At 57.0% G+C, this 69,506-nt stretch overlaps 1 protein-coding gene across 2 annotated transcripts; it reads left to right on the top strand.

Moving 5' to 3' along the window:
* Nucleotides 1-21,933: 21,933 nt before the first annotated feature.
* LOC113177266 (tyrosine-protein phosphatase non-receptor type substrate 1-like) lies at nucleotides 21,934-61,918 on the top strand. Of its 2 annotated transcripts, XM_077799539.1 has the most exons (10): nucleotides 21,934-21,988; nucleotides 22,835-22,922; nucleotides 23,802-23,818; nucleotides 40,870-41,209; nucleotides 46,437-46,754; nucleotides 47,235-47,567; nucleotides 49,253-49,360; nucleotides 52,259-52,283; nucleotides 58,341-58,392; nucleotides 60,865-61,918. In XM_077799539.1, exons 2-10 carry the CDS (start codon nucleotides 22,844-22,846, stop codon nucleotides 61,126-61,128), a joined length of 1,536 nt encoding a protein of 511 aa, XP_077655665.1. In that variant the 5' UTR covers nucleotides 21,934-21,988; nucleotides 22,835-22,843; the 3' UTR covers nucleotides 61,129-61,918. The 2 variants fall into 2 exon arrangements, with proteins under 2 accessions (XP_077655665.1, XP_077655664.1); XM_077799538.1 differs by lacking the exons at nucleotides 21,934-21,988; nucleotides 22,835-22,922; nucleotides 23,802-23,818 and having other exon boundaries at nucleotides 41,136-41,209; nucleotides 58,341-58,380.
* Nucleotides 61,919-69,506: the final 7,588 nt, after the last annotated feature.

Here is a 69,506-nt window from a genome sequence, read left to right as displayed (position 1 = left end):
ATGAGATTGCAGCTGGCTCCTCGGCTGGGCGGGTTCCGCTCAGAGTGGTACGTGCACCTCTGCAGATGGCTCTATCTCTGGCTGCTCCCGCCCTCCATCCCTGCTCAGCCTCACCCAGCCACGCTGGCTGGGCTGCCACACCCCCAGCCTGCAATCAGTCTAGACCTCATCCCCCTCTCAGGAGCCAGTCCAGGGCCCCAGTCCAGCCCTCATCCCTCCCTTCCCAGAGAACTAAGAAGCAGCTAAGAGACAAGTGCAGGGTTCAAGCCTTCCCCTTAGAGTCTCTGTGCCTCAGTGTTCCTTATCTGTAAAATGGGAGTGACCATAATAACAGACCATTAAGAACCTATCTCAGCATCGTATGAAAACAGGGCTAATGAACGCCAGCACTTTTGAGTGGGTCTGTGTTGTCACGAGACTGCCCAACAACGCTGGAGAAAGACCGGCTGCTCACAGGGCTCATTTCTTAACCTCCCCAAGACCGCCCACGTTCATTGGAGAACAGGGGCTGGACCACAGGTGGCTGATTTTCACACCTGCCTATGGGGCAGCAGGGTGGGGTCCAAGAAGAAACCCCTTGGGAGTGTACTTATCATGTTCCGTTCGGTAAGCCTTATCTGTGGGCACAACACCCATCGTGCCACACGGGAAGGACATCCGTCCCTCCTCTGCTTTCCCAGCCTGCAGGAGGATGCAGGAGATGACCATGCTTCATGGATCACCAAGGCCTGGTATACAGCAGGGGCTCAGCCAATGCCTATCAGAGGCAACCAGAGCATAGCCACAGGCAGGTGCAGGTCTTGATCTTTCCCAGATGTGTGCCAGGGGCCTGTCTGTCACTTTACCTCTCTGAGCCTCTGTTTCTGATCTTGCAATGGGGAGGGCTCATTCTTCCTGGGAGGGTGAATGGGGCAGGTCCAGGGTACCTGCGTCTCAGCTGCATCGGGACGTAACTCAGGTACCCAGAGGATGCCTGGCAAGTGCCCTGTGGATGGGGTGGTGCTTCTCTGAGCCTCTGGAGCACCTGGGCCGAGCCGACGGGGGGCGTGAACTCTAGCGATCTCAGGTTGGGGATTCCCGACAGAACCTGTGAGGTTCCCAGGAGCCAGGTGGCCTATAGCAGCAGGTGGAGGCCTGAGTTAGGTCACTGTTTCTGTCGCATGGATGATTCTGTGTTTAGTAAGTTTGCTCTGGGCTCAGAGAAGAGCTGGACTCACTGAGTTCAGGGAAAAGACCATTGGGGAGGAACATCCCTGTCCCCAGGACCAGAAAAGCCCTCACCAGCACGAGGGCCTGCTGTCTGCACTTTTCTTTTCATGTTTTCCCTTCTAATTCCCCCCAGGGTGCTGGAAATCAAATCCAGGCCCTCACTCGTGCAGGGCGAGCGCTCATCACCGAGTTGCACGCCAGGGCCCGTCTCTAGGCACTTTTCTTACACCACTTCAGCCGAGCCTCTTAGGAAGCTTTTGAGATAAGCGTTCACGTCACCACTTTGCAGGTGAGGAAACTGAGAGCTCCCAGGGCCAGGTGCAGTGGCGCTGGCCTGTCATCCCAGCGGCTCAGGAGGCTGAGGCAGGAGGATCGCGAGTTCAAAGCCAGCCTCAGCAACAGCAAGGCACTAAAGCAGCTCAGTGAGACCCTGTCTCTAAATACAATACAAAATAGGGCTGGGGAGGTGGCTCAGTGGTAGAGGGTCCCTGAGTTCAATCCCCAGTACCTGCCCCACTCCCCAAAAAATAAACAACAACAAAAAGAGCCCCCCAGTTAAGGAAGTAGTAGAGTCAAGATTTGAGCCAAGGTCTGAGCCTCCCACTTTCTGCCTCAGAGGCAGCCCTAAAACCTCGACCTCTTCCTAAGCCAGACCTCTGGGGTTCAAAGCGAGGGAGGGGCTGCCCCTTTGTTCTCCCTGCCTCAGTTTCCTCATCCAAAAACTAGGAGCCACAGGACCTACCTCATGGGGCTCCTGTGAGCACACAGTGAGGGAGTGTGCGGAGTGACAGGCAATCCACAGTCACTAAAAGCTCTCTCTAATGCCACCCGATTACCCTTCTCTCAGCTCTGCCAACGGCTCCGCGTGTGTCGCGGGCTTGCTGATTTCTCTTGCTCACTGCCACCTCTTCTGAGGCATATCTGTCTCGCTTTGAAAAGCTTCTCTTTGTCACTTTCCTCTCTTTCTTGTTCCCTTCTGGGTCCTAAATCCTGGCTCTGCTGCCTGAACTTCAGCCATCCCGTCAGTGACCCTCTCAAACTCTGCTCTCTAGAAAATTCTCCTGGGGAGCTCGCTCCGGGCGGAGTCCTGGTTCCACTCGGGAAGATGGGGTTCTGTAGGTCCAGGGCCGGGACAGGGACTGGGCCAGAATTCTTGACAGCTCCCCTCCCCCGTGTGTGGCCCACCTCCCAGGTGAGACTGGGGGGGGCCTTGGCCGGGACCACATTTGCCCTCAGTTTCTTCAGCTATGAAATGGGGACAAACAAAATCTACCTCCCAAGGTTGTCAGGATGAAATTCTTTTGTCTAGAAAACAAACACATTCCTTTTTTTTTTTTTCATTTCCTGCCTTGGCTTCTGTGTCATTTCTTTTGTCTCTGTCTTTCCCACTCTGCGTCCTGATGGTTTTGTATTTCATCCTCTCCACCGGCTCCTGAACAGACCTGAACAAGGGTGACCCTTCTGGAAGACGGTCCAAATGGCGTGTCCCGCCCCTCCCCTGCTGCACCCAGGCAGGCAGTCCCCCAAGATGAGCGTCCCCCACCCCTGCAGCCCCCACAGCCTGGAAGCCCAGGGAAGATGGGGGAGCCATTGTGCCGGAATGGCCCTGCTGCTATGGAAACCGGCGTTCAGGAAAGGCTCCGAGAAGCTCCATTCCGGGGAGCCGCCTGGCCTTGGGGGAGGGGGAGAGGCCAGACTCCGCCTCGGACGTTGCCCTCCCATTACCCGCCCTGTGATGCTGGGCAAGTCACTTAACCTCTCTGAGCCCTCGTCTCCCTCACCGGCCTGGGAGCCGCAGCCCCATTAGCGGTGGGAAATCAGGGCCGCTGATGACTGAACGGCGCGCTGCGGCTTTCAAGCCTGAAGACGCGCCAAATTGCCGTTTGCTTTCATTACCGCGAGCTCGAAATATTCTAGTGCCAGCTTGCTGCGCGACCCTGGGCCACCGAGGGCCAGCGAACGATTTCCATGATAGAATTCCCTCTCTCGGCGGCGCGGGGTGCACACGCACGCCCACGCCCACATGCACACGCGTCCGCCACCAGGTCCTAGCGGGCTGCCGCGCGCCCCCTGAACCCCCTGCACCCCCTGGCCCCGGGACGGACAGGCTGCCCCCCTGCAGCTGCAGCTCCTCCGCCAGGAAAGGAAGGAGGCAGGGAGCGAAGGCTCCTGGTTACTCCATCGTCAGTGCCAGGGTGCAGATCCGTCTGAAAATGCGCTTCCTCTCTCCCAGGCCTCCAGGGCATGGGCTGCAGAGAGACCCTGGGGTGGGATCTGCCTGTCACCCACCCCAAGTGGCATCAGGTGAGGACTCACACACACCTCACTATCCTCAGGAACACATCACACCCATACACTTTCAAACACACACATGCACCATGGTGCACAATGAGCACAGGTCGCCTTGGACATCAGGGTCCCCTGGACAAGCGGAGGACTTTCCTGCCTCCTCCTCTTGGCTCACACCATCTCTCTATGGAGAATCCAATCCCCAGGTTCCTCTAGCGGGCTACTCCCTTGTGGATCCTCTGGGCCCCGCCTCACCTAGATAACCCACCTGATCCTCCAGAGAACACTTGTGACTTGCCCAAGTTCGCACAAGCAGTGAGCGGCCGAGGAGCCTTGTGAGAACCTGGGTCCAGCTGCTCCGAAGAGCATCCGTGTTCATCCTGCCAGCCTGGCTGTTAGTTTGTTTTCCCAACAAACATTTATTACGCCCCAGGCAGGCTGCTTGGTGCTGGGGACCCAGCCATGAACAAGGCCAGCCGAGAATGAGAGAGCACAGCCCAGAGAAGCAGACAGATGCTAAACAAGCAATTACAAGCGTGATGGATGCCACCAAGGAAAAGCAGAGAGCCCCCGGCAGGGGACGACAGGAGGATGCCAACAGTTCCCATTGTACGAGGTTGGCAGCAGCCGTGCCCCAAGGGTGGTCCCCTGGCAGAGCAGCCCCCTGGGGAGGGACACTTTCTCCTGAGCACACACCCAGGGAAGGGCACTGTGAGGGGGGGGGTGGCAGGGATAAATGCTTTCTAATCACTCGCCTCTTCTTGGGTGGGCTCCTTGCCCCCACCAGGCCACCCCCAGACCACCCTGGGCAGGTAGAATTAGCCCCAGCATGCACATTACCAAAGCAAGGCCCGGGAAAGCGGTGCCAATGGAGGATGGGAACCCAGGCCTATCACACTCCAGATCTCTAAGAAGGTCCCTAGAGATGACCCACCTCCTGGGTGCCCTGTACATGGCCCTGCTGAGTATGCTTACAGCAGCAGGGAAGACAACCAGCATCCAAGGAGCCCATGTTACCCATTACAGGATGCCACCTGCACCTCACAAGGAAGCAATTTGGCAACATGTGGTAAAGCTCCGACATGGCAACGAGCAAGTGTTCAGACAGGTGCTTCCAATTGCCAAGCTGTGTGGCCTCAGGCAAACTGTCTAACCTCTCTGAACTACATTTCCCAACTGTACAGTGGAAAAGATGTGAGGAGATGTTTCAGGTCTCTGGCCTCCTGGTCCTGCCTCCTTTTCCATGCCTCTCCTCCAACCACCCTGGCTTCAGGCTCTTGTCAAACCTGCCGGGTCCTGTCCTTGCTCAAGGGCTTTGACTAGGACCACCGGGAGGGAGGTAACTAACAAGCACACAGGGGCCGAGGCCCAACCTGTGCTTCTCGATGGCCGTGGAGAAGGTGCCCCATTTCCCGGTGCTTCTGGTGGCAGGCTCTAGTTCCAAACACTCTGCCCCTCGCCTGGCAGATGACGGGGCCTAGGCGGAGCCTGTCCCTGTCCAGGCAAAGCTGCCATCTTTGCCTGGATCATCGCCTAGGCCTCCCTGACCACATGGAAGACTCTGGAGAGGAGGCGGTGATTCCCCTGGGCCTCCTTGCCAGTGCCCGGAGCTGACAGGCAGCGGGAAGCCAGGCCCAGGCTTGGCAGGGCCTAGCGGGGGCTCAGTGCCCAGGGCCAGGGCCCTGCCAACCTCATTCCCCCAAACAGCTACCGATTGTCCCCGTGGCTCCCCAGGTCCCTGAAGCCCTCCCAGCAGCCACTCTCTCACGGGGATCCCCTCTCTCAAAGGGTCCTGCAGCCTGGCTGCTTCCGGCCACGACCAGGGAGGCTGGGCGGCCATGGTGGTCCCAGCCTCACGGGAGGCCCTTGGACTTCCGAGCCCTGCTGGGAGCTCTCAGCCTGGTGCTCAGCAAAGAGCAGGCGAGGACAGATCCCGGGGTGGGCCGGTCCTCGTGGCATTTGTATGCAGGTGCAGGCCCGGAACATGAGCTGGAATCCATCAACAGAAAATAAAACGCTCAGGGAGTGCGGCCCTGGAAGACAAACGGCCGCGGGGCGAAGGTAGCGGCCACTGGCGCCTGCCGAGCGCGCACTAGGTCTCAGGCCCACCCCAGGGGGATCATCCAACCCTCCCAGCAGATGGGGGGCTGTGGAACCTGCACTTCTCAGAAAGAGAGGAGGCCCAGGGGTGGACACCGCTTCCCCAAAGAGGGGAGCAGGGCTAACCCAGGCCCTGGCCCCCGAGGCGGGGCCTTGCCAAATCTGCCACTTTCCAAACCACCCCCCCCCCCAGAGGGTTTCAGAAGGGCTGTCCCAGGAGCAGAGTTTTCATGTCAGATTCTCATTTACCACCCCACCCACCTGGAGCAGCGGCCGAGTTCAGAACAGGGTGCATCCAAATAGGGTGCAGGGGGTTCCTAGAATCTCAGCCCAGGCCCTCCCAGACCTGCTGGAGTGGCCAGTGTGTCTTTTCCACGTGGTGCTACTTGATTCTGGGCTTGAGAGCCCTTGGTTAAGAGACAAGTTCAAACTAAAAAGAACCTGCTTTTTATTGCTCAGGTGAAGAGACCCACAGATGAGCTGCCCGTGTGAGATCTAGAGGTGACCATATAAACTACCGTTTAGTTAGCACCTACTACGGGCTGGGTCACAGTGCTTCAGGTCTCTCCACACAGCTCCCTGCCGAAGGTCACATTACACTTCCCATTGTACAGATGAGAACACCGAGGCACAAGCTGTTTAAGGTCCCTCCTACGATGTTGCCCAGCTGGGCAATGGCAGAGCCAGGGTCTGAACCCAGGTGGGGGCTCCAGAACCAGCAGCCCCAGCCCCATCCTGGAGTCCACAGTCCAAAGGGAAACAGATAACATCTGAAGAATTCCTGGGAACAGGTACTTGGGGAGGGGGCATGAGTGGGCTGCAGAAGCCCAAAGGGGCCCCAAACCCAGAGAAGGGAGCTGATCAGAAAACGCTTCCTAGGGGAGACCCTGGAGAGCTGGGTTTTGACAGATGAGTAGGAGTTGGCTGGGCTGATGTGCCAAGAGCGGTGAACGTGGGGGAGAACCTGGTGACATAGAGGTCTTGGTGAAGTCCTGGCTAAGGAGCCGGACAGCACCTGGGGGGATGCCGCTGAAGAGGGGGAGACACAGTTTTGCATTGACAAAGGCGATCTGGGACAGAGCCCGCAGGTGGAGGCAGGCAGACCTGGGGCTCTGGGAGCAGGTGGGACGCAGCTGGGCGGAGCCGCTGAGGACTTGGGCAGGGCAGGAGGACTGGCTGGGGGGTCTCAAGGGGCAGGCAGAGGGGTGTGTGGAGATCCTGAAAACAGGCCAATAAAAGCACGGGGGAGCTGCACAGGCGGGGGGGCAGCAAGTCCCTTTACAGGGACTTGTGTGGAGTCTGGGCTCCGTGGGCACCGGCGGGGGAGGGGAGGCGGGTCCAGGAAGAAGTCAGAGAACTTCGTGCCTGAGAGTGGGCGAGGTCACCCTCCGACAGGCGAAGTGGGCAGAGGACACTCCGGGGTGGCATCCTCCAAGTTTCAGCCTTGGTTCCAGGCAGGTGCCCCTGAGGTCGTGTCACCGTCACACCCGCCCTCCCTCCTCTTCACATCTTCAAGGGGTGGGCAGGGGAGGGACCAGCCGTCCAGCTGTCCTCTGAAGGTGACATCATTGTCTGGGGGAGGTCTGCCTTCTCTCTGGAGGATCCTTGAACTCACCAGGTGTCCCTACATGTTTGAGGCACTGAATGGGCACTAGGCCAGGTGGGTTCGGCGCAGTGGGCTCCAGGATTTAGGCTTGGGGACAAGCCCCAGGACCTCTCCCACCCCACCCCTCTCCCACACGTGCACGCCCTCATTCCTGGACTCCCCACGCCCTTTTTGCTGTCAGTGTGGCCTTGACCAGGGAGGGCACCCCCCCCATACACCTTCTTCATCTGGTAAATAGACCCATCAGTGTTAGAATTTTTTGAGGAATAGGGTCTAAATGGCACACAGGGACAAAGTCCTCAGGATGTGAACTGGACGGCCATACACCTCCCTGCAAGGCGCACAGTCTTGGAGGCGCCCTGCAGGTCCTCCTGTGCATGGTGGGGTCACAGTTGCATATTCTCTTGTGGTGACTAAACATGCACAGTGCCCGGCTACAGGGGGGGGGGCGCGCCTTGCAGTCCCCTATTTCTCTTCCCTTCTCCTGACTGTGGGGGTGGGTGCCTCGGCCCCGCCTTCCACCGCAGAGCACCCTGACCCTCTTCCAGGGCCAGCCCTGCAGGGATGGCTGGACCCAGCTGGGGCTGGAGCAGGGGAGCCAGGGAGTGGGAGGCCTGCAGGCCTGTGGCGTGAGATCCCAGCTGTTGGAGCTAGTGCCAGCAACAAAAGGTATTTGCATCAGATAATGAGTAAAGTGTCTTGTTATTCCATTAACTGTGTAGCAGCGACTGCGGCAGAGGGAGGGAGCGTTGGAAACCCACGGGGCAGGCAGGGGCTGAGATTGCTGACCACCAAGCGGCCTCTAGGCTTCCTGGGGGCCCATCAGCCCCAACAGGAGCGGCAGGGGGCCACCGATGGGCAGAAGGGTGTGGGGAAGGCTGGGCCTCATCCTAGACTCTCAGCTTCACAATAGGAACTCCCATGGAGGCAAAATCAAAAAGCACATCCTGGTACCACCAGCACCAGTGCCAACACCAGGATGTCCCCTGAAGGAACTCTGAGTTCCCAGGACTCTGGCTCTGATGACAGCCGTGGTACTCAGCCTCCTGCATCAAGCTTTGGTGCAGTGCCATGGGATGGGATGGGGGTTTGCATTCCAGAGGTGGTGAGTCACACCTGCACTTGACCTTGCTGGGCTTTCTATACAATGGGATGATACTACTACACTGGCATTGCATGGATGGAACCCCCCAGAGTCCCTCTGCAGGTGCCAGAGATCTGTAAAGAGCAACCCAGCTGAAGTCCCTCTCTGGTGAAGTTTGCATTCCAGGGGAGGGAGCACATAAATAAATAAGAAGGTGATAAGAGCTATAAAATTTGGAAATGGGATAATGAGAGGCTGGGTGCAGGGGTGGGGTGCCGGCGACAGGGTTTAGAGGGAGAGGGAGGGCCATTCCCAGCAGGGGACATTGGAACTAAGGTTCAGGTGATGCCCATGGAAAAGCCCTGGGCATTGGACGTTGGACTTGGGGCCCTCCCTGGAGGAGGGGAAGGCCAATTCAGCTCCACAGCAGAGACCATCGAAGATGAGGATGGAGGGAGGGGAGCGCCCGCCATGGAGCAGTGCTGGCTGTAGGATCTGGGTTTGATTTTGAGCTTCCTGGCAGCCCCAGCAGTTGGAAGCAGGCAGAGACACGATCTGATTTCAAATGTTCAAAGGCCTCCTGGTTGTTATGGGGGGATAGATGGGTTGCAGGGACCAGGGCGGGTGCAGGAGAGCCAGAGGATGCCCAGGCAGTGGTCAGTGGTCAGTGGTTGATAGGGGCTGGGTAGGAGAAAGTGGAACGGGTGGTGAGCCAGGGCTGGGCTTTGAAGGTGCTGTCAGCAGGACCGGGAATGAGAAGCAGCAAGGGGAAGACAGGGACAGGCTGACAGGGTTAAAGGAGATGGCGGGTGCTGGCAGAGGGCTGATTTGGCACAGCACCTTGCCCGTGGTGAGCGCTTTGTAAACACTGCCTGTCGCACGGCGATCTGCACCAGGCACCTTCTGAAGGTTGCGGGATCAGCTCTGCAGATCATGAAGAATAAGTGGCCTTTCGGGTCCCAGGTTCCTGGGTTGATCTGAGAGGAGAATAGAGGACTCGTCACCCTAGAAGAGGTCTGGCAGTCATGTTGTCCAACCTGCGCAGTGACAGCACCTCGGGCAGGGACTTGCCCCAGATGGGCTGGTCAGGGGCAGAGCAAGTACAACTTGGTGTAAGATTCTCTCTGGGGTCTGTTGCACCTGCGATCCCCAGGTGTGAACTCAGGAGCACCTCCCTCTGCTTTTGACCCTCCCTGGACCCCATGGCAACAGTCACAGAGACTTTGCATTTGCTCTTCCCTCTTCCAGAACCTTCCTGTGACTGCTGTGGGTCACCTGGCCCCTCTCCTCTTCTCCCCCCAGCAGTCCTGCTGAGGTCAGCTCTCCCAGCTGACCCCAGCATCCGGGGCCCGTGGGGCTTCCCAGCACCAGGCAGGAGCTCGGCCATCCCCAAGTCTCCCTCCACAGCCGACTTGGAAGGCATCTCCAGCCTTTTGACCGTGGAGGCTGGCAGGGTGCCCAAGCCCCACTCCCTGGTGCCTTGGGCCCCCCAGGCCCTCACTCCTGGTGGCCAAGACACACAGGAAGGAACCACCTTTCCTGTTGGGACCCAGCCCTGGCGGAATCCCCCTGTCTTCCTCCTGGCCCAGCTTGGGTATGAGTCAGGAATGTCCCATTAGTACTTTTCCTTTTCCTCCTCCCCAGGAGCCAGCCCAGCGCTCCACGGCAGAGGAGGAGCGGTGGAGGCCAGGGAGTGTACCACCTGCCTCCTGCAGGGTCAGGTCACCAGGAGCCTCAAGCCATCAGGCATTTCTTCCCCCAGTGCCGGAGGGGTCTGGCCTTCTGCTGGCCCCAGACTCGGGATCTGGGCTTCATGCTTAACCCCAAAGCAGTCCCTGCCTCACTCAAGGCCAAGTTCAGACAAGAGGCAATCAGGGGCTTAAGTGGCTGCCAGAGAAGGCCAGCCGCCTGGTTATTAAATATTAAGTGGCAAAAGCCTGGGAACGTTTAATTGCAAATGAGACTCGGAAGCAGATGTTGCCAACAGCTTGGCCCGGAGCTCACGGTTGGGAGTGACAGGGGATTTCAAGTCACTGAGCCGGGCTGCTGGCAGCTTCCCTGCATTTACTGGGTACCTGCTGGGTGCCAGGCCTTGAACTGGAAGCCGCAGGTAGAAAGACTGGCCAAACCTTGGTCAGCTTCCAAGGGTTCTGCATCTGGAGAAAACCTAAGACAAGACAGGCAGACTGCCCAGCACAGGTAACCCCCGGGGAGTGGGGATGGGAACCCAGAAACACCTGTGGGGGAACCGAGTCTTCAGAGGGGAGATGAGCAGGCTCGAAAGGAGACAGTCGGTTAGTCACTCAGTGAACATTTATCCAACACCTGCTGTGTGCCAAATGTTGTGGATTCTGGGAAATGAAGTTTTTACACAAGTCGAACACTTTCTCTCATGGCATTTACTTACAATTGACTCAGAGCCTGCATGCCACCGCAAATGAAGGTTTGCACCATGAAGAAATGGCAAAGAAGAAAGAGTCCCTGCAAAGCAGGGGGTTCAGTGTGGCCAGACACGTGTGGGAGGGAGGGAGGGAAGGTTGGGAAAGCCAGTCATCATGAGCCTGAAAAACTGCCCTGCTGAAGAGTTTGAATGAGTCCTGAGGGATTTCAAAATAGGTGGAATGACCTCCCTCAGGAACCGTCCATGGCTCCCAGCATCCTGGGAAAGGACATAATCTGGACTTTTAAGTTACCACCCTGAGAAGCAATAGAGGAAGGAGACACCTCTGTGGGCATCCAGGTGGAGGCGGCTGCCTGGTCAGCTGCCCATCCCCACCCCCACGCCCACGCCAGGTAGGGTTATTATGGGAGGCTGGAGGATCATGGAGGAGCCAAGCTCCACCCCTTCACTCTCCTCACACCTGCAACCTGTTCCACCAGCTCCTGAGCCTCTGCAAACATCCTGGGAACACAGGCGCCTTTGTGTTGGCTGGAATGCAGACCTGCTGAAGGGGGTGGGGGAATGGGAGAGCCAAGACCCTGCAGGCCCCAGGTCCTTGCCCAGGGAGGGAAGATGCCGGTTCACCATGCCCGAGAATGCTGTGTGTGTGTGTGTGTGTGTGTGTGTGTGTGTGTGTGTGTGTGTGTCACGCGTGCGCGGTGCGTGCCTGTGGGGCAGCGTGGGGGAGGTCCTGATGAACTTCCAAGGTCATGCCCTGGTCATGATTCTATATAAAGAAAGGCCAGCAGAGAGGGAGGGAAGAGAAGAAATGCCGTGTTGGTGCCAAGACCCGGGAGGATGCAAGACCTTAAATATGGTTTTCAGGGTAGATGATAGGAGGAGAACCTAGAATATTCTATAGACAAACACCCCCCCACACCATGCTAAGACTCTAGAATCCTGTGATTCTGAGACTCTAACCTGATCGGGGAAGGCGAACATCACAGCCAGAACTTCCTCTTAATACCCTCCCTGCCTCTGGAGAGAACCCCACACCCATAACTCCAGAGCCAAGCAGCCTTGTTTACCCCATTTTTGCCTTTAAATTGTCTTCTGGCTCCTCGGCGGCGTCTGCTCATCTGCACACACCCCTCCGCAGTCCCTCCTCCCAGCCTGGCAGCCAAACATTTGCCATCTGCATGTAACCCAGTGATTAGCACCGCAGAGCGGGAGAGGGAGGCCGGAGCCCTGGCTGCTGCCAGTCAGTCGGCCTTAAGTCAACCAGGCTGCGGGGAGTCACCCGGCTCCCCAAAAGGGCCGAGCAGGGGGGAGAGGCCACACACACACACACACACACACACAGCAAGACACACAAAGAAAGGCCCCAGCGCACAGACACACAAAGACACGGAAAGACACGCAGCCACAGACAGATACCCCAGACAGCACACACCCACACGTGTGCAGAGCTCAGAGGCAGACCCACGCCGTGTACATGGGCCTGGACAAACACACAGACATGCACGGCACACTTAATACACATCCACACACACGGGGACAGTCACAGGGCGGAACACACAGGGGCCTGCACCCAGTGATGAGCAGAACACACAGTGGCTTGCACGGACAGGCACATGCAGACACACCCCCCCAGATATACACCTGGGGTCACAAGGGCCCACACTCTCCCAGGGGGTCCGTGGCACTGAGCTGTTGGCCTGCTCTCTATGCCCACCTCCCACTCCCACTCCCCCATGGGACATTATGTAGGGACCACTGTGCTTGCAGCCAGGTGCTGGGCCCTTGGGGGATCCTGGGCCTGTGACCCAGTGGGTGGAGATGGAGAGAGCTCAGCCAGGCCCTGGGGGCTCCGAGGCTGCCGCGCACATGCAGGCACTGTCCAGAGACCAGAGCTGTACGAAACAGACTTTCCAGAAAGGTAGTGAGCTCCCCAGCACCGGGGGCCATCCAAGACCACCCAGGGTGTTGTAAATACTTGGGTCAGTGGGCGCTGGGAGCATGGAAGCCCTGTAACATCCCTTCCGACCCCGAGATTCTCGATTTCTATCAATTCCACTGGGCTTCCAAATAGTGATTTTTTTTTCAAAAATTTTTGTGTCACCTTCTCTATTAGTGGAAACACGTTCAACATGTTCCCCCAAAGTTAAACATAGGTGTTTATTTATAAATGCACTCATACACGTTTTCGCTAAAACATCATGTATTTGATAAAAGATAAGCAAAAATAGAAAAACTTGAAGTAATGAGACACACACACACATAGATCATTACCTTAAGGGACAAGTGGAAGAGCGGGAAAGCCATATCCCATTTATTGAGTGCGTCAGTATGGCAGACTTCTGATATCTATTATTCCTTTGAATCTTCAAAATAGCCCTGTAAAGAGGCTATCATGATTTTTCCATTTTCCTGATGAGAAACTGAATGACAATCGAGCCACCTGTAGCTGGCAGGGGTGGAATTGGAACCTGCTTGGGCTGCTGGCTCCAGAGCCCACTGGGCCACCGAGATGCTCCCCCACAACGCGGGGACAGGACGGGGTTTGCATGAAGTCAGGGAAGGACTCATTTGGTTTTGGAGGTGATAGCTGCAGAGCCGGGGTCCTGCAGCTGAGGGGAGGGGCCGCATCATGTGTCAAGAGTGTTGAATGCCGGGTGCAGTGGCACACTCCATAATCCCAGAGACTCGCAAGGCTGCGACAGGAGGATCCCAAGTTCAGGCTCAGTGTGTGGCTCAGTGGTTGAGTGCCCCTGGGTTCAATCCCTAGGACCCCCCAAAAAGGAGATTTGATTGACAGCCTTGAAGCTGAGCGACAGCTGTGATCTCAGACCATTGGATCAGATGTGGCCGTTTCTGTCCTTCAAATCATGGCTGTTCCAGGTGCTGTCCAGGCGGGGACCAGTGGCTTCGAGGTTCCTTAGGGATACAGAGCTCTGCCCCCACTCACGACCCACTGAATCAGAATCTGCACGTCACAAGACAGAGTCTGAGGAGCCCCAGGTGCCTTCCCAGCTGGTGTGGGCCCCTACCCCGACCCGTGGGTGAGAGGCCACTCCAGCCTTGGTCATCTCAGGGCTCCTCGTCCCAGTTTGGCAGTTCCAGGGTCTTGGGGCGTTTGAGGTGGCTTCCTGGAATCTGTGCCTGCTGCCTGGCCTGGATGTCCTCGGCCGTCCCCCTGCAGTGGCCTCCGTCTTGCCTCAGTGGACGCCCGCTGCCCTGAGCCTTCCTGGCCTCTCCTTCCTCTCCCCCGTCCGCCCTCCCCCACCCCGTCTGTCCTAGCCTCCTGGCTGCCCCCTGTCCTTGAACTTGCCAGGGGTCTCAGAGCTGGCGGCTCCTTCCCCTGGGGTTTTCCTGCGGCCCTCCCTCTCGTTTCCTGACCACCCTTAACAGCTAGGACAGTTCCCCCCGAGAACGCTCTGGGGACAGGAACTGTGACTATCTCATTTCCAGCACTGGGCAGGGCCCTGGCCCATGGTAGGTGCTCAGTAAACGTCCGCTGGAGGAATGGAGGCGTGCCTGCCTCCCGCCAGGGCCTCTGTCTCCACAGCACCCAGCTTACTGGAGCCTCTGGCAAAGGCAGAGGCCGTGGCACCCAGGCCTGGCTTCCTGGGGCCCCCATGAGGCCCGCTGGGGAGGCCTCCCCTGCTCCCCAGTCATGCAGGGTGGGCGCAGCATCCCCACTACCCTGAGACCCCCGGCTCTCCCAGTCCCCCCTGGTAATCACCTTGTTTTGAGACCTTCCTGGAGACTCTTGACCCTAACTCCTGCCTAAATCCTAAATCCATTCTGGAAGGCTGACCGTTGGCTGGAATCCGGGGAGAAGAACTGCCAGGAGATGGAACCCGGATGAACGTTCTCTCCCGAGGCCCCTCACGTCTCGGGCTGAGGTCTGGGGCCACGGTTGCTCTCTGGCCCTCAGTCTTTTGATCTGTTCCATGGGGTCCCTGCTGCTCTCTTTCTGGAGAAGGAATGTCAGAGAGGAGGCTCTCAGGGTGGAATTCAGGCATAAACCAGCCGCGTGTTCCAGGCAGTTGGCACTGGGGTGGGAAGGACCTGGATGGGAGGAGGGAAAGGGATCTAGAGTCACTGCCTGGCTTTGCCCCGACCTAGGCCCGCCCAGGCCCACTCTCCCTGGCAGAGCCTCTGTCGGCTCACCTGTGCGAATGGGGAGAGGCCAGGGGAGGACGGAGCTTCAGCCAGGTGAGCCGGCACCTGAGCTCCACCTTCACCCAGCCAGGCTGGGAGGCGGCCCGAGGGACCAGGCCACCAGGCTCTGGAACCGGGGTCTGAGGGGGCTTCCCAGCCCACTCCCTCCTTGCCCAGTGGCTGGGCAGCACGGAGACCAGGGTGGCCGCAGACGACCGGGAGCCAGGCCCCTGCTGGTTGGAAGCTGCAGCAGAGAAAGTGGTATGTGTCCCCCGGGCTTTCCCTGAGGGCCAAGCCAGTTCCTGCCCAGGGACGGACACTTCCTCTTTGGAACAGGCAGGAGGCCAGCTGCGGAGTCTTGGACTCCTTGCCTGGAAAGGCGGCTGGGGGTTTGACGAGGACACCTGTTCCTTGAGGAAACCCAGGCCAAACCAGGCCCTTGGGACAAGATGGAGGAGCCTGAACCCGCTGGTCAAGCTGCAGCGCCCTCGTAGACAGAGCTGCTTCCTGCTCTGGCCATGAGCAGAGCCATGAGAGGAGACAACATGTGAGCAGAGACACAAAGGAAGAGTGGGAATGAGCTCGGCAGCTAGCTGGGGAAAGATGATTCCAGGCACAGGAAATGGCAAGTGCAAAGGCCCTGGGGTGGACACCCACCAGGAATGTACCCAGGAGGTAAGTATGGCTGCAGTGCAGTCAGCAAAAGGGAAGAAGCAGGAGGGGCGGGGTCACATGGGACCCTGTGAGCTCCATGGAGAATATGGTTTTCTTCAAGAGATGAGATGGCAGGCTATCAGGGAGGTTTTACTTGAAGGAAAGACAGGTGGAATGTCCAGGAGGAAGTGAGAAATGCAGGTGTCCAGCGCAGAGTGTGGAACAGGTGGGAAGGATGAGCGAGAGCCATGGGGGGGGGCGGGGGGGATGACACGGGGGCCTGAGAAGCCACACGCCAGGATGCAGATGGAGAAGCAGCTGCCACTACACATCAGGCCCGGGCTTCTACAGAATTTCTCTCTCTCTCTCTCTCTCTCTCTCTCTCTCTCTCTCTCTCTCTCTCTCTCTCTCTCTCTTTCTCTCTCCTTCTTATCCATTAATCCCACTCTCAACCTGTTTCTGGATGAGGAAGCTGAGGCGAGACCTGCCCAGGATCACGCAGGTAGCGGGGGACGCTCTGGGACTGAATGCCCATCTTGTGGCCACTCGGCCTTGGGGTCCCACAAGAGCCAAATCTTTGGGTGCTGGTGGCCCGTCAGCAGGCCCAGTGCCAGGCACCCCAGAAGGACCTGGAAATCATGGAGCCAGTCACGGGGACCCAGAGAGGGGACTGTGGGGCGTTCCAAGCTCCCCGCACAGTACGAGCCAGAGTGCGCAGAGGTGGGGGAGCAGGGGTGGGGAAGGAGCGCTGCGGGGTTCACAGCTTGGCTCTGAAGCTCTCCAGCTGTTTGCTCTCGCCACCAGCCCCGTCCAGCTCCCTGCCTCGGTTTTCTCATCTGTGAAATGGGAATGAGAATCGTGTCCATGGGAGAGTCACCAGAGAACCCACTGGCTGGGCTTGGTGTGTGCTCCGGGCCCTCGCTGTGGTTAGTGTGGCAGGCAGGGTGGCTCCCCGACCCAGGCTGGTGGACACACACGGAGCCAATCAGCTCTCTGGCCTTGCCTCCCCACCCTGCCAGACTCCCCTCCCAGAGGTGTGGGGGAGCTCAGCCTCAGCACAGCTGGGCTCGGCGCTGGGTGGAGTCAGCTCCCCAGAGCCTGAGAACGGTATTTAGGCCCTGACAGCCCAGTCCCACCCTTGATGAGCTCCGGCAAGCCGCCTGCCTGCTGCCTGGTGGCTTAATCGCTGACTTTCCCGGGAAAGCACTAATTACCGCACGGCTCCCTTGGGGTCTGGCTCAGTGATCTGTCACGGCCCCTCAGCCTCAGAGCACTGACTGTACGCTCTGAGCAGGAGCTATTCTGCCCTCCGCCCTCCCTTCACCTCAGACAGGAACCCCAGGGACGGACAGACTGGCCAACCAACAGGAAAGCCAGGACCAGGCCCGCCAACCGTTCCCATGTCCACTTGAACAGCAGTCCATCCAGTGGCTCTTGATGTGTGGCCCTGGGACCTGCAGCCTCAGCATCACCAGGGGGGACCTTGCTAGAAATGCAAATTCCCAGCCTGACCTGACACCCACTGAATTAGACACTCTGGAGGTGGGGCGTGGCGTGTGTCTTAACCATCCCTCCCTCCAATCTGCTCAGTTTGGAGAACCACAGCTCTGCTTTCCTGGGCAGCTATGGATGACAGGCGGAGTGTGATGGAGTGGTGATTATAAAGTGGGGTGAGTTTTGGAACACAGGTTTGCAGAGACCTGCCTCTGTTGATTCCTTACCTTGTGAGCTGGAGTGAATCGGTTTTTAAACTTAATACATATTTATTATCAACCTACTCTTTACTGCTGAAGGTCCCTGGGGCTGAGGTTCTGGGAAAAAAAAAAAAACAATTGGCATAATCAATATCAACTTCTTTAGCCCTTACAAAAACCATTTAGATTCAACACTATCATTAACCCAATCTTCATAAGTGAGAGGTGGATTCCTGAAAGAATTTGCCTCTGGGCTGGGCACGGTGGTGCACGCCTGTAATCCCAGTGGCTCTGGAGGCTGAAGCAGGAGGATCGTGAGTTCAAAGCCAACCTCAGCAAAAAGTGAGGCACTAAGCAACTCAATGAGACTCTGTCTCTAAATAAAATACAAAAAAAGATAGGGCTGGGATGGGGCTCAGTGGTCGAGTGCCTCTGAGTTCAATCCCCCGGTATCCTCCCTCCAAAAAGAAAAAAAAAAGAAAGAATTTGCCCCCGGGATAGTCTGAGTTTCAGCCTTAGGATCACGTCCAGAGCTAACCACTGAGCCGCCAGGCTGGACTGAACTGTAGCTAGGCAGGAAGATAGATAAAACACAACAAAAACACACAATTTGGGCAGGCCACAATGCTTGCTAGGCAGGCAAAGTGGGGAAGAGGCTGGGGTGTCACTGGGGCGGGGCCGAGGGGGACTACTGTGACAGGGGTCTGGCCAGGCCTCACTGAGGACGTGGCTTGTGAGCAGAGGCCTCTCAAGGTCTCAGCTTGGTCAGCTGTAAAGCCGGGGAGTTACTGGCAAGCCCCTCGGGTGTGGTGCGAGTGTGTTCCAAAACATGACTCTGAAGTTCAGCAAACGGGAAATGGTGTCATGCTTTTGGAGAACCGAGTTCCAATCCTGACCGGCTTGGCCGCCCATTAGCTGTGCATCTTAGGCAAGCCATTCCCACCCTGGGAAGCCTCCGTTTTCACAGCTACAAAATGGGTGAGGGTCGGAGGACATTTACTTTGAAGGCAAAAAGCCAAGAGGGTTGGCTGACAGGACAGTGAGTGGGGAGGAAGGGAAAGAGATGAGCCGGGGACACAAGGGCCCGGCCCCCCAGCCCTGCTTTCTCTAGAGCCTGGTCAGCAGCTTTGCTGCCGGGCAGCTGGTTCCCGGTGCAGGCTGCCCAGGAGTCTGTGCTGTTTGTATTTTGATGGTTCTGGCTCCACAGCTGAGGCCTCCACTCCAAATGCCTCCTCTTTGCCCAGAAAAATAGGTCATTGGCAGCCCCAGCCTCTTGACAGGCCCCGCACAAAAGCAGCCTGGCGGGCTCGCCTGCTGACGCTGGCCCAGGGTGACGGGAAGTGAAGAGCCGGGCGTGGGCAGGGCTGGTGCCAGGGAGCACTGGGTCCCTGCAGGGTCCCGCATGCCCTGCGAAGTTGCCCTGGTCCACTCACCCTGTCCCTGGCTTTGCTCCTCACCTTTGGGGACCCAGCAAGGTTGTTCCACGAGTGTGGAAGAGTCTGGTACTTTGGCCCCTTCTACGGAGGCCCACCCCGGATCCTTCCTACTAGGGCTGCGTTCACATCCAGGCCACCAGTGACACCTTGTATCAGGATTGTCCTTGTCATTCCTGTTTCATAGACGGAGCCTCAAAATATTTGTTTTTTCTCCAAGTTACATAAGTCAACTTGCCGGAGTCCTAGCTTCGAAGCCCCTGATGGTCCCCTCCTGCGCTCAGTCACATCTCTCCAGCAGACCCCTGACGACAGGGAAAGGAGCTGATGGGACACATACCAAAGGATCCCTGGGGCTGCTGAATGGCAGGAAGGACAGGTAGAAATGGGACACCCGGGGCGGGGGGCGGGGAGGCTCAGACCAGGGTGCTAACAGGGGAGGGGCTAAGAGGCTCTATTCTGAATGTGATGGGGAAGCCCAGCCTGTGCCACCCAGTGACAGACTGTCACCAGGGGTAGCAGAGAAGAGTCAGGAGCCGGTGCAGGGACAGAGCCCTCTCTGGCTTCCCATCCCACCTCCCCGGTGAGATGAGATGGTCCCTGACCCCTTCCCAAAACTGGCACAGGAAGGGGCTCTCCCCCATTGTATCCATTTCCACTTGAAAAGCTAAATAGTTTACTTATCGATTTGTTTATTTCCCCCACTGATTGTCTGCTCCTTGAGAGCAGGAGTTTTTTTTTTTTTTCGGTTTTATCTTTTTTTCCAGCCGCTGCATCCCCGTCGCCTAGCTCAGTGCCTGGCACATAGTAGATGCTTAGTAAATATCAGCGTGCACGGGAGCAAATGCTCATGACCCAGGGCAGCCCAGACTGTCTGCTATGGGAGTGCCTGATGGGAACCAATTATCTGCCATAATCTCTAGGTAACCACAGGCAAGTGGTACACACCCCCTCTGTTTGCCCATGTGCCATTGATCTCCACCGCCTCTCTGCTCTGATGTTTGGTGACAGGTGATTTTTATGTGGATACAGAACCAGGCCCAGTAGGCCCCTTCTCCACCCCACCCCTGGGGCAGAGGTGAGGATAAAAGGGACACTGTGTTGGGAAGCCCTGCTGAGCTGTCTTTGCCAAAGGTGCTATATATAAATAGCAGGTGGTTCAATTATTATCCTTCCTAATCCCCAGTTTCCTAATCCCAGGCAGGTTTGTGTGTGTGTGTGTGTGTGTGTGTGTGTGTGTGTGTGTGCGTGCCCTGGGGGAACAGCAAATAGCAGAGCCTTCTGGAAGCCCAGAGCAGGGGGCTGCCTGGCCTCTGACCTCATCAGAGGCTCCTGTCCCCCTCCCCCTCCAGAGGGAGTCTGGTGATGGGTATTTCCCCAGGAGCCTCCTCTGGCCACCTTCATGGTCCTGCCAGATGTGGCCTGAAGAGTTGGAGACTCGTCCCTGCTGCCCATTACAGAAGCTAGGATGACCCCACAATAATCTTCCCACCCTGATACCCCAGTTCCATGCTCCCCTCCTTGCAGCCCCCTCCAGCAGGCAGAGTGGCCTTTTGAACACAACAAAGACCATGGCCCTGGGCTCTCTCCCTGAGCCTCCAAGGCCACCGGGCTGACGTTGGGTCTTTTCTTCTGTGGTCGGCCCCTCTTCCTGGAGCATCTTTCTTCCCCACCTCTGCTTTCCCTTCTTGTCACCCGGCCCCCACCTCTCAGGGAGTTAACCTACCTGCCACCCTATCTAAAGGAGCTCACCCCCTCTCGCTAAGCTTCTCTTCTAATGTTGTCCATTAATTCCTTCGACTTGCCTTCTTATCTGTCTCCTCTACTAGAATGTGAACTCCTCCAGGGACAGGTACCTGTTGTAATCTCCCACGCCCAAAGAAATGAAAATTCCCTTGAACTTCAAAGCTCCCCGGAACCCTGTAGGTTCCCCAGGACTGGCGTCTCATTTACTTATCAAACATTTTCCTTGCACTTGGTACAGGGGAGGCGCTTTTCAAAATGTTATGCAAATATTAATTTGTCTAATCCCCACAACAGCCTTTTTTTTTTTATAGGTTGGTTCTCACCCTGGCCTCATTTCAGATGAGGAAACTGAGGCACCAAAAGAGAAGGCATTTGTTCAAGTCCCCAAGGCTCATAAGAATATAGACCCAGAAAGTCTGGTCTTATGTTCTTAGCAGCTGCACCCTGACTGCCTGTCTGTCTTGGCAGAAAAGGAGAACCAGGCATTTGATCAAAAAGCCCGAGGGGGCAAGGGTGTCACTGTGCAAAGGTTATTAGCTTGTGAATAATAATTTTAAAAAATCATATCTCCTTTCTACCTTGGGCCTTGCTGTGTGGCCTTTAGGAAAAATCTCCCTCTCGGGTCCTCAACTCCCTCTCCCTTTACAGGCAGGGACTTCTCCCACTTTGCTTCCTTCTGTCCCCTAACCACTCCAGTGTGAAGCAAAATTGGCCATCTTGAAGCTTATTTTCAACTCAGAAACTCTCCAATTAGCAGAGGGTCTTGAACTCCTTTCCCTGCCTCCCAGTGGAGCCGCCTTCTGCCAGATGACTCCAGCACTCCAACTCCCCGCAGCTGACCTGGCTGATGCTAGGGACATAAGGAAGAAGGACAGGGACAGCCTCGGCTGGGTTTTCCACGGGGAGACTCCGTCCTCTCCTCCGGGCCTCTCACCCCAGGTCTCCTCCTTTCCTCCAGCCTTTCCCCATCTCCTGGCGCCCAGGCCTTCCAGGGGCCCCCTCTCCCCACGCCCCTGCCTGGGTCTTCCGCGCCTCTCAGGCTGCGCTCCGCGGTGGAGAGGCCCCCGGGCTCGGGAGAAACCGCCGCCCCCGGCTGGCCGGGACCCTCGCCCCGCGTCGCCCGCCGCAGCCCCTTCCCGCTCCCCGCGCCTCTCTCCCAGGCGGCACCGAAGTCCTTCCTACACACTCGCTATTTTTGTACCATCACTCTCTCCTTCCTCTCCCCTTCCCCCTGCCTCCACTTCCTGCTGGCTTCACCTCGGCCCAGCTCGGGAAGATCTGGGCCCCTCCGGCCCGCGCCCCTGCCCTAGGCAGCTCCAGAGCTCGGGGACCGGGGGCAGGACCACTCGGGGAGGGGCAAACGGCAGCGCTCCCGCCCCCTCCACTCCCCCTCGCCCGCGCCGCCCGCAGCCTCTCGCCCGCGGCGGGAAGCGGGGACCAGTCCGGCGGAGTCTGGAGGCCGGGGGAGGCCGGCCGCAACTTCCCCAGTCCACCTTAAGAGGACGATGTAGCCCGCCCGCGGCGCCGGCCTCAGAAAAACAAGTTTGCGCAAAGTGGAGCGGGGAGCCGGGCCTCTGGGCAGCCCGGGCGGCGCGTCCACCGCCTTCCAGCCTCCCGGGGGCGCAGGTCCGGCCGGCGGGCGCGAGGGCGGAGGGAAGGGCCGCGCGGGCCGGGGGCTGCGTGCAGTCGGAGCCCGGGCTCTCGGCGTCCGGGTCCCGAGCCCGAGCGGGCGGCGGAGGCTGCGCGGCCGGGGACCCGCGCGGGGTGCTGGGCCCGGCGCTGCCCTCGCTGCCTCCGCGGGGCGCGCTGCGGGCGGGCGCCGGGCGAGGAGGTGCCGCGGGGCCGGAGCCCGCAGCCTCCGGGCGGGCGGAGGGCGGCGGAGAGGGCCGGGCTCGGCGGCGGGCGCAGCGCGGGGACCGCGGCCGGGCGCGCGGCGGGCAGCCCGGGCGGGGCAGGTGGGCCGCGGCGGGGGCGGCTCTGCGCTCGGGCCCCGCGGCCGCGCTGCCCCGGCCCTGCGCTCGGCGCCGCTCTCCCGCGCGGTCGGCCCGGGTCCGCGCGCCGCCTCGCTCTCTCCTCGCTCTCTCCCTCGCTCTGCTCGCTCTCTCCTCTCTCCCTCGCTCTCCCTCGCTCTCCCTCGCTCTCCTCGCTCCCTCTCTCCCCCCGCTCGCCTCCCGGGTCTCGGGCTCCCCGCCTGGCTCCCCGGGGTCCGTTCCTCGTTCCTCTCTCCCGTCGCCTGTCCCCGGCCGTCCCCGGCTTCCTTCCCCGCGCTCTCGGGCTCCGTCCCCTTCCCCGTCTCCCGATCTCTCCCGGGGGGCGGGGGGAGTCCCCGACCGTCGCGGCGGCGGCTCCGAGCCCCTCCGGGCGCCCGATCCGGGGCGGGGGGCGGGGGAGGGGGAGCCTTAGTCATTTCCCCGCTCCAGCCCGCGCCGCCCGAGCGCGCACTCACGGCCGCTCTCCTTCCTCGCTCCGCAGCCGCGGCCCATGGAGCCCGCCGGCCCGGCCCCCGGCCGCCTCGGGCCGCTGCTCTGCCTGCTGCTCGCCGCATCCTGCGCCTGGTCAGGTAAGCACCCCTACTCCCCACCGATGCCCGCCCGGAACCGCGGGCTCGGGCCTCCCAGACTGCCGCTGGGAGCCGCTCGGCTAACGTGCAGCAGTCCTAGGGGGAGAGATGCCTGTCACCAGGGTTACAGATGCAGAAACTGAGGCCCAGAGAGGGCCAACGACTTGCCCAAGGTCACACAGCCAAGGCTAGCACCCAGGATAGAACTCTTCCTATAAAGGTCTGTTTCTATAGACTGTGACAGTGTGACACTGTGCTGGGCACTGGGACTTAGTGAAGAGTCGGTTTACCCAGCCCCTGCCCAATGCAAGGAGGATGGCAGGCTGTCAGTGGCTCTTAAGCAGGGTGGCTTTGCTCAGAGCTGTCTTTCTAGACTTAGGGCTTTCCACAGGTTTGACTTCAGAGTCCAGAGAGCGCGTAGGGGCAGAGACGCTGCCTGGAATGAAACAGGCTGTTGCAAATAGGAGAGAGTGAGTCCTCCCTCGGGTACGAAGAGTCGAACAGTGTCAGTGTGTATGCGGGAGTGGGGGTTGGCAGGAGCCAGGGAGGCCCTGGGGAGACTGCCTGCGATCTACTGATCTCTCCTGAAAACGCTGTGGATTGTCCCCGTGGTGGCAAAGCCTCTGGCTGGATACTCCTCCTGGCTGCTCTCCGGCTCCCCCTCGCTCTGCCTTCCCCAGGCTTCCAGGCAGCTCCCGCAGTTCAGGTGTTCGGCGGGGCTGTTACCTGTGGCTCTGAGCATGTCTTTTTGTTGGCCTACATCAAACACCTGGCAGGCAGGCAGCAGGCAGCGGGCTGTGAGGGCTACTGTGTGTATTCGCCAAGGGGTGAGGTCACCGTTCAGGAGTCCTGCTTCTTAAAGGGGTTTTGCAAAAACAGGAGTCTCCTGGGAGGAGGTGAAGCTCGGAGCAATGGCGTTGGAGGAGTTGTGGAGGGAGGGGATGGGGGGGGGTCTTGTCTTGTGGCCTCTGGAAGCTGTAGTGGACAGGGGTCTCTGCATCTGCCACCGTGAGCAGGGAGGTAAGGATGAGCTCAGTGTGCACCCCCCCCAACACACCCCACCCCTTTGCATTTGCCTGGAAACTGGTTACCATCTGATAGCACTGAGAAAAAGAGAACTAGCAGAGAGGGGGTGGAAGGAGGGTGGGGGATGGACGGCAGCTTCTCTCTGCCCTGCATTTAGTTCCCCCTGAGCCCCAGCAGCCCACAAGGTGTCCCCCCACCCCCAGTTCTTCTCAGTCGCAATGGGCTCCTTGCTGGGTGGACGCGGAAGCTCTGATACATTTCCTATCTTTCCTGTGAGTGGATCTCAGATCTTCTTCCTGCCCCAGCCAGCCATTTGCACCCTGCAAAAAAAAAAAAGTCCTAGCCCTGCCCTGCGGTCCTCCTGGGCTGGGAAATGCACAAGTGCCTCTCACAAGTGCCTCATTTTCCTGAAGCCGGGAACTGGGTCCAAGTTAATTTCTAAATGTCTGTTCCAGGCCCTCTCAGACCAGGACCCTGTGGTTCATTCCCTGGCAAATGAGCAGTAACGCTGATTAACAAGTGTTCAGGGGGACACCTGCCTCCACCGGGGCCCTGGCCGGGAGTGCCAGCACCCTTCTTGTGATCACGTCTCCCCCCCACCCTTTGCCTATAAAAACAATCTATAAAATGGTAAAGATTGGGCCATAAAACTTCCGTTCCAATCCATTCAGCATCAATAGCCTGAAAAAGTGGAAGCAGCAGAGGGGCCCGGATTAACTTTGAAATAAATAAATCTTAGGAGGTAAGAATGAATGTCTCGGTTGAGGGTGGCAGCAAGGGATGGGGCAGGGCCACCGAGCTCGGGCCTCCCAGAATCCTTCATTCGGTTTTCTGGGGTTCTGGTGGCACCCTGGGCCCTGCAGGGAATTATCCTGCTTTGAGGCTGGAGAGTGGGGCCTCAGGCCCTGGCACCCTTGTTTGGGGCAAGGGATTCGTGACAAAGCAGAAGAGGGACAGGGTAGAAGGGCAGGAAGGTAGGAGTAGGCAGTTGTGGAATTTTCTAAGAAAATGGATTTGTTCGGGTGAGAAACTCAAATGTCAGGCCTAGGAAGGCAGCTGGAGATGGAAGGACAGCCCGTGTCTCGGGCAGGGTTGTCATTCTGGGAGGTGTCACATGATGGCTGTGGCTTCACATGATCCCTGTGCAGGGGGGAGGGTCTGGTCATGTGGATCATCTTGGTTGGGGGGAGGCAGGGGAAGAAGTTTCTACAGATCACATTTGGCACAAATACCGCCCAAGGGCAATGGTAAAAAGGTGCCAGTGAAGTCCCCACCCTGGGTTCTCCCAGCCAGCGTAGGGCCACTTCCTGACGACTGCGCTGAGGGAGGTGGGGGACACCTGGGCAGGCCCCACACTAGGCCTGTGGATACTTGCTGGACCTCATCTGGGCCTAGGGACCTCTGGGTCACTCTCAGGCAGGCCTCCGAGGAACTCCCTCACCTTAGCCTGGGGCAGGCCAAGCTGAGTTGGGACTCAGGCTTTGGGGACAGCTGGACCCCCCACGGAGCCTCTGACCCTGGGGTGGAAGGTGGCCTGTTGGTGGCCCCAGTGTACTTTCCTGAGTGATGAAGTCAATCTCACTTCCTCTTTCACAGAAAAATCAGAGGGTGGGAGCCTGACTCCACCGTGCCCAGGCTGTCGGAGGTCCTTTAAAGCCGTGGTGTTCTCTGGGTACTTTCGAGCCATTAATTATTTCTTTGCTAGCCCCAAGGAGACTCGTGGGGTGATTCATCCGTCAGCACCGATGAGTCCTGATGTGAACCAGGGGTTGGGAGAGGGAGGAGGCACCATGTTTATTAAGTGCTCAGCAGCGTTCCCTGCTGTGGGTTTTATCTGCACCATCTCATTCATCGGGGATGCCCGGGGTTGGCGTTTACCCCCATTGTACAGATGAGGAAAATCAAGTCCCAGACTGGGAGGAGAAGTGGTCCCAGGAGTAAGAGGGGAGGGAGCCAGGAGTTGGAGCGCGTGGAAGAGATTAAATGCCTTACTCAGGATTCCTTGGTCCAAGACGGAAAGGGTGAGACTCATCTCCCCCGACTTAGGGGAAGAGTCACAGAAAGGTTTTCCACTGAGTCACACACATGTGCTTCCCGAGAGCCCGCCGTCAGCCCCTTGGCCCTCACAGATGACAGCACCCCGAGAGTGATGTGGCCCCCCCAGGAACCCCCCATCTGGGCTGCCGAGCTCTGGAGCCCCCAGGGCTGGATGTTCCTCCCTGCATCTTCCTGGTGCCCTTTGTGACAGATGGCGAGGGGGTGTGCGAGAGGAAGGGAGTCTAAAAGTGTTGTGCGGATCCCACACGCTCGCGCGCCGATTCCAAGGGCTCCGTGCGACAGGTTACTTTCTCATTTGTAGTCTTGGACTCACGGAAGGTCCCTACCCCCTCCGTGTTGAAATGTGCTCAGATTTCTGGCCTGTCAACACAGAGCCCATCACGTCACTCCCAGCCCAGAACCTCGAGCTGCTGGTCCAAGTTTTCTCGGAAAAAATAAAAATAAAACAGAAAGCAGCAGCAGGGCCCTGACAGGACTCGTTTCTGGCCACGTGTTTCCAACAGCCTGACCCTTGAGCTGTTGCAAAATCACAGGGCTGACTCCCTGTACCCAGAGCCCCGCTGGCTCCTGAAGCCCGAAACACCAGCAGCACCTGAAAGAGCTCGCCCTGGGGAATCCCAAGTGGGACCACTTCTGCCCCTGTGCTGGCCACGGTGTGGGCAGGTGCCTTGGGTTTGCTCACCCGTCACCCTGTGGTCTAGCCCAGAGCAAAACCAACCCCCACCCGACCCTCACCTCCATGCTGTTCCTGCCATCAAAACTGCCCATGAGAGCCAGCGTGGTGGCACACCCCTGTAATCCCAGTGGCTCAGGAGGCTGAGGCAGGAGGATCTCAAGTTCAAAGCCAGCCTCAGCACAAGCCAGGCACTAAGCAACTCAGTGAGACCCTGTCTCTAGATAAAATACAAAATAGGGCTGAGGATGGGGCTCAGTAGTTGGGTGCCCCTGAGTTCAATCCCTGGCACCCCCCTGCAAAAGAAACCCCTTCCCAAACCAGGCTCAGTGGCGCTCCCCTGTCATCCCAGCAACTCAGGAGGCTGAGGCAAGAGGGTCACAAGTTCAAAGCCAGCTTCAGCCACTTAGCCAGGCCCTAAGCAACTCAGTGAGACCCTGTCTCTAAATAAAATATAAAGAGGGCTGAGGATGCAGCTCAGTGGTTAAACGCACCTGGGGTCCATCCCTGGTACCAAATAAAAAGCCCTTCTTCCTCCCCTGAGCCTCCCCTCACCACCCCCTGGATTTGCATCTGAGGCTCCTCACTATTTCCTCCTTGATCTGGGACCCCTGTCTGCACCTAACCCTCAGGCCTGCTTCTCCAACCTCGGCCGCTAGGAAGCCTCTGCCTGTCTCCCTGGTCTGGTGCTCAGACCCCTGCTTCAGTCCCAGCCCTGCTGTGGACTTGGGCCTCAGTTTTCTCACCTGTAAAACAGGGATGGGATAACAGCTGTAGTTCAGGAACCAAGTTGGCTGATGCGCCTGGGCTTTTCTAGGGTGCCTGGGAGAGCAGCGCTCTGCGTTTCCTTCGTGGTTCTTTCTGTTTGGATCTCGTCTGTAAATCTGGAGCTGCTCTCTGAAGCATGCAGCAGGCCTGTGGCCCGTGGCAGGGACTCAGACAACAGCAGGAGTAGGGCTGAGAGAGTGAACCTCAGTGTGGGTCGCTGGGCTGAGGGAGCACAGACAGGTTGAGCCAAACCTACCTGCGTGTTCTCTAGACCGGGCGCAGTGGCACCGGCCAGCCTCTAGGTGTCTCCGGCAGGACACGCAGGGCTGCAGCGGCAGATTCCCAGGCCTGGAAAGCAGGAGGGGCCGGGAGGGGCAGGCACCAGCCTGGCCCTGCACCCCATTGTGCCCAGAGCAGCCTGCAGAAAAAAAGGGACTGGCCCAGCTCACAGGGCAGCTCTGTGGCCAGCCCCGGGTGGGATGCCAGGCCTCCTGTGGCCTAGGCCAAGACTTTTGAAAACTGGGCTGTGCTGGAAGTTTCCCCTGTGAAAGCCAGAAACCCGACAGGATCCTGAATTCTGTGAGAAAATTCTGAAGTCATCATAATAGGAAACATCATTTCCAGACCGACACTGGGCTCAGCACTGGCCGTGTGTGGTCCCAGTTGTCCCTGCAGCTCCCCTGGGTGGTGTGCATCATTATCATCTGACCCATTTGACTCGTGAGGGAATGGAGGCTCAGAGAGGTGGAGCACCTTGCCCAAGGCCACACATCGTCAGAATCAGATGGCCACCTGGGGCAGCCTAACCACAGGACCTGTGCTGTGAGCCGTCCTGCTGTTCTTGAGACACTGTTTAGCCTTACTTGGCCGATGGCAAAACTGAGGCCTGGGAGCTGGTGTCCTGCTCTCTCAGGGCTACCCTTGATGTCCCTCCATCAGCGTATCATCTGGGAGGTGGGGGCAGCAGGTGTTCCCAAGACGTGTTTCCGCCCCGTGCTGGAGGGGGAAGCAGCTATTTTGACAGCTGAGGCTGCTTTCCTGTTGGCTTCGGGCGTTCCTGGGTAGGTCTTCTCTGCAGGGCCGACGGTCCTGCCAGGTGTCTTGCCAGTCCCCGGGTCCAGGGAGATGATGGAACAGCTGAGCTGGGAGTGGGCCGGCTGTGGAGCTGGTTCTTTGTGTCTCTGCGGTTTCCTGAGCCCATGCATCTGGGGGCGCAGGGTGTTAGCTGCCGCTGGTGGGCACTGCAGGCCGAGGGCAGGTGCTGGGACCCGGAGGGACACAGGAGCAGGAGCGGGCCATGGGCCCCAGGCCACAGAGACTGCTGGGGCCGGTGGGCGGTGAGGCCCGGGCGCTCCCGGCTCCCCATCTTCAGTGTCCTCCAGAAATGGGAGCCCATGAGGGAGGAAGGGCTCGGAGCATGGGTGATGGACACACGCTGACCCCTGGGCCTGTTATCACTTTCCTTTTTATTTTATTTTGGAAAATTCCAAACCTATGAAAATGAGAAGGAAGGAGCCCCGAGTCGGCACCGCCCCCTCTCCCAGGCCTGGGCAGCTGCCCCCCCTTTGTTGGGGGGTGTGGTAAAGAGAGGCCTGACGTCAGCATCACGTGTCCCCCCACCACTGTGAACCCTGCTGGGCATCTCCACGGGGCACGTGGTCTTGTCCTCTCAGTGAGCCAAAAAGCATGGGGTCCTCCTTCCCCATGTGCAGATAAGGAAACTGAGGCTCCCCAGGGCAAGCTGAGCCTCCTGAGGCCACACAGATCAGAGCCAGGTCCACCCCCCTTCACTCCTAACCACGTCGCCCTGCTTATTGGGGCCTTATTGGGGCCATTTCAATTATAAATATTCATCCAACACGTTCCCGAGCACACGCCTTGTGCAGGATGTTGCGCATCTACTGTGTGCTCCAGGTGCCCAGGGACACAGCTGTGGGCAAGACAGAAATGCCTGCTCTCAGTCGGCCACGGTGGCCCACGCCTGTCGTCCCAGAGGCTCAGGAGGCTGAGGCAGGAGGATGGCGAGTTCAAAGACAGCCTCAGCAACTTAGCAAGGCAGGCCCTAAGCAATTCAGCAAGACCCTGTCTCTAGATAAATTATTTTTAAAAAGGGCTGGGGATGTTTCTCCGTGGTTTAGCACCCTCGGGGTCAATCTCCAGGACCAAAAAGAAAAAGAAATACCTGCTCTCAGGGAGCTGACGTCCCAGCAAGGATGAAAACATAAACCCAAGTAAACATTGATGTCGGGCAGAGAGACAAGGTGAGGAGGAAAGTAAAGCAGGAAAGGAGCTAGAGAGGTTGGGTGGAGATGAAGGAAGGCCTCTCTGAGGAGCACAGATCTGGTGAACCGAGGGAGCGGCCATGGGACTACCAAGGAGGACCCTTCCATGCAGAGGAACAGCAGGTCCAAAGGCCCTGGGGTCGGAATGAGCCTGCTCTGGTCCAGGAATGGCCTGGAGACCAGTGCACACAGAGTGGGAGGGGACAGGGAAGGGGAGGTAGCAGAGGTCAGGGCTGGACCTGGCCTTTGCATCCTTCAGTTTTCTGCTGCCATCTAACCTCCTCAGATGCCTTTCCCAGCGACCCCGTTCTCAAAGGGTTCCTGTGTGCTTCTCTATCACTGTGCTGACCTTACTGGTGTCCCAGTGCTCCCAGCCATTCCTGTATTTGTTCGTGTCACTATTTCAGCGCCGTCTCCCTCACCAGGATCTGAGCTGCCTGAGAGTAGGAACCGGGGCTGCTTCATTCCCTGCGGGGCCTTAGCACGGGCCTGGCCACCGGGTGGATCCATGTTGGTTACATGGAGGACAAGGAGGGACAGAGGGAGAAGGCTGAGGTGCAGGAGGCTGAACAGGCAGAGCCGGGCCTCACCGCCACACGGCACCTCTGTGGCCAGGGCCGGGACCTGCCCACTGTCGTTCCGAAATATCGGGAAGCACAAAGTACCTCGGTGCCGGGTGGGAGAGGGGCCCGGGGTCAGGCAGCCTCGGGAGCACAGCGAAGTCCCAGCAGCGGAGCCGCTGCCCACCTGAGACGGGGGAGGAGCAGCGGGCGCCCAGGGCCATGGCGCTGGCGCAGGGAGGGCTGCGTGCTCTCAACCAGGCTTTGGCTGGGGTCCCCTGTGAGAGTGAGCGTCCCTCGTGAGAGTCACCATCCACAAGATGGTCAGGGGGAGGAAGTGGTTTGGCCGGACAGAGGTGAAGTCAGTTGCCTTGGTGGCCCGTGACCTTGGCCGAGGGTTGTGGCGCCCCAAGCCGCAGTGGGTGCTCTGTGGAGTGGGCTGGGGAGTTCTGAGGCATTCCTACTGCCCTGTCGTGGTATCATCATTTATCATCTGGGGTCAAGAGCAGATGGAGTCCTACTCCGTCACTCACCCCCAGAGCCTGAAACCCATGACCCTGCCCTCCGTTTCCCTTGTGTGAAGCGGGCCTGGCTGGTTGCTCCCCTACAGGTCTCCCCCAGCTGCTGTGTGCTGGTTTTTGCTGGTTTTCATCCACACCACTTCTTTCCCACCTCAGGGCCTTTGCACTTGCCATCTGGGCCAGGGAAACCTTCCAGGACCTTTACTTCCTTCAGGTTTCTGCTCCCATCTAGCCTCCTCGTTAAGCTCTTTCTCAGGAGGAGAGGCTATGCACAGGGCACCCACGTTGGGGCCCACTCCTGAGTCAACGCAGCCTGTGCCTCTTCCTGGCTGTGTGCCCTGGAGCAAGCACCTTCCCCACTCTGAGCCCCAGTATCCCCATCTGCAAAACGGAAAGGCTGCCACTGCGTCCTCCTGCGCAGGGACTCGGGGGGGGTTAAGGGAACTAAGAGCCACGGAGGTGCTCTTGCGAGCTGCAGAGAGCTCTATAAAAGGAATCAGTGCACAGTGTCAGCTTGGGGGGAAATCCCGTCCAGAGACCGTCTGCCTCGGCAGCAGAGTGCAGAACCTTGGCAAATGCCGTTTCATAAATGTGTGTGGCTTTTAAGGGGCCCTTTGCCTCAGCTGGGAAACGTGTGGCAGCCTGCGTGGGCAGAGGCCTCAGCTGCGGGGACCCGTCCTCCCAGGGAGAAGCCAGGCCCCTGGCTCCCAGGTTTCAACCTGCCTCTGCCGCTTCTGGGCCTCAGCTTCCTCATCTGGGGGAAGGGGATGGTGATAGAGCACTCTTGGGACAGTGAGAGCTGTCGAGGGCTTCTTGTCACCTGGCCTGGTTCCACCATTGCCGTGAGAGCCTGCACGCGGCCCCAAGGCCTGGCTCAGAGCCAAGGTGGGGCCTGAACGGGGAAGACACGCTGGGTCCTCGGCCTCCCCAGGCCTCCCTGGGCCTCCCCAGGCCTCTCTGCCTCCGCAGAGCAGGGAGGTAGGAACAAGTTCTCGGGTTGCCAAGGCGCCAGGCCCAGCGCATGGTGACCTCCGCGTACTCCCCCAGCCTCTCCTGGTCCTCCAAGGCCTGCCAGAGTTCAAAAGGCATTTACAGCGTGTGCCTGTCACAGCTCCTTCCCTGCAGCTGTGCAAACAGGGTCCCAGTGTGACCCTGCTCAGGGCCGGGTAGAGCCGGCTGAAGCTCCTCAGGGTCTCGGACCCTCCTTGCTGACAGTGTCCCAGCTGCCCCCGACCCAGGCAGAGGGGCCTCGCACATGACGGTAAGGCAGAGCTGGTTCTGCCTGGGGGATCCCAGCCCCCGGGGCCTCTGGATGAGGTCATCGGTCATGCCTTCCTCTCCAATGCCCCGCTGCAGGGCAGCCGCCAGCCCTGAGTGCTGACCTGTGCCAGGTCTGGTGCTGAGCTCCTTACACAGGCCGGCCCGGTTCACTCTGAGCACAGTCCTAGTGTTCACCATCGTCACCACTGTCATCGTCAACGATGTTGATCACCATTGTCATCATCATCAGCGTCGTTACCATCACTGTCATCGTCGTCATTGTCCCCTTTCTACGGATAAGGAGGAACCAGAGGTCCAGATGGGTTAGGACATTTCCTGGGGTCACGTAGGTAGGAGGGTGAGAATCCAGACCAAAATATTCCTTCAAACAAATGCCAGGCCCTGGGCTAAGCCTGTGGGACAAAACTAAGTCCCTGCTCCCAAAGGACTTAGAGGTCGAGGGTAGGGAGATGGAGACTTAGAAAATTAGATGACTGTGCAATATGTTGGGCAGAGAAATAAAGCGAATCAAGAGGATGAAGGGCGTTAGTGGTCATACCATGTGACCAGGGAAGGCCTCTTAGATCAGAGGCAAGGGGACCAGACATGTAGATACCTAGGGGAGGAAAGTACCAGGCAGAGGTAATGGCAGGTGCAAAGGCCCTGTGGTGGTCAGGGGAGGTGAGTGGCATGATTGAGAAAGAGTAAGGCTTTCCTATGAGGATTCTGGGTCTCACTCTGAGTGCAGCAGAGGCCTTAAGAGGGAAAAGGAGGGATGTCACCTGACTCAGGCTTCAGAGCTCCCCTGGCAGCAGAGGGAATGTGGGTTATAGAGAGGGGAGTGGAGGCAGGGAGGCCACTGCCACAAGGATCCGGGTGAGTGATGACTGGGCAGTGAGGTGGTGGGAGGAGGCCAGACTCTGGGCTTGTAGTGCCAGAAGCTGAGCCAGTGGAGCACTATTAGGCTGGAGGGAGGAGCCTTGGCGTGTGGAGTTCCCGCCCAGCCTCTTCTGACCACTGAGCATGTCTCCTGGGAGGGCGAGGGCAACCCCGTCCACAGGTGAGGAAGTGGCGGCTTAGACAAGAGCCACTTGGCCAAGTGCCCCTGGAGGGATGACGCACCCAGGCCTCCTGGCCCCAGAGCCCATGCTCGGTACCACGTGTCTCGCACCTTGGCATTGGCTGCCTCCTGGAGAGCCGCCAGGATGCAGCAGGGGCCATTCCTCAGAGCTGCCCGCAGTGCAGGTGAGGAGGGAGCCCACCCTGCCACCAGGCTACACGTCCCCATGAGAGCTGCCTCGGTGCAGCTGTGGGGTCCACCACAGCACGTGGGGCATCTCCACCCAGGGTGCCAGCAGAGTGCTCCCTGTGCCAGCCTGCTCTTCAGATGGGAAACCAGAGCCACCTTCAGGGTGCCAGGCTAGCCCAGGCCCAGGTTAGCCCAGGCCCAGGCTACCCACATCTCCGCTTGCCGGGTGGCACATCCCACAGACTCTTCCCTGACCCCCAGGCTGTGCAGGGCCCTTGTCTCACCTCTGCCTCTGCTCACCCCAGCCCCATCCCCTGGAGTCCGTCCCCCACCCCGCCTCTGTCAACCTCCAAGACCTGGCTCAGGGGCCTGGCCTCCAGGAAGTCCCAGATCCTGCCCCACCTCCAGGGCCTCTCAGCAGGCCTCCTCTGGACACGGATTGCGGGTGCATGGTCATTCCGGTGTCCAGGACTGCCCACAGACTTGGCTGCTGTCAGGAGCAGGGCCAGGCCTACTCCTCTACCCTGGGGCATGGAGGACATGGCCTGGCTGCAGACTGGGGCTGGAGGGTGTGAAGGGATGGTCCCACTTCCAGAGGCCAGGCAGCGGGGAGCCTGAGCTGGCCGCCTAGCTACAGAGTCCACGCTGCCACGCACCCGCAGCCCCTCTGAGCCTGGGCCCCTTTTGCCACCATGCCCCGCGGTGCTCTCCAGCTGGGACCCACACGCACCAGGTGAGTTCAGCAGCTCTTCAGGGCGGGGCCTGGGCCGGGCGCCCCGCAAGCCCCGCCCCCGGAGCTGTGACGGACAGGGGGGGCCCTGGCGCCCCTCCTCCCCCACAGCCTGGGAAGAAACTCACCTGTGCCAGGTGCGTTCCCAGCTGGCCACGCTCACAAACGCGCGTGCACAGATACACAGGGTGCACACCTGCCACACTCAGCCCGCAGCCCACGCCACGCCCACACGCGCGCCTCCGTGGTGGCCCCTTCTGCGCACGTGTGGACATGTGCCCAGGCGCCCTCACCTCCCTCACAGCCTCCACCCTCCCCCCCCCTGCACCAGGCCGCCACCATTCCCTCTTCTCTGCAGCCCCCCTTGCCAGTGTCCACTAGCCCCTGGACACACAGCCCTGCTGCCCTTGGCACGGCCCTACGCACGCACGTCTTCCACACTCACGCGCTCACACCACTCCCTTGGCCCACCTTGAGTGTGTGTGTGAGGGGGTGCCGGTGCTCTGCACACTCACGCACACGTACACACACACCTGCCCTGTCGTGTGTGCCCTCTCATGCACACTCATTTCCACACATCCTTTTGCACTCTCCTGCACCTCGCACTCTCACAACCATTAAATCACAACCGAAGGGAGCAGAGGCGACATCGGGTGAGGTCCCAGTGCATGGGTGATAACCGCAGCCCTGAGATAACGATGGTGGTCGGGGAAGGGGGAGGCCAGGCTGCCTCTGCTGTGGGGACCATGGGTCATTCAAGGCCTCTTGGGATACTGAGCCCCGGCACTGCCAGGGCTCCAGCCAGAGCCTCCTGGGCCTTGGGGTTCCTTGAGTTGGTGGAGGGTTTGCTACTAGCTCATGCTTCGGTCCCCGCTGTGGTGACCCAGTGCTTGTGGGGGACAGGCCAGCTTCCCTGCAGGTGCCCGCCTGAGCAAGCAGCTGCTCAGAAGTGAGCCCGTCAGCTGTGGTCCCTTGGCCAAGGGGGCTGGCCCTGCCTCCCTCTGCACCGGCGTCGGCTCTAGGTTAATTTCTCATCCATGCTTTTTTTTTTTTTCCCCCACTACTAAAAATTGTTTTCATCCTTTCTCAACCTCAAACACCACCATGCGCACTGTAAGAAGAAAAGTCACCTGGGTGTCTCCAAGCCCTGTGGTAAACGCTCAGCCCCACCCCTGAGCACCTCTAGGTGGCATTGGCCACAGTGGTCCAGCCCTCTGTGGCCAGCTGAGGAGGAGAAAGGAGGCAGGGTGGTGGGGCCGTGGTCACAGGGAGCAGTGGCCAGCAGAGCCACCTGTCCAGGGCATTGAGGTCTATTTCCAATGTTGTCATATTTCCTCACCACGAGTGTCAAGCTCTGGGTGGCCAGGGGCACCGCCATCCACAGCCGCGGGCTCAGGGTCTGGGAAACGGGTCCTACCACCAGGCCACTCCTCTTATAGCCATGTGCCCCACCCTGGGGAAGTTACTTCTCCCCTTAGAAAACTTACTCACAGCCTCTTCATGGACACTTGAATTTTTTCCAAAAAGCATTCAGTGATCACTGCAAACAAAACAAAACAAAGACCCAAAGCTTTAAGATATTCAATATATTATTTACTATAAAGTAACAGTAAAATGTTCCCACGTCATCCCACACCTGGCCTCTTTTCCCAGGTGTACCACACCCCAACATGGGGTGTTTACCTAGTATTCAAGACCTCTCTCTCTAGACATGCAATTGATCATCTGCAAATATTTATTGAGCACATACTCAGGCACAGTCATCAGGAGCCAGGGCCATAGCAGTGACCAAAAGGACAAAATCCCCCGAGGGCAGATTCATTCAGACAACAAACACACAATGTAACAAGCAAATTACATGCATGGATTTCTTTAAACAAATGAGATACTATATATATATTGTGTGTGTGTTATGTTTGTTTTGAGGTACTGCAGATGGCATTTAGGGCCTCCTGCAGGATAGGCAAGAGCTTTATCACTGACCTATACCCCCAAGATTTTATTATATTTAATAAAATATAACATTAATATAAAATATTTAATAAAATTAGATTACCTAAAAATATAAATATAATTTTATTACACTTAATAAGATTATATATTATATAATTTATATATAGTTTATATTACATATAAATTGAAGAGTGAACCTAGAAATTCTACCACCGAGCTACATTCTCAGTCCCCCCCCCCTGCTTTTTTTTGTTTTTGTTTTTTTTAATTTGAAACATGGTCTTGCTAAGTTGCCCAGGCTTCCCTGAAACTTGGGATCCTCCTGCCTCAGCCTCCTGAGTAGCTGGGATTACAGGTGTGCGCCGAGCACCCAGCAAATTATGTATTCTTTAATGTTCTTTCAGTTTAGAAAAAATCTGAAAAATACCCAAAGTAGAAGTGGGGGGGGGGAGAGAAAGAAAACCCCCATCAGTTTTAGAGTCACGATCTAGAGAGAGTAGCCTTTTATAGCTTTGGATAGTAACTTGGAGTTGTTCATAAATAGTTTCATTTTATTTTACAAATTTGCAATCATACTGAGAGCACAGGTTTCCTTCATCTCTTGCACAAGTAATGCAAACAAAAAAACCAGACACAAACCAACTCCTGTGTAAATTATTCCAGTTACTAAAATTAATAACCCGTTTGTTAATCCTCAATGTCTCCACCCAACCCCACCCCCCAAAAAAAACTTAAAGTGTGGGACCACTCTAACCTGTGGCACATTTTCGTGGCATTTCTACACTGTTTTCATGGCTGTGCCCTTGGTCGTCACATGGATTGACTGCAGTGGGGTCAACCAGCCTCTTTCCCTTGGACATTAGGATAGTCCCAATTTTTCATTTTTATAAGGACACTTAAATGAACAAACCAAAACGTCTGCACATACCCTGAGCTCTCTGAAGGTATGATTTCCATTCACTCCTACTTTAACTACTGTACAGCAAAATGTTGATTGCAGTTCTTTGATGGCATTATATGAGATTATTTTGTTTTTATACTTTTTTGTTTCCTCTAAATGCTTCGCAATGAACAGGTTTTATTTGCATAACCGCAGTGTTATTTAAAATTAGGCCATGAAAACTGCCCGTGTGACTACAGTTTTCAGGGTAACTTTACTGCTGCCTGGATTTCCACGAAGGGGTAGGCCCTCGTGCACGGGGCCATCCCTATCAATGGTTGGTTTTCTAACTTCTTCTAGATCTTTCTGGAGACGACCCTCTCCATAGCTGAGGTGATGTCCCTGGTGGACAGTTCCCACAGTTCTGGTCCATCCTGCCAAACTGCTTTCTGCAGAGGACCTTCCAACTCCCCCTCCGTCCAGCAGCGGGTGGCTGTGCCTGCCCAGCACCCCCTCTCCCTGATTCTGCCCGGGGTCCCTGAATAGTCTCACCCTGCCAGGAGGGCCAGGGAGAGCGGGAAAGGGTTTTGTCAGCCACACCAGCGTGATGACCCCAGGCCTGGACCACGGGAGCGATTCTTAACAAGCTCAGTTCCCAGAACAGAACCTGCAGAGAAAGAGAAAAGACAGCGAGCAAGATGGGGAGGGGGGAGCTCTCTTTGGAAGAAACACACACATACCCAGATTAAAATAATATTTGGCACTTACGTCGCACTTTTAAAATTCTTCAAACGCTTTATAAACACTAGCTAATTAATTAAGCTGCCTAAATCTGGCTGCAGTTGGTGGAGAGAGCTCAAGAGGATCTAAAAAAAAAGAGGGGGAGCCAGCCCTACCCAACTCCAGATTTTATTGTCGCCTGCCCGGGTGTGATGGCGGGCCTCCGGCTGCACAGAATAGCCCTGATCCTGGGAGCCCGCTGCCGGGTGCCCAAGCGCCTCCCCAGCGCAGCACCCTGGCCTGTCGCTGACCCGAACCTGGGGCGCTGATACTAATAAGGGTGATAATCACTGAGAGCCGCGGCCCAGGCCCCCCACCACCTAGAGAGGCCAATATTAGCTCCACTTCACAGAGGAAGAAGGAGGCTCCGAGAGGGGATTTGTCTGGATCCCCGAGCAAATAGAACACCCTCCCTCCTCCACTTGTCAATGTGTTCAGTCAACATATACTTAGTGACAACCCAGGGTGCGCCAGATCCCGTTCCAGGCAGGAGGTTGGAAGCCTTCCCTTGTGGATCCAACATCCTAGTGGGGAGGAATAGAACCATCCAGACAAAATCAAATATATAATAATGCAGCTTGGTGATAATAGGAATAGGGACTGAAATTTAAGCAGCACGTGTGTGGCAGGTGTTTATGTGTAGCTCTGTCACAGTCCTCATGCCTGACTGTCCCCAGGGTGGATGCCGATACCTGGCTTGGTGGATGATGGCATGGGGGTCCCGGAAGGTGGGGCAGAGCCAACTGGAGGCTCTGCTTTGGCCCAGGCCTATGGCCCCAGCACAGAGTAGGTGCTGTTTCTGGTTGGGCTGGTCTCTTGGTGCTCGAGCACATTCCCCTGGGGAGTGTCACTGGCTGGGTGCTGTGGGCAGGGGCTGGTGTTGCCTCTGGGGACTCCAGGTGACTTCCTGCCTCCAGGCCTTGAGGGCCTGTACCTCCTGTGCCTCTCACTTGACTGCCACTGTTGGGCTGGCTGATGCTGGCCGGCCCCTGTCCCCTACAGGCTCTGCTTTCCTCCCTGGTGCCGTGAGAGTCAGGCCATGCTCAGGCTGGCCCTGGAGCCTCAAGGGCGAGCCCTGGCAGGAGGGGAAGTGAGGCAGGATGATGACAGATGGTGACAGACCTGCTCTCAGCCCTGGGCTTGACTGGGCCCATGGACCTCCCCTTGGACACTTTCCCCCTGCCAGTGAGGCAGCCAGCTCCTGGGCCTGGGGGCACACCCACGGGGTCTCTCTCCTGCCCACCCAGAGCTGGAGGGGCTACTCAGGGAGGCTGAAGCCCTGTTTGGTGGACAAGGTGCCATCAGGGTCAGTGGAGAGCCCAGCGGGGAGCCAGATCACTCATCCCACCATGTCGCAGGCTGCGGCTCCTGCCTCCATCTTTCCCTTTTCCAGCTCCCGCTCTGACTTGTCTCTCTGTGTCTCAGTCTCTGGGTATACAGTTGTCTCTCCAAATCCTCAGGTTCCACACGACACATTCAACTACAGTTAGGCCTACCCTGGCTGCATCTGTACTGAACACAGACGTTTTTCCTGCCATTATTCCCTACACAATGCAGTCTAACAGCCATGTACGTTGTATTAGGCATCACAGTCGTGCACTGCATAATGACATTTCACTTGACAGCCAACCACACACCTAGCCTAGGTGTGTGTTCAGCTTTACTGAGTCTAGGTGTGGGTGAGTATGCCATACTGTTCACACAGTGACCAAACTTCCCAATAACCTGTCCCCATCATTAAGTGACACTTGGCAGTAGGTAATCCAGGATGATACACGGTACACACAGGGTTGCAGACATCATGCAAATGCGACATCATTTATAAGAGGGTCTTGAGCATCCTTGGGACTGGGTATCCAGGAAGGTCTTGGAACTGTCCCCGCAGGTTCCAAGGGATGGCTTTGAATGTTTATCCCACTCTTCATGGTCTTTCTTTTCTCCCCTGCCCACCTCCACTTTGTTCAGAACTGGGGGGCCCAGGAGGCACCCTCTCTTCCCTTGGAGCCTGGGCATCTGCAGCCCCCAGCCTGCCCGGGCATCTTCTGGGCTGTGTCCTTCCTCTGCACTGCCCCCAGGCTCTCTGCAGGGTCCATGTCTCACATGCTCCAGCGTCTCCAACTCGGAGCCCAGGCCTCTCCCACCGCTGACCCCAAGACTCCTTCCAGTTGCCCAGCCTGGAACCTTTGAGGCCTGGACTGGGTCCCACTCCTGGGAGTCCCCATCGTCCTGCTCAGGACTGGACTGAGCAGCAGTAGTGAGGGCTGGTGAAGTGAGGTTTGAGTAGCAACCCCACCCTTCATCCACTGTTGGTCCAGAAACGACTTCCCCTGTGCCCAGCCCGGTGCTCAGGGCCTCCTTTTCGGGGAATCTCATTTTCTTTGCAAATAAAGCAGAAGACTACAGGTGGGATGTTCTACCTGTTTTTGTGGATAAGGAAACTAAAACCTGATGGATAAGCCAGGGTCACATGTGATAAGGGGTGCACCACATTTCAAACCCTGTCAACTCCAAAGCCCAGATGCTCCTTTTTGCCACTGTCCCTGGTCTTTGCTTGTCCAGTCCTCCTGGACAGGCCTCAGGATGGACTCATAGTGATTATTTTACAGATGAGGAAGGCAGAGCTGAGAGCCGGAAAGGGTTTGTACAAGCCCAGGGCTGCACTTGGCAACTGGGTCTTTTCAGTTGCCCCAGTAATGGCCCTAGGTGACAGGGGCACCACTGGGCCAGGACTCCAACCCACATGCTCCTACTTCACCACTTCCCAGGCTGCTAAGTGCAGCTTCCCAGGCAGGGTCATCATCCTGGTTCCACTGGGAACAAACTAAGGCTGCGCAGAGTCGGTCCCCACACGCCAGGTGGCCTCCTCCTCTGCATCTTCTCCCTGTGCTGTTCCCTCAGCCGGGACCCCCAGGGCTCCCATGTCTCTGGTCAATACAGATTTGAATTTCAGAGCCCAGCTAGACATGACTCTGCCACAGAGGGCCCAGGCCTCACACCCTGCCCTGCCATGGGACTTAGTGCTCTGAGCCTCAGTTTCCTCGTTTGTATCCCAGTCACAAGGAGCAGGTCCATGAGAGGGTTAAATGTGGTCCCAAGTGCTTTGTGCTGAGCTCAAGTTCCTCTTGGGATGTGCTTGTTGAGAAAACACACAGGACCCCCCAGGATGAGCAGTGACCACCCTGTCTCCCCCCAGGAGCTGCTGCACAGGAGCTGCAGGTGATCCAGCCTGAGAAGTCAGTGTCTGTCGCTGCTGGAGAGTCAGCCACTCTGCACTGCACTGTGACCTCCCTGCTCCCCGTGGGGCCCATCCGGTGGTTTAAGGGAACAGGGCCAGGCCGGGAGCTGATCTACAACTTCTTAGGAGGCCACTTCCCCCGAGTCACAAATCTCTCAGATACCACAAGGAGGGACACCAGGGACTTTTCCATCCGCATCAGTAATGTCACCCCAGCAGACGCCGGCACCTACTACTGTGTGAAGTTCCAGAGATCGACCCCTGTTGATAAGGAGAATAAGTCTGGACCAGGCACCGAGTTGTCTGTGCGAGGTGAGTGCAGCTGCCTCCTCCTCCCTGGGGTGGGACAGGGGGTCAGGGGTCACGCCCTCCATCCTGGGGGCCACAGCTGAGAAGCAGGAGCAGCACTGGGTGCTCATGTCATGACCTGCGGTCACCCCTTCTGCAGGTCAGGGAGGCAGAGGCCTGTGGAGGCCGTGCTATTTGGTCCAGGCTCCATGGCTGGTAAATGGGGGGCATCTGCACCCCTCACCTGCCTGCTCCACAGCCCTGACCTTTTCCAGTCTGGCCTGCCCTGTGGCTCCCCAGCTGAGGGCTCTGAGGGTTTGAGGGACTTGCCAATCACAGAGCCAGACCACGTCTGCTGCCTTCAGAGAGCACTGCCCTGTGGGGGTGAGTCCTCTTTATACCACAATCCTCGAGGCCTGCTGTGTGCCAGGCTCTGCTCTGGATGCCATGGAGGAAGCAGGGAGCAGCCCAGGCTGAAGTTCTTGTCCCACCTCCTTATATTCCTGTCCCTCCCTGAGGACCAGGCCTCCAGAGCAGGGAGGGGCAGGGCATGCTTTCCTTCCTTCCCCTCCTGGAACAGCACCTGAGAGGATTCTGACAGGCTCAGGTTCCCTGAAGACCTGGGGCCCTGGTGGAGGAGCTGCCAAGAGGTTGGGCCTTTGCCCTGGGTCTGCCTGTAAATCCCTGTGTCCCAGGGACCAGCCCTCACAGGCCCTGCAGGGTAGGAGCAGAGCTGGGTCACTCACCAGGCAACGTTCCCCATGTGGGTGACACAGGGGTTCCCAGTTCAGGAAGCCAATTGCTCACTTTGGGTTTCCTTCCAGAAGTCAAGGATCCTCTTTCTAACTCTTAAGCCCAGGAAGGACCTTTTGTCCATCTGCCCAACCTCATTGACAGATGAAGAGCTGGAGGCTTAGGCATGGCCAGAGACCCGCCAAAGGTCACATGACCAGTTAGTGCCAGGATCAGGCCAGCAACCCAGGTCCCATTTCCAGCCCCTCTGTGTGCTGCCTGGTGCTGACACTGTCTGCAGAGACGAGCCAGGTGCAAGGGAGGTGCTGAATAAGAGCCCCTGGAACCCTCTGGGCAGGGAGCCAGAGTTTCTGCCCCTCACTGGTTTCCCTGAGATTCAGCTCGAGCCTTACAATCAGACTCTGAGGCTGGTTTACTACCCCCCCTCCAGTGCCATCCGGGTCATTCCTCATCGGGATCCCATATCTCTGCATGGGATATGGAATACAGGTGCTTTATCATCCAGCAGCTGGAAATGCCACCGTGGATCCTCCCCTATTCTGTTGGTAGAGATTTGATTTGATCCCAATCTTGAGCTGTTAAAACAGTGCTGCCGTGGGGACCTCATGGTGATCATCCTCTGCAGGTGAATGGCTGATGCAGAGGCCCGCTGGGTAGAGAGTACGTTTACTTTATGTGGATGACACCAGTGTTCTGTCCTGGGTGTGGTGGCACCAGGTCTCATGACCCCTGGAGGTAGGCGGGAAGGCGGCTTCCTCCTGATTTTGCGGCATTTCCAACAAAGACCCTGAGGGCCCAGAGTCACATGCCCACCAAGGCAATCACAGCCAGCAAGCAGCTCAGGTGACTCGCTCTGCTGACTCCTAGTAAATGCTTGGTCCTCTCTGCCATGTCTTGGGCCTAAAGGATGCTCTGGATGACAAAGGAGGGAGATGGAGGGGACCGGGGTGGCTGTGGCCAGATGCCACATCTTCCTTGTGGTACTTTGCCTTGGGAACCCATCTTCCCAGGCTCTTGGGAGGACGCAGGGAGCCTGCCCAGGAACAGATCCACAGGAGCCAGGGGGCTGTGCTCCCCACCTGCGTGGTCTTGGATGAGGCATGGCTCCTCTCGAGCCCTTCTCGTTTCCCTGTCTGAAATGGTCATGACCATGGCCCCTGCCCAGGGCTCCATGGAGAGTCCAGGGGATGCTCACAAAGCCCTGGTGAATGGGTGGGAGGGGTGCCAGGTGATTACAAGCAGTAGGAGGGCGGGGACAGAGCCCACATGCTGGGACCCCACATCCCAGCCCAGCCACTGTCCAGCCGGTGACCTCAGACAAGGTGCTCCATGCAGGGTCCTCAGGGTCCTCACCTGTCCATGACACCCCCTCACAGAGAAGGGCTGGCCCTGAAGGACAGAAGTCACCTAATGCCCTTGGATCGGCACATGGCTTGTACGAAGTATCCCCTCTATGTGAGCTGTCGGGTTTGGCCGTGTGACCTTGAAGGGGTCATGTTCCCCTCCAGCTCCCAAGGGACAAGAGGGTTGGGGCAGCTTAGGGTTGGGTGGCTCCCACCTGGCTGCTCATTGAAATTGCCTGGGAAACTAAAAAAAAAACAAACAAACAAAAAAAATCCCAGGCTCCATCTAGAAGTTCTGCTTTGATAGGTCTGGCAGGGGTCTGGGCATTAGTCTGTAGTTACTCCAGAAGATTCTAATATACAGCCAAGGCTTATGACCTCAGAGCCACATGTCCTGAGGCCACAGGGGAAAGTTGGAGCGTCAACCTCTGGCAAACCTGGTCCCTCATGGAGGTAGAGCGTGAGGTACCTTTTCGGGTGTGGATGCTTCAGAACAGCATGTGCTGGGCTCAGCTCTCTGGGGTCCGTGGAGGAGCAGGGCCACCTCCCAGGAAGCAGACCCCTGGACCCCTGGAGGGGCCACCAGACAGAGCCTGCTCAGGGCCCATCTCAGCGCAGGCCCTCCCCCCTCCGTCTTCCACCGTCTGCCAGCAAGGCCTTGCTCCTCAGCCACAACCCTCCCAGCCGCCATGGCCCAGGATGTCACTGAGGTCCGTCCCCCTCCCTCCACAGAGTCCTGGCTTTCTATAAAGAGCTCATCTGGAGGAATCGCCTGGGATCCTGTCCCTGATTAGAAAGCCACTTGCTCAACCTTGTTTCCTGTTGGGAAAATGGGGGGCATCCTCTGGGGGTGTCTGCCCTCCTCTCAGTCAGGTTCTCCCGGCAGCTGCAGGAACAGGACAGAGGCTTCTCCTGGGTCCCCACGTCTCCTGGCTTCTAAGGAATGAGTGTGTGGTCAGAGGGAGTGACGGCAGCAGCCATAGGTGTCGTTTATTAGGCACCTGCAGCATGCCAGGCACTGAGTCTTGCCTCTACCTCATCTTACAGGATGGTGTTCCCTTATTACAGAGGGCACACTGAGGCTCAGCAGATAAGAACAGAGACATGGGCTGGGGTCCGATGCCTTGTGGTAGACCACCCACCAAGCATGTCTAGGCGTGGATTCCATCTCCAGACCCCCAACCAACCAACCAACCTACAAAAAGCCCAGAGATTCTGTAATGAATCAACCTAAACCAGATGCCAGGAGCCCTGCCTTTGCCTGCTGTGTGTCTTTGGCCAGCCACGCCTGTCTCTGAACCTTGTTTCACAAAGGGGCTCACATTCAGACCCCCTTACAAGGTTGGTGAGCACAGATAGAGCAGCCAGCTTCAGAGCTCTCAAAATTTGATGATTGGTACCCTGTAGCCATAGGGGATCGGTTCTGGGACCCCTGAGGATACCCAAATCCAAGGGTGCTGAAGACCTTCCTATATAATGATGTGGTATTTGCCTATAACCTATGCACAGCCTCCTGTATACCTTAAAACATCTCTAGATTGCTTACAAAAGCAAATACTAAGCAAATAGTCTTATACTGTTTTGTTTAGGAAATCATGACAAGAAGAAGCATGTGCAGTACAGGCGCCACTTTTAAATCATGCTCCATCTGCAGTTGGTTGAGTTCAGGGACTGGGAACCCTCGGGTACGGGGAGCTGGTTCTGCCACCTCTCATCTCTTTAGTGACTTCCAGGCTGCTGGTGTCTTGATGACTTAAGTGACACCCTCCTTATTGTGCCCTCAGAATGTCTGGTGAACATTACAGGGTAGGTAGATGTTTACATGTACAAATATTTGTGCCTGGTGACTGTGCTGGGTGGTGATTAGCAATTTGGAGACTCCACAGGACCCATCTGAGGACCTGTCCACAGGGCACACGCCTCCTTCTGATCCTCTCCCTTGCGAGCCTTCTGCCTGCTCAGCAGGCCTGAGTCTGTGTCTCTTGTAATTAATCAGCGATTAACAACTTAACCCTCTTTAGCCTCCTGAGCACGTGGCGATCTATGTTTACAACCTCAAAGTGACCTAAGGAAGGCCCCAGATTCAGAAAAGCATTTTTTTTCCAAGAGCTGGGGAGGAGGCTGAGGCAGGAGGATCATAAGTTCAAAGCTAGCCCCAGTGATTTAGCAAGGCCCCAAGCAACTTGGCAAGACTGTCTCTAAATAAAAAAAAAAAAAAAAAAATAGGGCTAGGATATGGCTCAGCGCTAAAGTACTCCTAGGCTCAATCCCTGGTACCAAAAAAAAAAAAAAAAAAAAAGTTGGGGGGAGCAGTGGTGGTGGAGGGAAGCATCTCTTTAGCCTCTCCCTTTCAAATTCAGGAGTTAACACAGGTTAGACCACTGGTATATTTTTGGAAAGAATGGAAAACACGGAGTTTATTCATAAAAACCTACAGGGAGCTCCCTGGATAGAAAGAAATTCTTGGAGAAAGATAGATCTGCCTGGGTTCTCATCTGAGGCCAATCTGCGGTGTGTGGCTCAAAGCAAAATACTCCCAGGATCTCCTGTAATTGTCTCTGTGGCCCCAGAAGAGGTGCTGACCCCCATGTCTTAGACTCTGGAACGTGCACACCACACACGTCAGGGTGGCCGCAGGGCTCCAGGGTTTACGGTGGTGCTGTGGTGCTGTTTGTCACCTGTGTTTACTTCTATAAATGCTTTCCCTAGGTCCCCAAGGTCTCGGGGAGGCCAGTAGGGAATGATCAATACAAAGAGTGAAACAGGTCGGTCGTTTCCTCCCTGGGCCCAGCTTGGTGGAAATCCCCTCCTGCAGAGGACTTTGACCTCAGACCTGGGATTCCACCTGGTCTTCCCTTCCTCACTGTCTGGCCGGGTCAGTGTGTTTGCCACCAAGACAGGAGATAAGAGGCTGAGAACACCCGCTCCTGGCTTTCTTAAGAGGATTAACAGATAATGTCCTGTACAGGCTGGGGACCTAGCTCAGCCTTGGCATGTGCTTCCCAGCATGAGGCCCTGGGGTCGATCCCAGCAACACCAAAATAATAATAATAATAATAATAATAATGTCTAGGAAGGGTCTTCACAGTGTCACTCGCTCATGGTCACAGGTGGCCTCCCAATCACCTGACTTGTCTGTCAATGCTCCTCCGCAGCCAGACCTTCTCCCCCCATGGTATCGGGTCCTGGGACCAGGGCCACACCTGGGCAGATGGTGAGCTTCACCTGCGAGTCCCACGGCTTCTCCCCCCGGAACATCACCCTCAAGTGGTTCAAAAATGGGAATGAGCTCTCGCACACCCAGACCAGCGTGCACCCCACGGGAGAAAGTGTGTCCTTCAATGTGTCCAGCACAGCCCAGGTGACCCTGGCCCCTGGGGACGTGCACTCTCAAATCATCTGTGAGGTGGCCCATGTCACCCTACAGGGGAGCCCTCTTCGTGGGACTGCCAACTTGTCTGACACCATCCAAGGTACAGGACCCTGCTCCCCACCTCAGCCCACTCTGACCACCCAGCCTGCTGCTCCCCAGGAGCCTTGGCCAGGACCTCAGTGGCCTGGGCTCTAATTCCCAGCAGTGCTGCCACCTGCCATCACATATGGACTCCTGCCCTGTGTCCAGCATGAGCTGGTGGCTTCATTTCATTGACCAGAAGCAACTACCTCTGCTGAGCTCCTCCCAGAGCCGAGCCTTGATGTGCAGGGAGGTTCGATCTATTTGCTCACTTCCTGCAGGCAGCCTGTCAGCCTCACTCACTTACCCTCAGGGGAGCTGCTGGTCCCTTGGCACCTGTGGGTGGCAGGCCCTGTGGTTAGTGATTCACTCCTGTGCAAACCCTCAGTGTCTGAGCCCCTCTGCATGCCTGTCCCTGTCCCGAGGGAGGCCCTTGCCCTGTTGGGAGGAGCTCAGCATCTGTGCCATAAAGTCACAGCTTCTCCCTGTGCTGTTTCAGTTCCACCCACCATGGAGGTCACCCCACAGCCCACCTTGGCAGGGAACCAGGTGAACGTCACCTGCCAGGTGAAGCACTTCTACCCCAAGAGCCTACAGGTGACCTGGGTGGAGAATGTCAACATGTCCAGGACAGAAACAGGCTCAACCCGCTCAGAGAACAAGGACGGGACCTTCAACCTGACAAGCTGGCTGCTGGTCAACTCCTCTGGGCACAGGGAGGACGTGACGTTCACCTGCCGGGTGGAGCATGACGGGCAGCCAGCCACCACCAGGAACTACACCCTGAAGGTCTCTGCCGACCCCGGGAAGCAAAGCCCCGAAAACACCCGCGGTGAGGCCTACATCCCAGCTGATTGAATGCTTTAAACTTCACCTTGACTCTGTGTGTTGTGATGTGAGAGCAGTGACCCCCCGTCCCCCAGGGCACCCAGAGCCTGGGAACACAGCAGCGTCTTAGTCAGCTCCCCACACCACACTCTGAGGGTCTCCTCTGTGGGGTTGGGCACACATCTCATGGGGCCTTCAAACAGGGACACTAAGGAGGAAGACAGGACTGGGGATGGGCCTGTCCTGGCCGCTGCCACTTGCCTTCTTCACCTGACACTCGTCACGTCCTCATGGCCGCCTCCCTCCTCTCTTTCTGACCTCAGCCTGGTGTCCCCAGCACTCCTGCTGCTGGCAGTGGGGTGGGAGGCTCTAGGGATTCTTTCATCTTGGCTCAAGGAAAACCAGAGCTGCTGTGACCACTGTTGTACCTACTGTGTCCCATGTGTGCTGTTTCTGTGCGACCGTCTCTCAGGGACCCTTTCTGGGCCAAGGGCATGCTCATTTAGCATGAAGGTGACACATCCACTCCACCAGGTTGGGAGACCCAGGCACGGGTTGTCCGCCCCCCTCCGAAGTGTTGCGAATTCTTCTTACTTGAAAATAGCCGCATCTTATTGTCCTCTAGTGCCACCCTGGAGTGATGATCTGTCATCACCTTGGCTGGCAGTTTGTACATAGCAGAACCTTTGGACAGATGAGAACGGAGGCCACTTCTTTGTGCTTCCTTCAGGGAACCCCAAGAGAGCCTCAGTGCTGTGTCATGGTGTCCCTTTGATTGTACCAAAGCCTGGTTTTCATAGGATGTGCAATACAGGGTGTGTGGATTTGTCACAGGCTTGCTGTGGGACCTTGAGCAAGTCAGTGCCTGACTCTGAGCCTCTGCTTGCGAAGGGCCATGTTGAAGGAGATGAGCTTCGTGCCCCTCAGCTCTGATTCTCGGTGGGTAGGGACTGTGACTGTTTTATTCAGCATTGTAGCTTCAGGGCACATAATAGGAACTCAATTGTTGGAGAGAGGTTGGAAGAGTTGGTGTTGAATAGTTGCAGTGGAACTTATTATCATCCCAAGAAGAAGGCAGCAGAGGGAAGAGGTTCACCTGACCTGCCCAAGGTCATGTAACTGGTTAGAGACATTGATTTGAACCCACGTTTCTATGTCTTGGAGCCCTGGATCTCCTACCTGTGCCCTGGGGCCCCTCAAGCCTCTGCTTCTAACCCAGGTGCCCTGATTCACAGCTCGTAGGCTGTAGGGCCCAGGGCCGGGGTGCAGATGGGTGGTCAGCCCCTGGGAGCTCACCGAGTCCCGGAGCCAGCGGGCACACAGCCGCTCCACAGTGTCCCTCTCCCCCAGCGCCTTCTGCAGCTAGCGGCTGATTCACGGTCTCAGATGGACGGGTGGCTCCTCTGTGGTTCGGCTCCAGATGAGAAGGAACGTGTTCTGTTCCCTGGGAGGGAGATGCTGCCCACACCCTGCAGCTGGGCTCCACGGTCCCCTATCCTGGGCCCTCAGCCTGGTGTTTGCTCCTGGTGACCCCCAGGGGCAACTATGCCCCAACCCCTGTGCCCACGTGACTGCGAGGCTCGCCCGGCCCAGCCAGCTGTTCTGCCTCACTGTGCAGAGGGGCCGTGGGTTCGGGTTTTTCTGTTTTCCATCTGCATAAGTGAAGCCTGTCTTCTGTGTGGTCCTCAGACAAGTCTGCCAATTGGAACATCTTCATCGTGGTGGGTGTGGTGTGTGCCTTGCTCGTGGTCCTGCTGATGGCGGCCCTCTACCTCCTCCGCATCAAACAGAAGAAAGGTGGGTGGCTCCCCTCTCCTCCCTCAGAATCCGCCCCTGGGCTTGTCCTCCCTGGGACACGAGGTGCCTGGGGCATGGGTGACGGGGTCCAGAGGTGGCCACACCAGGGTGGCTGGGGCAGCTGCTCCAGGCTGGTGGAGTCTGGGAGGGTCCCTGGTGGCCTGCCCCTCATGGTGGCAAAATGATGGTCATTGCCCTGAATTTTGTTCCTCCCAGGTCACTCCTGAGGCAGGAAACAGATTGCTGCCAGGGGTAGCAAGAGGGGCCCTGGGACCTCCCCTTGCCAGTCTCAGGGGGGAAGAGGCTTTCCCAGGAGCTGCGGCCAGACTCCCTCTCTCCTCCCGTGCATCCAGGTCACATGCCCAGCGCAGGCCGTGGGGGAGGGAGTGGGGTCAGCACAGCCAGTACCTCCGAGGTGGGGGGTGGGGGCAGCATGTAGGATGTTGGGGCAGTGTGGACACACAGTGCTCCTCAGGGTGACCCCAGAAACGTGGGTGTCCTCTCTAGAAGCCCCACCCTCCATGGCACTGCGCATGAGGCTGGGGCTGGGACAGGCCTCGGCTTTGAAGTCAGGCCAACCAGGGCTCTTGATGCCTCTTTTGTACTCTATAAACAATCAGCTCTGCCTCCACGAGCCTCCGTTTTATAGCCTCATCTATAAAATGGCTTTATCGAGCCTGGTGCAGTGGTCACACCCATGATCCCAGCGGCTCGGGAGTCTGGGGCAGGAGACGGCAAGTTCAAAACCAGTCTCCACAAGAGCGAGGCCCTAAGCAACCCAGGGAGACCCTGTCTCTAAATAAAATACAAAATAGGGCTGGGGTGTGGCTCAGTGGCCTAGTGCCCCTGGGTTCAATCCCCAGTACCCGCCCCCACCCCCTCAAAACAAAATGGCTTTAGCAGCACCTTCCTTAGAGGATAGATCTGGGGCCCAAGTCGGCTCCTGGGAAGTGACAGTCTGGCATGTTCTGGGACCTTAGCACGCACTTCCTCAGCCACGCTCAGAGGAGCCAGTTTTAAGCTGGTATTTCCAAAACCTTTTTACTGCAAGCGACAGAAATAACATTTCATCTCAGCCCAACACACCCCTTTAGATAAAATTGAAACTCTGGTATTTTTTTTTTTTGGTCATACTGTGTTCTTTTCTGTTTAAAGTGGCTGGCTGTGACCCACCACGAGCCACAGGCGGCAAAGTGACAGGCGCTGTCCTGAGCTGCCCTCCTGTGTCGGGGCGCTTGGCTCAGCCAGCACGGGGTGTCCTGGGTAGTCAGGATCCCCTCTGCTCCAACCTCCTGTCCCTCCTGGGCTGGCAGGAGTCTGCCTGAGACACAGACCAAGCCCCACGCTCCAATTCAGGAGGGTGGGGTAGGCCCTGCCTCTCCAGAGAGTAAAGGGGTCCCCAGCACCTGCCCCATGATGGTCTCCCTACAGTTCCTGGGGAGCCCTCCACTTGTTCACCCAGAGGGGAGAAAACATTGTGGTGGCCTTCAGTGAAGCCCCAGCTGTCCCTTCCAGGACTGCGTCTGGCGTAGGGCAGGGATCCTGGCTCATGAGCTTGTCACTGTGGGGTAGGCTCAGCGGCCCTTGTTGCAGAGGAGGGATCTGAAGAGAGGTCGACACCCAGGAAGCCCCTCAGCTGCTGAGTGGTGGGTCTCTACACAGAGCCCAGCTCCCAGACCAGGCTGCAGGGACCTGTGTCCCACTGGGCCACCCCCACGTGCTCCACACTGCTTCCGGGGCTTGGCGTGTAGTGACACAGTCAGCCCCCGCCACAGGGCTCAGCCCAGGTTTTGCAACCCATTTTACAGGTGAGGAAACTGAGGCCTGGGTGAGTTAGAAAGCTTTCTCAGGAGCTCCCAGCCAGCAGGTGGGGCCAGGATTCAAAGGCAGGGACCAATTAGTGCCCACTCTGCACACTGCCTCCCCGCACCCCAAGGAGATGTCCCTCCTCCCCTCCTTGGGCCCTGGAGATGTCCCCTCCTCGACCTCAGTACCCTCTGCGTAATGTCCCCTTGTCAGCTCCACCACTGGCCAGCTGCGTAAGCCTGGGAAGTCACCCAGTCTCTCAGGTGGAGAAGGAGGGGATTGGCATCCGGTCACTAGATTCTCAGAGATGACACGGGCCCCAGCTTGACCCTCTGCCTCCATTCAGGCCTCAGCCGCTGAGCCCCCACCAGGTGCTGGCTGCCCCAACCACCCAGCCCCTGCCTAGGCACCAGGCCCGGGGAACCTGGCAGCAGGGATTCCTGCCTGCGGCGGCCTCTGCCTGTCCAAGTACAGCGCAGAGCACACTCAAGTGCACACGTTGCTTTTTAATTACAATTTTGCAGCAAAATTGGAGTCCAATGGCTGCTCAGCCCTGAGGCCTCTCTGTGGGAGGCCCCATATCACAAGCTGAAAACATCTGAACCAGATAGACGGACACTGTCTTTCTTGGAAAGAGGTGATACGTAAATAAATGGATGCACAGCTCAGCCCTGTGAGTTTTAGAAGCTCAGAGAGGGAAAGTGACCCACCTAGGGTCACACGGCAGGTAGGTGAGTGGCAGACCTGGCTTCACACTGCTCCTCAGCCGCTCTCCAGGACCTAAGTGGGACCCAGTTCGATCGAGGGTCCCATGAGGTTTTCACTTGCACTTGCTCGGGGGTGAGGCCCCGAGAGGGAGGCAGGTGGCTTCTCCTGGAAGGGGGAAGCCAGGAAGGCCTAGCTCAGTCCTCGGCTTCTAGCAAGATGAAGGACCACCCACGGGGGAGGTGGCCATGGGGACTTCCTGTGGTCCCCAGAATGTGACGGAGATAATTACCTTACACATCCCTGGAGCAAACCTTTGCATAAAAAAACGTTGCCAGAGGCGGTGGTGTGTCTAGGGGACTCACTGCTTCTCCTTTTCTCTTTCAGCCAAGGGCTCCACTTCTTCCACAAGGTGAGTGCATCCTTGGGCCCGACACCATTGCAGATCTCGCTGGGTGGCTTGGCGATCGCGGGCCGTCCTCACTGGCCCCTCAGTTCCCCCTCTCTCTTGTAAGCGGGAGGCTCCAGGTCTGTGTTTAATTCTGGTCTCAGATACAGAGGTTTGGTGCACAGTGGCACTGATTTCTCACCTCTGTCCCCAGTCAGCATGGCCCTGATCTAATCCCCTGCAGAGTGACAGAAACTCCAAGTCCCTGAATGTCACAGTGTACTGCACACACGGCTGGCCTCTCCCTCCCCAGATCCCAGTTCTATACCTGCCTTCTCCTTCGTTGATGAAGATGTGCTGAGTACCTTGGGTGCCAGGGTGGACGCCGGGCAGGGGCTCAGGTCTCCTCACAGAGGGAACGTTAGCTTATTGATTGACACTTGCAGGGACTTGTCAGATCCCTGGTATGTGCAGCTCTGCTGTGGGTGAGCAAGAAGGAGCCCCGGGCTTCATGGGGCTCAGCCTTGGCCAGGGATGCAGGCAACAAGCATGCAAGTGAAGTGATCTAGAACATTCTACCAGGTGGTGACAACTCTGGTATGGCCAAGGGGGTGGAGGGTCACGGTGGGGGGCTGTCTCAGGCAGAAGGGGCACCTTTGCAGAGGCTTTGTGAGCAGAAACCTGCAGCTGGGAGCTGAGACCAAGATCAGGGCTGGGCAAGAGAGCAGTTAGGGCCAGAGCCTGGGGAGGGAAGTGGCCAGGACAGAAGGAAAGAGGGGAGACAGGGATGGGGTCGGGGGACGCAGGCCTCCTCTTAGCAGAGGACCATGCGGCAGGATGTGCTGCAGAGCTGGGCCAAAAAGACTGGTCAGCATCCAGGAAGGCCCTGGGAGTCACTGCCAGCAGAGCAGGGACCACATTCCACAGTGTCCCCTGGGCATGCCGCCGTGTGGAAACAGGTAGACATCTACGCTGGACACGAGAAACAAAACTGTAAACAGGTTCTTACTGTTTCAGGTCAGGTTTTGCCACCAATGGGTTGTGCAGATCTTCCATTTCTTTTTTCTAGAGCTTTCTGGACTTCAGAATTGCACAGCAAATACTCAGGATCTAGGGTGGAGGCCAGTGGCCTCGAGTCTGGACTCCTAGAAGGATCCACAGTTTTACTCCCAGTGGGAGAATGAGCCCTAGGGGGGATGGGGCCTGGCTTTTGCTTTAAGAGCATCGGCCTGACTGCAGGTGGGAATCTGGCTGTGAGGTGAGGGTGGAGGCAGGGAGGCTGGTGAGGAGGCTACTGCAAGGGACCAAGCAGATGATGGGGCCCAGACCTGAGCGGTGGGTGGACTGAGAAATGGTCAGTTCCTAGACATAGTTTGAAGGGAGAGCAGAGAACATGCTGATGGATTGGATGTAGAGTCAAGGACAGCTGCAAGGTTGGGGGCAATGAAGCGCTGTGTCCTGAGATGGGGGGTCACAGGTGATGAGTGTGGTGATGGAGGAACTACTGGGCTCTGTGGTTGCGCATAGTAGGAGCATCTCACCTGCCCAGAGGGTTGGCAGCTTCTTGTGCCGTTCTCCTGTGCAGAATGGAAAGTCCTTGGGTAAAGCTGTGCCTCCTGCTCTGGCCTCCACGGGCGCTTCCTGGGCTGAGCCTGTCCAGCCTCCCAGCCTCCCTGCAAACACTCAGCGCCCTTCTGACCTCCCAGGGAATACTGTCCTGGTGCCCTGTCTTTGCCTGTCCCGTCCACACACTAGGCACGCTCTTGTCCAGGAGCCAGACTCATCCCCATCCTCTGCTGAGAGACCATCAGTGTCCCCCATGTCCCTCAAGATAAAGTCCCGAGGCTCTGGAGGCTTCATGGCCTGGCTGCAGCTGGTGAGGACAGTCTCACTTCTGTCCACCCCGCCAGGCCTCACACTGAATGGCTGAGCCACGCTGCTCCCTTCCTGCCACACACAGGCCCCCTGCTGTCCTCCTGGCCTCTGTGCACTGGCCTCTGTCCTGGGTGGACCCCCCACACGTACCACCCAGGGTCTCCACAGCGCTGGGGGCAGAGGCACCTGTGAGCTCTGCAAACCACTCCTGGAGGAGCTAGAGCCACCCCTGCCTCCACCTGGTCACCTCCCACTCTTCCTCCTGAGCTCAGCAAGGACATGACCATCTACCTACTTAAGGGGCTCCCTGTGGCCTCCTGTGCCCTGGCACTGACACCCTCGTGTGTTCCAGGTGTCTCTGTGCCCATTTACAACCCACCTCTCTCAAGGGCAGGGACCGTGCCCCTCGTGTTCACACCTAATAGCTTCTGAACTCATCACTGTCCCTGGAAAGGGGCAGGTGCCCAGTAGAGGTTTGCTGAGTGGCTGAATGAGCGCCGTCCCTAACCCATGCCGTGCCCAGAGCTCTTCTCTCACCAAATCCCCGGACCCCTGCTCTCCGTGGGGGCATCTCTGCCTTCTGTTTTGCTTTGTTATTGGCCTGACTTTTCACCTGACTCACCTTCCCAGTTGCACAAGAGGTTCTGGAAGCAAAGAACAGTGAGAGTGTCCGTGACAATGACAGTGGCAGTCACAGCTGCCATTAACTGAGCATTTATGGCCTCCTGTGCACCCATCCGTCCCTTTCCTTCCTTGATCCCACTCGGTGGTTTTAATTTTTGCAAAAGCCCTATGATTGTTCCCCAGTCCTGTCACAGGACAGGGGTTCCCAGGATCCAGGCTGTGGCGGACTCCTGGGGAGTCCTGTTCAGACTCACTGCACCCCGAGTCTTTCAGGGTTCCTGCCCAGCCAGTGCTGTTCTCCCCGAGCCACACTCTGAGAACCCCGATTCTAGAGGGTTGTTATCATCCTGGTCCTCGGGTCCAGGCACCTGAGGCTCAGAGAAGTCATGTGACATTCCCTGGGTCCTGCCACTCATCAGTGCGGGCCCTGTGACCCCAGCCCTGATGGCGGGTGCTCCTCCTCTCTGCTAGCCAACCGCTTTCTGCCTGTGTCTTATTTTTCCAGCGTGAGCCTCCCAAGGAGCTGAGGCATCACTGGCTCCCTCATCTCCAGTGAGTGAGCCCGGAGGGTGCTTCCCGGGCAGCTGGTGGGGGTCAGCCCCACTCCAGGGACTGGGTGCAGGGGAGGGTGCCACTCAGAGCTCAGAGAGCCTTCAGCTGGTGGCTGCTGAGGGACCATTGGCCCTAAAGCCCCCCGGCCCCGGGCTAGGAATGCGCAGGCAGAGAACATTGCCTGTCATCCTCCCGGCTCAGGAGAAGTGAGCCTCTGCTCCCTTAATTGGGCACTGGGGTCCATTCAGTCGGCCATTTGCTCACTCGTCAGACATTGGCTGCGTTTATTCTTGGGATATTTAGGGCTTTCCCGAGTCTTTCATTGATTCATCTGGACGGGCCCCGCTGGGTGCCAGGAGCCCGAGCTGGGGCATCGCAAAGGAAAGCAGAAAAGGGACGAAGCTGGGCCTGTGGCACTGAGGGTCCGCGGGAGAAGAGCTCATTCATTCATTCAACAAACATCTAGGGAGGGCGGCCACAGGCCAGCCCAGGACAAGGCCGGCGCCTCCCAGGTGAACAGGACAGACCTCGTCCCTCCCCGTGTAGAGCTCCTGGCCTCTTGGGGACAGCTTACCCGACAAGCTGGAGGCTTAATGATGTCTGCAGGGCCCGCTGGGATAAGGGAAGAGATGGGGCAGACAGAGAGCCGGTCCAGGGCTCCAAGGCAGGAGCGCACAACACAAGCTCAGGGCGTGGAGGCCAGAGTCGTGAGGGTGGGAGAGGTGAGACCGAGGCGGTCAGCAGGGCAGACCACACAGTGCCTCTCCAGCCCACATACAAGAGGGATCGCACCGTGTGGCGAGAGGGGTGAGCGCTCCGGGCAGAAAAATAATGTGGCATCTTTTATGCATTTTAAGTGTGGAGAATGCTGGCCACAGTGGCTCAGGCCTGCAGTCCCAGAGCCGTGGGAGCTGAGGCAGGAGGATTGCAAGTTTGAGGCCAGCTGAGCCAACTTAGCAAGACCCTGTCTTAAAATAAAAAATAAAAAGGGTTGGGAGGTGGGTGAGTGTCCCTGGGTTCAATGCCCTGTACAAAAAGAAAAAAAAGAAAGAAAGAAAGAAAGAGAGATTGTGGAGAATGGAGGCAGAGAGGCCAGAAAGGAGGCTTGTTTAGGAATTTAGAGAGGAGAGCTGAGAGAGGGAGATGACAGAATGGCTGAAAAAAAAATTTTTTTTTTTTTAATGGAGCTGACCAGCCTTGCAGGAATCAGATCGCAATTTCTCTTTCTTGTACAAGAAGAGAGAAGAATCAAGGATGACTCCCACTTTAGCCTGACTCAGGATGAGTTAGTGCCATTCACTGAGATAGAAAGACCAGAAAAAAAAGTGGATAATTGGTTATAATCTGAAATACAGCTATGAAAGAGAAGAGCTTGAGGTTCTGAAATGGAATTTGAGAGATTCAGTGAAGGTCCCCCCCGAAAAGACTGTTGAATATAGGATTTGAGGGAAGAGTTGGAGAGAGGCCGATGAAGAGGCAGGAGGGCTGTGCGTGCAGAGGTCCTGGGGCACTCCGGCCAGCGCTCATTCCAAGTTGGTTGTTGGGCGCCTGTGCCCATTCAGCATGACAGAGCAACGGAAAGCAGAGGTGAAAATATGCAAGGAGGTCTGAGATTGTCACAGAGGGCCAGCCACCATCCCAGCATGGTCAGCAAATCCTTCCCAAGGAGGTGACACCAGAGTTAAGTTTTGAAGGATGCTTGAAAGTTCACCAAGAGAAAAAGCGTGACGGGGTCATTCAAGGCTGTTGTTGAAGCAGAAAACACAAAGCTCCGAGTAGCCAGCATGAAATACTTGGTGGGTGGCTCGTGAGTAAATGAGCTCGGGGGAGTGGAGGAGCCGCGGAGCCAGGCTGCCTGGGACGCTGAGCAGGGCGAGGAGTTGGACTCCAACCAGACAGGCAGCAGGGAGCGGCGGGGGGCTGGAAACCAGGGGGTGGGGGAAGATCTGCATGATCTCCCCCACCAGACGCGTCCCCAATCCTGGAGGGCTGTTCCTGTGGCACGTGGGACATGTCATGCCCCAGAACTGCCTTCTGAGCCAAGCACTCATGCCAAATCCATTAATAACCTGGCTGCCAAGTGCCATTGCTCACTTCTGACACTATCCAGGCGACCGAACCGTCCCAGAGTCACCAGCCTGAGAACCTAACACGACTCCTGTGGAGCCAGCAGCTCCGTGTGCACATCACCTTGACCGTGACCCCTGTGCGCTGAGCCGCAGCCTCCAATGGCCGAACCAAGGGCTTTTTTGATGAACCAAGGCATCGTGGTCTTTCTCTTTTCATTGTTTAGCCGTAATATATAGGTACTCCTAATACAGAGCATTTGGGAAATATGGGAAACCCAATACCCCCACAAAGACCACTGCGGTTGGCATTTGCCCCCCATTATTATCCACACGTTTTCCACCATTGAGATCATTCCACAGAGATTTGCCTTTTTGGTTATCACTTTAATCATTTGTAACTTTAAAAAAGTATCTTCTCGTGAACCTTTTAAACCTTAATCTCTACGTTCACCCTAATTTCCTAAACCGGTCTCGATGGACAGAGCCCAGAGAGACAAACCTCCCTCCCCACACCCTGCCTGGGACAAACGGACAGGAAGTGCTTTGTATATGGAATTTCCCCCAAAAAGTCAAGAGATGGAGACCCCATTCAGGCCCTCCCCCTCCCCCTGGGGCTGTCCTTCCAGGGTCCTAGCTCGCCTCCCCCACCCGCAGCCTGTGAAGCACCATGCCTTCCCTGCCCAGTGCATCTTCTGGGTATTATCATCTTTAAAGATCCCTGCCCACAGACATTGAAAAAAAAAAAAAAAAAGCAAATGGCAGAGCATTGTTGCCACGTCCTTGTTAGTGAGAGATGGCCCCCTTGTCCAAACATTTGATAAGCAGTTGTATTTCTGCTGTGACTCATTCATCCCTGTCCTCTACCCATATAGGAAGTGGGACTGAAATGTTATTCTTATCGATTTGCATAAGCACTTGAGGTAGTGCGGTATTTATATCTGTGTGTCTCTTTCCATTTTAGGTTGCATGAGCCGGAGAAGAACGCCAGGGATATAACCCAGGTACAGTCCTTGGTGAGCCGCCCTTCCTGGGAAACTCAGGGTGTGATTTCCTTGCATCAGCCTGAGTTGCAGATCCGGTTCTAAATTAAGACTCTGTCCCCCCCACCCCACCCCCCCTGGAGGGAGGCGGAGGGGAGAGGATCTGTGCATTCCTGATTTCCCCGTGTCCTCTGCGGGGTCCTCCTCGCTGCTCCAGCCAGGAGACTCTGATGTCACCTTGCTTCATGGTACCACTCCAGTGGGGCGCTGGGCACCATGTGTGCTGGGTGGCCTGGTGCCCTGGGGTCGGGCTGTAGCCCTGCATTCGCTCAAGGCAGTCCCCCCACCAGGAGCACCATCCCCATCAGCTCGCTCCCACCTGGGGTAATAGCACAGCGCCGGCCGCCTCTCTAGCTTTTGCTGCTGGAAAGACCCTTTTGTCATGAATTTCCTCCCGCGGGCACCTCCCTAGACCTGGCAGTCCCCCTCAACATCACTAAGGAGACTTCTTAGGCAACGTGATTGGTCTGTTTCTGAGCAAACGAGATTGGCCTATTTCCAGCTGACCTCGTCTGACCTGGGAGGCAGGGGCCCCTCAGCACCTGGTAATGCGGCAGGCCCTGCTCTGAGCCCGGTGAGGGAGCATCACCCATCCTGGACATTTCCTGGGCGATTGGCATCATTTAGACATAATGTGTTGACGAGGTCGGGCTGGGGGGAGGCCGAACACCTCAGCCTGCCCTCCTGACCCGCTGCGGCCCCCACAGCCCTGGGCATGAGATTGGGTGGGAACTGGAAGAGACAGGACCATGTCCAGTCGTGGCCTTCTCCCCAGTCTGGACTTCTCTCTGGAACCTTCTGGGGAAAGGACGATGGTGAGAAGAATTAGTCATGGAAACCTGTAGAAATCACCGTCAAAGACTAAATGAGCACCAGCTTCGTGCCAGGCCCTGGGCAGTAAGCCGGGCAGTCATGACCCTGCTCTGGCCGAGCTGGCAGACCTGAGCCTCGGGCCCTGAGGCTGGGCACCAGCTCTTGCTGGGGAGGGACTCTGGCTGTCCCTGTGGGTTTCGCTGACAGCAGCTGGGGAGCACCTGCAGGGCTCAGGATGGAGGGAACCTGGTGAGGGAGGGCCACAGCCCGAGAGCCAGCAGACGCTGCCCGCTGGGTGATGCCAGATCATCAGGCCCGCTTAGGTTTCAGTTTCCTCGCCTGGGAAAGGGCCGGGTGAGGCCTCCGGAGGGGATATGTGGGAGTGGGTGGTGTCCAGAAGCCTAGGATTGAGATCAGCAGCTGCTGGGCGCGGGCAGAGCAGGCTCTAGTTCACGGGGAGACATTTTAAGGCGCGATGGCCGGTGGTGAGACGAACGTGGGAGGTGTGCGGCTTTTCGAGTGGCTGGCGTGTGTTGGCGGTAAGCGATCGCAGGTGCCAGGCTCGGTTCTGAACGCTTGCCTGGATGCTTCCGCTCGATCCCCACGACAGCCCTGGTGAGAGGCACGATGATTATCCCTGCTTCACAGATGGGGAGACTGAGGCCCGGAGAGATTAAAGGATCTGCCAAAAGTCGCTTAGCTTGAAAAGGCAGAACCAGGATTCAGACCCAGGCCTTCTGACTCCAGAACCTTTACCACGCCCACAGCCAATGATCTCACTCCCTCACCGCTGCTGTTCTGTCTCTCAGCTCCGGCTGTACCCAGAGTGAGGGTGAAATCATTGCCATCCATTGTTCACCCTTCCCTCCCTCCCTCCATCCATCCATCCATCCACTCATTAATCCATTTGTTCATCCATCATCCATTCATCTCTCTATTCACCCGTTCATTTCTCCATCCATTCATCTGTGCATTCACTCATCCATTTATCCATCCATTAATCCATCTTTCCACCTATTCATCCATCCATCCATCCATCCATCAATCCATTCATCCATGCATTCACTCATCCATTTATTCATCCATCTACCTAAACATCCATCTATCCACTCACCTATCCCTCCACCTATCCATCCATCCACCCACCTCTCCATCCACCCATCCATCCATCCATCCATGCATCCATGCACTCATGTCTTCAACATGAATTGAGCCTCTCCTGTGCCAGCCTTGGTACCCATATCAACAAAAGTCCAATGAACATTTGCCAAATAAACACATGAATGAATATGAGTATCCCTTCCCATACGGGGACATCAGATCTATTCAGGCCCCCAGCCGACCCTGTCCTTGGCAGTGGGTACTGTGATGGGAAGCAGGAGAAGGAGCCTGGGCCCAGCCAGGGGCATGGAGGGCAAGGAAGCATCTTAGGATAGAGTCACGCTTGAGCTGAAATGGACTTGGTGGATTTGTGACGAGGAAAAGGAGGGGTGACGTGGGAAGAGGGGTGAGAACCGCAGGTGGTTCCAGCTGGGAGGAGGGGACAATGAAGGAGGACTGTGGGGGACTGTGCCCGGTTGGTGGTTGAGCAGGCTGGATGCTCCAGAATGACCTTCTCTCCGTGCCTTTTAGATCCAGGACACAAATGACATCAATGACATCACCTACGCCGACCTGAACCTGCCCAAGGAGAAGAAGCCTGCCCCGCGGGCTGCCGAGCCCAATAACCACACAGAGTACGCCAGCATCGAGACTAGCCCGCCCTCCAGGCCAGAGGACACCCTCACCTACGCCGACCTGGACATGGTCCACCTCAACCGGGGCCCCAAGCAGCCAGCCCCCAAGCCCGAGCCGTCCTTTTCGGAGTACGCCAGCGTCCAGGTCCAAAGGAAGTGAACAGACTGTGCTTGGCTCTAGGGGCCTGTCCCCACGAGCTTTCTTGTCCCCCATGGAGTGGTCCGTGTGGAGGACAGCCAGCCCCATCCCGGGACGGCTGGGTGGCATCGGCCCCAGGACCAGGAGTGAGGGCGGCTCCTGTCTGCCCAGCCCCCTCGGCTCTCCAGCGTTTCCAGGGCAGCCACGGCCCCCACACCCTGCACCCCGTCTGGAGGACTGATGTTGCCGAACCACCTGGGGAACCCGCCGGCGCCACTGCTGGGGACCAAGAACTGTTGTGCCTCTGACCGTCACTCACGGGTCTGGGTTGTGGTCTTAGAGACCCTGGCTGCCTCCTTGACGCCCCAGATCCTGCTCTTCCAGGATGAGGAGGACAAGACCCCCCACCTCCTCTTACCACCTCCACCCCACTGGGGCTTCTGGGAAATCTTTTCCCTGTAGATCCAACTGCCCCTCCATGGAAAAAGCTGGAAAAAAATAAAACTGAGACCCGAGTCCTGAGACTCGGAGGTTGCTGCCGACAGTCCTGGCCTCGTCCGCTCTGGGTCCATGTGCCACTCTGGAGCATCTGCCAGCCCCACGGGGCGCTGGGCGCGGCCCGCCTCTCCTCTCAGCCCCCAGCTTGCTTCCCCCCTGGCAGCACTAACCCAGCAGCCTCGCCCCGGGGACGCCTGTAAATTATTGAGAAATGTGAACCGTGCAATCTTGAAGCCGAGGTGTTAGAAAACTTGATCTGTGGTGTTTCGTTCTGTTTCGTTTTCTTTTCTTTTTTTTTCTTCTTCTTCTTCTTCTTAAAACAACAGCAGCGTTCTCTTGGCTCTTTGTCATGTGTTGAAGTTCACGGTTGGGTCTTGTGAAGTCTGAGGTTTCACAGTGTGTTGTCCTGGAGGGAATTTTCTTACAGCAGAAACTGAATCCTTCCAAGTCCCAGAGCCCCGAGGACCTGGAAGAAGGATCCATCCGGCTGCTCTGTGGAGACACGTAGCCTTCTCTCCGGGACTCACTGGACCGCGTCCTCAGCGGGGCCACCCGGCGGGGTCTGTTCCCTCCGAGGCCCCACGGTGGTAAGTGCAGACCTGTCCAGATCCGATGCCTCCGTCTGCTCTTCCATAGAGTGGGAAGAGGGACGGTGACACCCCTCCCCACCATCTCTCACAAGCACTTTAGGGACATGCACAGGGGGGGACACTGAGCCAGGCTGTTTGCCTCACCCCCTTAGCCATCGCCCCCTCCCCATCCGGCTCTCAGAACTCATTCCTACAAGGAAGAAGCTTCCATTTCTGCTCATGAACGCCATTGGGATCAGACTGGAATAGATCCTGGTCACTACTGGGCAGCCCAGCTCTGAGCCAGGGCAGACACCCCCCCCCCCCCCGCCAGCCCCCTGCCCTCTGGTTCAGAAAGTCAGGCAGAGGCTGTGACCCAGTCACCCTCTGACTGCCACCCTTGTAGCTGGGTGCCAAGGCCTGGCTGGGCCTAGGAGCGTAGGTCACAACCCTGGTTATTAGTTTTCACATATGGCTTGTAGACTTGAGAAACCAATGTCCCTGATCCCCTGAGCCGTGGGAAGCCCATGGCACACCTGGCTGTCTGAGCCAGATGCTGAGCCTGCCTGCCCGACCGTTTCTGCAGGTGCAACACACAGGTGAGACCCGGGGGCTCAGCGCAGACCCGGCTCTCCGGGGCCGGTGACTGGTGTTTTACACACTGTCATCTGGAAGTTTGCTGAGCCAACGGGCCACAAGGGCAGTCTAGGCCTGACAAGCCAGCTCCTCGGTGACATCTGGGAGCCACAGTGGCCCGGTCATCTGCTCTGGCTGTTTCTCAATTCCAAAGGGTGGGCTTGTTACCCTCTGCGTCCCTCTGCTCTGCCCAGAGACAGCACACATGTGCACACACGCACGCACAGACACACACAGGATTTTTAAAAGAATGTTTTCTTGGTGCCATTTAAATTTTGTTTTACTTTAATTTTGGGAGGGGGAAATAGGGAACGAGGCCAAGGAAGACTGTAGTTCAGTTTCAGCTGGGCAGCCTGGAGAGTCCCCGTACCTTGTGTATGGAACCCCAGGAAAAGGAAGAGGTTGAAATAAACCTGCGGAAGGAGCGTGGTTTCGGGAGTTTATTTTCAGACTGTTGGGAAGGAAACAGGCCCCGTTTTGTATATAGTTGCAACTTAAACTTTTTGGCTTGCAAAATATTTTTGTAATAAAGATTTCTGGGTAACAATGACGACTTTGGGTGCTGTGTGTCCTTGCCTTTGGGATTGTGATTCAGGGCCTCCTTGGAGGCTATTGTCTGCCTGTCCCCAAGATCCTGGAGAGGGTCCGATGTGGCCCAGGCAAGGCTTAGAGACAATCTGCAGTGCTGGCTCCTCTCTCCAGGTGTGGAAGACCTAAAACTGTTGGCCTGCCTCAGAGAGAGTCAACGGAAGGTGACAAAAGTCCAACAGACCTCTGGGTTCGAATCCTGACTCTGCTTTTTGTAGCTGTGGGAGTCTGAGCGTCTCTCCTTCTTGAGATCTGCACCCCTCATCTGCACAGTGGGGATAATTAAGCCCCCTGCTATGGGTCTTGTGGGAATTAGGAGAGGTGACAGGCGCTGAGACCATGCGTGGCCCATGGCAGACTCTCACTAAGTGTGCAGCCTCACCTTCCTGCCTCCCCTGCACAGTGGGCCAGCAGCCCCTCCACATCTGTGGACCTTAGACAAGCAGCCCACCTCCCTGGGTCTTCACTCTCCGCCTGGCAAGTGCCAGTGTGTAGTAGGTGCTCAAGAAATGGTAGTTCCCTCCCTCCCTTAGATAGTGACACTAGTAATGACAGTTATGCAGCAAGGCTAATGCATTAATACGGTATTACTACTCCTTAGTGCTCACTATGCGCTAGCACGGCATGGGGACCTCTCAGATCTGGTAGCTCTACCAGGTCAGTGCTGTTATGGCCCCCATTCGATAAACAAGGCACAGAGAGGTGATGTCATTTATTCAAGGTCACAAAGCTAATGGGTGACGTCGCTGAGTCTCAGCTCCAGCAATCTGACTTCAGGGCCTGATGCCTACCCACCATGTTGATAGTTAATACGTCACATATTAAGCACCGCCCACAAAATCAACCGTAAGCGCCGATGGGAACGTGGCGAGTTATGTGCCAAATGCTTGAGTTATTCCTCGTTTCATCTCTCAACCACTGAAGGAGGTGGGAACTCCTTCTCCATGCTTTATAAAGGGGAAATAGAAGCCAGGTCACTTCCCGCTGTCCTGTGGCCAGGGTTTGGGGGCAGGGGCCTGACTCCTCCCAGCACTCTCCTTCAGTGCTCATCAGCCCAGGGACTGTGGTTGTGCCCATTTTGCAGAAAAGAGCATTGAGTTTCCGGGAGTGCACACCAGTCAGGTTGGGTCTTAACTGGAATCCACAAGCCCATGGGCATCTTCCCCGCGCCCTTGGCCTGGTCCATGTGCTCAGGGACCCCCGGAGCCTCCTGCAGGACTCAGAGGTCGCCTGCATCTCAGGCGACAGAATTCGGCAGGTTCCTGGCCCTCTGCCTGAGTTCAGCTCCACCCAGCCCTTGGGGCCCAGTCCATTAAATCTGCGCGCCACTTGCAGGGACCAGGTGCAACCAGGAGAAGGGGCGGAGAAAGGCCTCCTTCCTGGGAAGCGGCAGTGATGGATGGCGCATCTGGGCAAGGAGACTTGGGGGAGGTGTTTTATGCCGCGCCTGGGCCTCTCTTCTCCACAGCCCAAATCTCCAGGGCTGCAGGTCGGCTGGTAAAACAAAAGTTGATGGGCGCCAAGTGGCCTTTTTCCTGCCTGCTAGGAAATCAGTCAAGCATTTGGCATTTATCGGGCACCTCCCTTGGGGTTCTTCCTGGTGCAGAGGAGCACGCTGCCCCCCTCCCTCCATAAGAACCAGCCCCTTGCGGGGGGGGGGGGGGGGGGGGGGGGGGGGGATCAGGAAAACCTCCACCCCCGACCCTGAAGAGTGCTCCCCGCGAAAGCCCCCGTCTCTCGGAGCCCAGTCTCAAAGCCAAGAATCACTGAGGCTTGTTTATTTTATTTAACTTTACGTGAGCACATACCTCACATCAGACACTCTCCTAAACTCTGTACAAATATTAACTTATTTAATACCAACTCCCTCCATCCTCTTAACCTCTAAGCTAGACACGATGATTACCCCATTTAATAAAGAAATTGAAACAGATTCAACATCCTGCTCCAAGCTGAGAAGCGAGTCTAGGGATGTGGCCAGGCACTGAGCGGGCTGGATGGGGACCAGGGATGGCTGGAGACCCCAGGGGTTCGCAGGAAATGCTCAGGGTGCACCAGACCCTGTGGGAAGCCAGGAAGCCCCACATGGTCTCCTCACTGAAGTAACGGAGGGTCAGCCTGGTCACCAGCCGGTCAGGGCGAACCAGAGTCTCTGGGGGGCTCTGTCTGCCACTTCTGGGGTCTCCATTGTCCCCTTCCAACATAGAGCTCTGGACCTGGGTCTTGGTTTGTTTTCTGAACTCAAGTTCATGACATGGAAAATGCTTTTTAGAGGGACACATGTCCCAAGTGTGCAAAAGCTGGGTGACGGAGGTCAGTTTGGCTACCCTTGGAGGGAAGATGGGGAGGGGCCTGGGGACAGGCCGTTCTGTAACTCCAGGGAAAAAATCCCCCAAGCTGCACTCGGCGTGCATCCCCCATACAGAAGCTAGACCTCAATTTTTCGCCCAGACTGGTGACCCACCCCGCCCCCAACCTTTGATGCCTGCCCCATTCTGACAATTTCTTCAAAGCACCGTCAACATCTTACCTTTGGTCCCTAAACCCAGGCCAGGGTCCTGGTCCAGGTGAGGAGCCCGAGGAGCATCCTCAAGTTAATTTGAGAGATAGCATCCCAGAGACCAAAATAGCACACGAACCAGGGAAAGAAACACAGTGGGCAGGAAGATCAAGGACAGCGGGGACAGACCGTTTATCTGTCATCCCTTCTTCTGCTCAGGCTCCTCTAATTACTCTCCCTCCCACGCAGCCTTGCTCCCCATCCCCCCCACCTCCAGCCTGTGATGTGCAGGCAGATCCTGGCCCTGCAACCTTGGGCAAATGACTTCACCTCTGAGCCTCAGTTTGCTCACCTGGGAAATGGGGAGAGTGGCAGCCTGCACCTCCTCTCAGGGGTCTAGGGAGGGTTCAATGAGAAAATAGGCGCCACAGCTTCCACAGTAGTGTGGCACCTACAGTGCCCAACACCACACCCATAGCCCCCCACACACACACACCCACACACACCCACCTACACACACACACACCCACACACACACTCACATCCCTTACCCATGCACCAAGGCCAGGTTGTCACAGGAACCCCACATTGGCCTCTCTCCCCTCCTGGCTAAAATTACTGCATCAGGTCCCTGTTTCCCTCCTTAGCCTGAAATGGCTCCCATGTACCAACTTTGGGGACTCACACTGGAGCCTAATTTCAGTGACCTCTTCTCTAAATTCCTGTCTGACTTTCTAAAGGACATTTCCTGCTCCTTGACCCTGTCCCCAACTACAACTGGACCCTCTGGCCAGGCTGGTCTTCCTGTCCCAACAATTTTTCCTTTGACTGATTGTCCTGGCCCCACAGAGAGTCACTCTGCTGTGACCTGGTGTCCTTCCAACCAGACACGATCTCCCCAGCCCCAGGACCTCAGGGAGCCAGGCCTCAGGGTGAGGGAGGGAACAGCCTAGCCCAGGCAGATGGCGTGCTGGTCACTTGCATTGTCTCACAGAGCCTCCACACCCCTGGCACATGAGTGCTATGGTGTCCATTTTGCAGATAAGAAAACTGAGGCTGGAAGAGGGGAAGAGCTAAGCTCGAGATCACACGTGTAGCTAATAATTATGCCCCAAGCTCCTCCTGGGAACCTGGCTCTGCGAAAAATTCTGTGGATATGATGTTGACTAGAAGATGGGCCCCACACAGATGAGCTCATGGGGAACGAGGAAGCCGGAGCTGCAGCAATCTCAATGCAGAAATGAGGCTGCAGGGACGAGCACTGTCCAGCGCCCAGAGCGACCACATTAGCAGTGAGCCAGCGGGAGGGCGGCACTCCTTCCAAGAACCGGTGGAGAGCCAGGGCTTTTGAAAGACCAAGGTGAGAATAAAATGTCCAGCTTAGACAGAAAGCTGGTTAATGTTCTGCAAGGCGACAAAACCATACCTTTGGAATTATCTTTTCAGCCAGATGGAAGTCGCTCACACTTCTACCAGACAAAACCTCCAAATTAGCATCAAGGGTGGTTTTATAAGATCTGGGCCCTAATTGAACAGCAAAGACAAACTCAAGTGTATTCCTGACAGAATTAACCAGTCCTCTAGTGGGTCTTTGAAACATGCCCCAGCGTGGCAGAGAAAGGGAACAAATGTCACCTTTCTTTGCCTTCTTTCCAAGTTTGGGCCCTGTTCTTATTAGGGGAAAGTGCGTAGGCCTCGCTCAGCCTGCATAGGGCAGGAAGTCTCCCCAAAGAGGAAATTCCTGAGCTGAGACCTAAAGGATGAGTAAGGATGAGCCAGACAGGGCCAGGAGCCAGTGCCAGGCAGAGACCAGCCTTCCCTGTGTGAGCTGGCCCCTGCCACACTCTGCAGCTCCGCCTTCCATGGCTCTCTCCAACGCCCCCTGCACTGGCAACACCAGCCAGCAGCCTGTTTCTAAAGTGAGCCACAGGGCCTTTGCATATGTTCCCTCTGCCTACAATACTCACTGGGTCTTTCCTGCCTACCCTCCAAACTGCCATAGCAACTGTGGCCAGCACTTCTCCCTGGGAACACTTGTCATCATTTGTAATCACACTTGGCCTCACAGTGCTTGATTAACATCCCTCTGCCCTGGGAGCTGCCTCCGGGGAGGGAGGATGCTGGATTTCCCTGCCCAGCCTACAGGAAGCATCCAACAGTATTTGTTGGGTGGAGAGGAGGAATGAATGGAGGAACGGGAGGATGGAGGATGAATAGGTATATTGATAGATGCATGGAAGGATGGGTAGACAGGAGGATGGGATGAGATGGATGGATGGATGGATGGATGGATGGATGGATGGATGGATGGATGGAAAAATGAGAACCTGGATTGAAGGTTGGATGGACAGATGGGAGGTTGGACAGGAGGATGGGAGGAGGGATAGAGTGGAGGGAGGAAAGTGAGAGGGAAGAAAGGACCCGGAGTTTGGATGCTGCTTGGAGTCTCCGGGGAAAGGAGCGCTCTGGCTGGCAGCTTGGAGCTGGATTCAAACCCCAGCACCTGACTGCTCCCTCGGAGTTCCTCTGCCTTTCATCGTGATCCCGGGTTAAGATCGTTCACTTTTTAAAAACGGCTGGCACGCTCCCCAGCAGGCAAGGAGCCTGTGACCCCCGTCTGAGCCTTTGGTGGCTCTTCTAGGGAAGCTGGGGCTATACTTAGAAAACAGGATGAAAGATGGCAGAGAGATTTCTCTGTCCTGAAATTGCACAACCCAAGCTCTGCAGTGAGTGGCCCAACTTTGAGAGCCACCAGCGATTGGCCACTCAGCAGATGCGTCCTCCTGGCCCCATTTCAAGGACAACAAGCCGGGCCCTGGTGGTGGAAGGTGCCGCTCCCACCGGCGCCAGGCTCCTGCCCCCGCGGGCCACCCTGGGAGGGGTCAGCTGGTGCAGCAGGTCGGGTGGAGCCGGGCCACGGACCTGTCTCCAGAATGAGCCCGGGTGAGAGTTTAATGGCGGGGAGGCTGAGGCCTGGCTGGGGCTGTCGGCCAGGTTCTGCCACCGCTCCCTGGGTGCCAGTAAGTGCACCCCGCGCACATGCAGATTAACGCATTAGCGCTGAGAGTATGTGGGGGACGCAGAGGCGCTGAGCAGCAGGCCGGGAGCTGCCATTACGCAGGACCTTTTGCTGGAGATTTTTTTCTTGGGGCAATTAAATCTTCAGCTGTCTCCTCACAGGGAGTGCCAGCTTGCATTTTAATTATTCTTAAAAGGGGGAAGTAGGGGAAAGGACACACGGCAAAGAATTAAAAAATAACAATCTGCTTTATAAACAGGGCCATCCTTTGGCGGCTGTGTGTCTCTGTTGGGAAGCTTCTCCTCCCATCAACTCCACATGCCCTTGACCTTCGGGCTCCAGGCTCCCAGGGGCCTCTTCCTGGGGAGGTGGGGAGGGGAGGGAAGGAGCAAGTGTCCTGGGTGTGAAATATGTGTTGGTGTCAGCAGCCCGTGTGACTCAGGGTCCTCTCTGCACTTTCCCCCACGTCTTACGAGGTGGAAGTTATTACCTCATTTTACAGATGAAGAAACTGAGACAGAAAATAATTGGTAGTAACATGACTTAGAGCAATAAAAAAGGAAGGAAGGATGGCTGCAGGCAACAGGCT

The sequence above is a fragment of the Urocitellus parryii genome, chromosome 6 (genome assembly GCF_045843805.1).
Source record: "Urocitellus parryii isolate mUroPar1 chromosome 6, mUroPar1.hap1, whole genome shotgun sequence".
NCBI lineage: Eukaryota > Metazoa > Chordata > Mammalia > Rodentia > Sciuridae > Urocitellus > Urocitellus parryii.
This window is presented reverse-complemented; position numbering and strand designations above follow the sequence as displayed.

What these genes read in the sequence shown, in the direction of transcription:
- LOC113177266 (XM_077799539.1), top strand. Translation starts at nt 22,844, where the DNA reads ATGGAGCCCGCCGGCCCGGCCCCCGGCCGCCTCGGGCCGCTGCTCTGC. An exon ending in GGCTCCACTTCTTCCACAAG is followed by an intron (nt 52,284 to 58,340) that starts GTGAGTGCATCC and finishes TTTCCATTTTAG; the next exon opens with GTTGCATGAGCCGGAGAAGA. An exon ending in TAACCCAGGTACAGTCCTTG is followed by an intron (nt 58,393 to 60,864) that starts GTGAGCCGCCCT and finishes CGTGCCTTTTAG; the next exon opens with ATCCAGGACACAAATGACAT.